This window comes from Delphinus delphis, chromosome 8 (assembly GCF_949987515.2).
Source record: "Delphinus delphis chromosome 8, mDelDel1.2, whole genome shotgun sequence".
Lineage (NCBI taxonomy): Eukaryota > Metazoa > Chordata > Mammalia > Artiodactyla > Delphinidae > Delphinus > Delphinus delphis.
Genome location: NC_082690.1, coordinates 62566168 through 62638256, shown reverse-complemented (window position 1 = coordinate 62638256; position 72089 = coordinate 62566168). Strand labels below are relative to the sequence as shown.

At 39.0% G+C, this 72089-nt stretch overlaps 1 protein-coding gene across 1 annotated transcript; it reads left to right on the top strand.

Moving 5' to 3' along the window:
* Positions 1-15802: 15802 nt before the first annotated feature.
* On the top strand, positions 15803-46175 carry LOC132429745 (interferon-induced very large GTPase 1-like). The gene is made up of 3 exons (XM_060018432.1): positions 15803-15929; positions 22009-22078; positions 38234-46175. The coding sequence occupies exon 3, from the start codon at positions 38236-38238 to the stop codon at positions 45532-45534; it is 7299 nt and encodes a 2432-aa protein (XP_059874415.1). The 5' UTR covers positions 15803-15929; positions 22009-22078; positions 38234-38235; the 3' UTR covers positions 45535-46175.
* Positions 46176-72089: the final 25914 nt, after the last annotated feature.

The following is a 72089-nucleotide window of genomic DNA, read 5'->3' as shown; positions in this document are numbered from 1 at the left end:
CTCGTTACTCAGATGTGACTCCAATAGGTTTCCAATCTGTGCACTTTCCCTCCAATGTGAGACCCTACACTCACAGTACACTTACAGGAAGAAAGGTGCTTCCTGGCACAGATGGGCAAAAAAGCCACTGAAATTGGAAAACCTGACTCGATCAGCAATGCTTTCAGAGAAAAATCTTGATAAAAAGGGGAAAAGTGTAAAACAAATAATAAACAGCAACCTCAATTAAACAGAGTCAGAAGACCAAAGAGGAAGCTCTCACACTCTGGGACAATAGCAGAGTCCAACAGGAAGAAGGAAGATTCCTCTTTGTTCCTGTCAAGGACTCAAAATGAAAAGCCACGGATCCTTTGTTTACTATGGCCTTCCCAACTTCCTTGCTCCTTCTATAAAAGTATTCTCCTTCCCTTACTGTGTGGGGACTTGCATGTGGCTTGCCAAAGATGCAGACCCCAAACTGCAATTCTCTGCTGATCCTGAATAAACCCATCTTTGTTGGAGAAATATCTTGCAGTCTATTTCTTTCAGGTCAGCACTTTTTAATAGTTCATTTAAGTTATTATTAGGTGTTTATATCAATTTTATACAACACCCTATTGAATTTTTCCTTCCAAACAAATTATAAATTACATTTTATGGTGGAAAGTGCTAAGGTAAAAAACACATCAGGGATGAAAAGGGTAAGGGATTAAGAGATACAAACTACTATGTATAAAATAAATAAGCAAAAAGGATATATTGTACAGCAGAGGGAAATATGGCCATTATTTTGTAATAAGTTTAAATTGAGTATAACCTATAAAAATACTGAATCACTGTATTGTACACCAGAAACTAATATAATATTGTAAATCAACTATACTTCAAAAAAATACATCAGGGAAGAGAAATAGAAAGGGAATAGCAAGCATAGGGTGGCAACTTCACATAAAGTGATTAGAAAGGCCTTTCTGAGAAAGTTATATTGAATTAAAGACCTAAAGGAATTGAAAGAGGGAGTCATTCAGTTATCTGAGAGAAGAGCATTCTGAACGAAGATAACAGCAAGTTTAAAATTCCTTAGAAGGGAATGTGCCAGATGTATTTGAGATGTTAGTACAGGAAGCTTTGACTTTACAGGAAAGTCTGGTTTCGTTTTGCTGTCTGACCTCATGTTCCACAGGACACAAGAAAAAGATTTCAGATTTAGACAGGGGCATGAGATATAGTCAAAAGGAGGCTGTTTAAATCGTATGAGAATTTAACATACAGAGGTATATGCTGAACTGTACGCCGTGGGTTTCTTTTATCAAGATGAAGGACATAAGCATATACCGTGTATATTAGTTGCCTAGGGCTACAGTAACAAAGTACCACAGACTGGGTGGCTTAAAACAACAGAAATTCATTGTCTCAAGTTTCTGGAGGCTAGAAGTTCAAAATCAAGGTGTCAGCAGAGCCATCCTTTATCTGAAACCGGTAGGGAAGAATCTTCCTTTGCCTCTTCAAATTTTTTGGTGATTTGCTGGCAACCTTTGGCATTCCCGGACTTGCAGTTACAGCACCTCAATCTCTGCCTCCATCATCCCATGGTATTCTGCCTGTGTGTCTCTTTCTCCTCTTCTGACAAGGATACCAGTTATATTGGATTAAGGGCCACCCTACTCCAATATGACCTCATCTTAACTAATTACATCTGGAATCACCCTATTTCCAAATAAGGTCACCTTCTGAGCAACTGGGGGGGGGGTGAGGATTTATTAACGTATCTTTTAGGGGACACAATTCAACCCGTAAATCTGGGGTTAACTGTTTAGGCTCAAGGCAGAGAGTGACGGCAGAGTTGTGAGTTTGGGAAACTTCTGAGAAGTAAAGGGATCTTGCCAAAATAACACAGAGCTCTGGGGCTCCTTCTCCACTTGTGCAGGTGGAAGCACTGAAGTCAAGAGGACAGAAAGTTTTTCTTCACGTACTTGGTAAATCTGACCACCCCTAGAAGAAACAGTTACTCCAAGATCTAGTCTGCAGGAAAACTATTGCTTCAAGTTATATTTTTAATTAAGAAATATTTATCATTTCAATAAGTTATACTTCCCAAGAAAGCTAGTAATGATATTTGTGACAGTTTAAAGTGGCTACTTCTCAGTGTCATTCAAAGACATGACTTCCTCTTCTACCAAACATGTCTTTGAATCATACTGTTGAATAGGTCACTTCTTGGTTATTTTCCTGTGTGTGTTGATTCCATGCATGGAATACAGATTCAACTGTGTTCTACTTCAGACCATGGCTCATCTTACATTAGTCTGTTCCTGATCTGGTTTCCTCCTCTTCTTGGATTTTTCCTCCAAGTTTTTAGTTATCCATATTTTTTAAATGATCACTATAAACATAAAGCAGTCATTTGAGATAAATTTTCTAGCATTCAGCCATGAATCTCTGCTTTCCTATCTGGCTTTTAATTCCTTTTTAAAATTTCTCCCATTTTCCTGAGAATGATGGAATATTGACTCATCAAGGAGAACATTTTGAAGAGAGAGGACAATCTTGTTTAGCAAAGGAAAAGATCCACTAAACCCGGGAATTTCCAATCCTCTATCTCTGTTCTGAAAAATAGTTTAGGTGGGATGCCTCTCTGAGATCAAAAAGTAATGAAAGGGCTTCCCTGGTGGCGCAGTGGTTCAGAGTCCGCCTGCCGACGCAGGGGACACGGGTTCGTGCCCCGGTCCGGGAAGATACCACATGCCGTGGAGCGGCTGGGCCCGTGAGCCATGGCCACTGAGCCTGCGCGTCCGGAGCTGTGCTCCGCAACGGGAGAGGCCACAACAGTGAGAGGCCCGCGTACCGCAAAAAAACAAAAGTAATGAAAAACTTTCAAATGTGAATTTGAAAACAAATAGGTTTTTAATCACCAAATGAATTGATGTAATTTAGACAAACTCCTGAAATTATGGTGCCCCCCAAATTAAACTACAAGGCCATTAGTACATACACAAAGTCCAAATACCGATTTAAAAACACAAACAAAGAAGCCAAAGTTTAAAACTCACTTAAACTGAGAAGATTCCATGGGGGAAAAAAGCTGAAGTAAATGGAAAATAGGAAAACAATATATTTAGAGCGCATTATTAGAGAGACCATCATGGCAGGAGACTGTAAAAGCCAGGGAAAAAATTTTGGTTGCCATAGAAATGTGCCTCTTTAATACAACTTAGAATGATGATAGGATTACAGCAAATAAGAGTAAAGTTGACTAGCGTCAGAAACTGCACTTAGAGGAAATACTTTGAGAGGTCCACTCTAGAGTAGATGATTTGCAGGTTTAGAGTATATGTTCTGAAATAGATGGCCTGGATTGTTGTGAGGATTGTAGCATTTGCCCCATCATGTTCCACTCTCTAAAGTGCCCCATTTTAAAAGCAAACTATGTGGTCACCCTAGTTTTATGGGCCTGTAACTCAAGACTTGTAGTGGAGTTGTCCTGTGTCTACTTAGCTAAAGTGAAACTACATTTTCTAGAACTTCCTTCCCTTTGTAGTTCAAGGTTAGTGTAGACCACAGAGATATTCTGTGTGAGATTTAGAAGGCAGAGGTGAAGCAGCTATATTCTTTGTATTCCATGTAGAAAGTTGATTAGGGACACTATTGCAGCTCACAGATGTTGTCACTGACTCACCCTGTAGATGTGGGGCAGTGGTTCAGGCGACACCTCCATCAGCTCCCATCCAGCTTCCCTCTTTCATCTTCTCCGACATGTAAGCTAGGTAGGAGTTTAATATTGTGATAAAGGGCACCAGCTTCTTTTGCAGATCACCTGAAGTATCAGAGTTAGGTGATAGGATGACTGGAGGCTGTAAGAGACCAAAACAGTCTTCAGCTCATCCTCATGGATTCCAGTTTACCATTATCCTCCCCCATGTCATGTTCATCTTACCTCCCCAAGTGCCTGTCCTGGTGGCTTCAGGCCCAGCACTAATCACAGATGCAACATTCATTTTATTGCATGAGATCACAACCCTGTAATAAATCCCTTGGATAGAACTCTGACACAATGCTTGACAGACAAATAAGAAAATAATTTGCATATGGTTGACCAGTGAAGACAAGGGGTCATTTAGAGTGAGAGTACAGAGTAGATGAGGAAGGTTTTACATGAGGCCATAACGAAATACAGTAGTGCATGTCTCTACAGAGTGCGATGAGCTTGCAAAGCCAGCAGAAGAGAAGTGCAGCCAGATTCGCAAAGGGGGAAACAAGAAAAGTGCTGTGTCGTGAAAGTCAGTGGTGGTTTCAAGAAACAGGAACATTGTCACACGCTCTGTTAAAAACAAGATAACAGGGCTTCCCTGGTGGCACAGTGGTTGAGAGTCCGCCTGCCGATGCAGGGGACATGGGTTCGTGCCCCGGTCCGGGAGGATCCCACATGCCGCGGAACGGCTGGGCCCGTGAGCCATGGCCGCTGAGCCTGCGCGTCTGGAGCCTGTGCTCCGCAACGGGAGAGGCCACAACGGTGAGAGGCCTGCGTACCGCAAAAACAACAACAACAACAACAAGATAATAGGTCCAAAGTTGAGTCAGTCAATCAGGAATTGCCTGATCAGCACTGGTTAGGTAATCTGCCTGATAAATCTTTGCCATTCCTATAAGGAAATAACCAATCTGCCTTTTTGCCTAGTACAGCTCCCTTGTTCCTTTTCCCCACTGTCTATAAAATTACTTCACTGTATAGCTCTTCAGAGATCTCTTCTGTCTACTAGATTGGACACTGACCTGCACATGAATCATTAAATAAAGCCAAAGAGATCTTTAAAATTTACTCAGTTGAACTTTAACACCTCCTAAGGATAAGGAGAACACTAAAACAAAAAAAAGAAAAAAGAAAACCTGCCTCTTGAGCAATATGGAAGCTACTGACGGCCGTATCCAGAGCTGTTTAAGTACACTGACACAGCAGATATCAGCCAGGAGCGGGTAGGAGACAGTAGAATGTGAGAAAGTAAAGACAATGAGCATAGATAATTCTTTCACAAAGTTTCTGAGAAGCCAAGGATGAAGGCAGAGTGATAGGTGAAGGTATACAAGGTGGCAGATAAAGGGATTTTTGAAAAAGAAAGAGTCGTTAGCCTCTGTGTATGTTTGTATATATATATATTTTAATTTTTTTGGCCACACTGTGCGGCCTACGGGATCTTACTTCCCTTACTTCCCCAACCAGGGATTGAACCTCTGCCCTCAGCAGTGGACGTGCCAAGACCTCATCACTGGACCACCAGGGAATTCCTGATATTAGCCAGTTTAATAGCCAGTAGGGTTCCAAGGAAAGATGACAGACTGAACTCACATATTTATTCCCTTTCCCTTCAGAGACTCTGCTAAAATGATAGTAACAAACACAGAAACCTTTTTGATGTAAATATAACGATGAGAACAGAAGAGGGTCTGTGAGGGGATGGGAGATTTTGAAAATGGATGCAAGACTGATAGTGGATAAAGCAGGCCAGGGTAAGCCACAGCCTGAGCTGCTCACAGAAGATGAGCAGATTCACCCCCACACAAACATACACAAGAGAATCAACTGAGTCAGAAACTCAAAGACAACCCATACAATGAAGAACATGCTCCCCTGCTCAGAAAGCCTGGAGCCAGGAATTCCACAATGTGAATTCTATCTCCTACCCACCACAATCTTCTAACCCCCAGCGTCCTGAAGGTGGAGTGGAGGGAAGATAGAGAAAGAGAGACAGGTGAAAATCCAGGGAACCTAATCAGGAGACAGCTCATTGCTGCAGCCTTCTAACATCACCAGATACTACAAATGGGAAATGAGTAGACTACCTGGTGACTCAAATATCACAATTTCTATACTTTATACTTAGAAAAACAGGTCAACTTCAACTTTTTCAAATGCTAGAGCCTTTACCTTTCCAAACTCTAACTTGGTTGGAAGGCTGCTGTCACTGGATCAATGTTTGAAAGTTTGTTTCCTTCTCAGAGATGTCCTGGGGTTTTTCAATTATGAAGTAAAGAAAAGAGTGCAATATCTATTCACTTAAAGCCATATTTTAGACAAATGTTTTCTGCTCTAGCCAAAATCCCTACTGACAGTAAAAGTCGGCTTATTTCTGGGTACTGAGAAATGAAACAGAAATTCTGCAATGATTAACAAGGAAGAAGCCAAGTAAGAAATGTGAACATTTGTGTAAGACTGTTTTTGAATCTATGGATATTTTCTCCATTAAATGATTTAAATGACTAAGACAAACAAACATTACTTGCAAAGCCACGCTGAAGTTTCATTTCGGGGAAATGAGAAGCAGGGCAACATCCGGTCTGGTTCCACCCACTGCATCCTCCGAGCATAGAGGGACAGCAAAGACATATTCACAAATTGGAGCACAATTAAGCACAAGATAGTGAAGAAAAGCCTGAAAGGCATAGAACAAGTTATGTGGTCTCTTCCTTCTGGAGGGTCACAGAAGTTCAAATTACAAATACAAGAAAAGGGATCCTGTCTGCCCAGATTTGATCTTCAGGATTACAACCTGGTTTGAGTGTAGACTAAGATATAGACCATAAAATGAGGGATATATCTGCATTAACCCATACAGTATTGAACCAGGGAGGTTCAATAATGAAGCTAGGGACGAAGTGAGAGAGTAGCACTGACATATATACACTACCAAATGTAAAATCGGTAGCTAGTGGGAAGCTGCTGCATAGCACAGGGAGATCATCTTGAAGCTTTGTGAGGACCTAGAGGGGTGAGATAGGGAGGGTGGGAGGGAGGCTCAAGAGAGAGGGGATATGGGGATATATGTATACATATAGCTGATTCACTTTGTTGTACAGAAGACACTAACACAACACTGTACAGCAATTATACCCCAATAAAGATGTCAAAGAAAACAAAACAAAACAAAACACAGCATTCCCATTTACTGTTATTTAACCAAGAGAAATGAAAACATATCCATAGGAAGAGTTATAATCTAATGCCCATTGCAGCTTCTTCGTGGTAACTTCAAACTGGAAATAACCTTCAGCTATCGAGAATTAATAGATAAACAAATTGTGGTATATCCATACAATAGAATACTCAGTAATAAACAAGCAAGCAAACAAACAAAAAACCAAACAGGTGATTAAAGAAACCACTGCTAAATGCAACCATAATGTCAAAAACAAAATGACAGAAGCCAGACACCATAAAATATGCACTATATGACTCAATTTAAGTGAAATTCTACAACAAACACAACTATAGTGATGAAGAGCAGATCAGTAGTCTCCTGGGGCTCTGGGTTGGGAGAGGTGATCCACTGCACAGGGGCAAGAGGGAAATTGTGGATGATGGAAATGTTCTATATTGTTATCCTAGTGGTGATTATGTGATGGAATATACTCATTAAGACTCATCAATTATGTACTTAAAATTGGTGAATTTTATTTTAAGAATTACACTTCAATAAAGTCACCTTCAAAAACAAAACAAAAAAATAATGAAGCTAAATATATCTGGCTGAAAAATCCTCATTCTTTTCTTACCATGATGATGCCACAGCAAAGGAGAGGGAAACAAAAAACAAAGCTTAACTGTTTGGTAGGGCCCTGTGCTAGGCCCACTAAACTTGTTATTCTATCTGTTTCTCTTAGTGAAACTTCTGCACGGTATTATCCCCCCATAAAGCTGCAGAAACTTCAATTTAGAGAAGGACAGAGAGAAAAATCATCAATTCATTCAGAAATTATCTCCTGACCACATATTATAATCCAAGAGTTCTGCCAACTGCAAGCAGAATAAAAATGAATACAAGAGCATCGCATCCTTAGTGAGAGTGACAAAGCAAAGACGGACAAACAAAAATTACTAAAAAGATCACACAGCCACTTATAAAGTCATCAAAAAGATGAGGTCAGGTCAGAGGCAGAAAGAGAGAGAGACCTTAAGAAGTTCCCTTCAGGTGGATCTTTGGCTAGAAGAAGATACTAAAAATTATATTCAGAATTCATAAGAGAATGTGACCAAATAATTATAAAGATCACCTGAAAGGATAATTTTATAAGAATATCCATTAAATAACAATTAAAAGATTAATAATGATGAGAAAACTGCTCACATTTTATGCTATATTACACTTATTTATAAAGCACAAGCAACTAAAATGGTATGCTATTAAGCAAAAGTTAAAAGATCAAAGAATTCAGTGAAAAAGACCAAAAACAGAAATTTGATATAAGATAAAGTCAGCATTTCATGTAAGTACAGAAAGGAGGGGTGCTCAGCAAATGTGAGTGGAAAAAAATGGTATATCATTTAGAAAAATATTTGATAGATAATGACACATACTTTACATAAAAATCCAAATGTACAAAAATCCCATAGAAGTGACAAATATTTTGAGTAACTTATACTATTTCAGTGAGAAAGACCTTGTAATAAAACCAAAACCGGACAATATTAAGGAAAATATCGACAGATCTGATTTCATATAAATTTAAAACTTTTACATAGCAAAAATAAAGCAAAACAAAAACAATTACATTTAAAGATACAACAGAAAAGAAAACATATCTGCTGTATATAATAAAGACAAAATTTTGCCATCCTTAATATGTAGTTTATTTTTAAATGTATAAGTAAACATGAAAAAATAAACACATCATAGGATAATGGGTAGAATATTAAAATGCATAACCAAACAGCTGAAATAAAAAATATAAATAAATCTTAGATGTCATTAATATCCAAATAAGCTTAAAAAGAAACAAAATAAAAAGTTAACAGAAGTTAAAATAAATAATTATGCCACTGTTAACCAGCAAGTATGGAAATGGAAAACTCTATATACTGCTGGTAGAAATATAAACTAGTACACTGGAGGACAATTTCATAATGTATATCAAAAGCCTTAAAAAAGGACATGACCTAACAGTTTTACTTCTAGGAATTTATTCTAAGTAAATACATAAACACATACAAGCTAATTATGGAAAGTACTTGTCATAGAATTGCACATAAAAACAAAATGTGAAAAACATTTAAAAGTTCATTACTTTGAGCTTGCTAAGGAGAAAAGTGGTCTATCTTTTCAACAGAATTTAATACAGAAATTAAGAAAAATGAGGCAACTCCTTGTACATCTACAGAGAAAAAATATGAGAACATATTAAATAAACAAAGTAAAGTATAAATAGATGTATATAATATGATCCAATTTTGGTAAAATAAAGAAACTATTACTATTTTATATGTTCAAAAGTCATTGAGCTGCATTCTCTGTTCTAGCTACTATTCTAAAAGGTAGTGACTCAAGAGTTAAAACAAAGAAAAAGATAAAGTCCTTATTTTTATAAAACTTACATTCTAGTGGAAAGAGACAATAAATAAACAAGCAAATAAATAGTATGTTAGATGATGATAAGTGTTAAGAAGAAAAAATTATAGCAAAATAAAGAGGTTAATGAGTACTGGGCATAAAGGATTGCTATTTAATATAGGGTCATCAGGAAAGACTTTTCCGGGTACAGTGAAATATGAGCATAATTCTGAAGAAAGTGAAGGTATGACTGGGAAAAAAAAAAATTCTTCAAACAGAATAAGAGCAAAGGCCCCAAGATGGAAGCATGCCTGAAGACCAACAGGGAAGCCAGTATAGCTGTAGCACACAAAAACAAGGGACAGAGTGGTCAGAGAGGAAACTGATATAGGGCCTTGTGGGACATTGCAAGAAATGTTACTTTTGCTAAGAGTGAGATGGGAAGCTCCTGGAGACTTCTAAGCAGAGGAGTGATATCTTGCTTTCAATTTAAAAGGGTCACTGTCCATACCGTGTGGAGAATAGACTGAGAGAGATGGGGTAGACTACAATGACAATGACAATACAAGGGAATGAGTTAGAAGACTACTGCAACAATCCAGGAAAGAGATGATAGCAGCTTCTATAGGATGGTGGTTAGTGCTACACATGGTCTGTGGCCTGATTCAGGATATATTTGATGGTAGAACCAATAAGACTTGCTTGAATTGGATATGTAAACAAGATATCTGGGATAACCAGTTTGAGGGTTCAAAAATATTCCCCTAAAATGGTATTCCAAATTACATCAACTCCAAGCCTCTATTTGACCAAACTAACAAAAATCCTGGATCTGCTTCCCCCTCAATATGACCCCAAACCCAAGGGGTACCGTTAGTAATTAGTAATCTCTTCTAATGCTCTCAATATTCACTAATGGTACCAGAATGCAGTTGAATCCCTTTCAGAGTGAGCAAAGTCCACAACTGCTCCCATATTACTGGCAGCTATTCCCTAAGTCCATCCTTATCACTTCCATGGTGGCCACTCCTCCAAATTAAGCTTCTGACTTGATTGCCCTTTGCACTCCACCTGGCCATTCTGAAAATCCCTCAGGTTCTTCAAATAGGGGCCACCCTAAATCCCCATCCACTACAAATTCTCTACATTTACTTTTCTAGATTCATATTGGTGTATATTTATCCTGGATTCTAGAGTATTCGATATCATCAATTATAACAATTGTCATAATGTCTAGAAAGGCATAGGAGGTTCTCCTCTTGGCTTGGTGATGGAAGCTTCCTTGAATTCCATCTTCTGTTTTTCATAAACAGTTTCAATATCCCCATCTGAGGTTGAGATGGAGTTTACACTGGAGGGTCCTTTAAGCAGGACTTGAATGGGAAGAAGAGATGGAAAGAATTAATTTTTTGAGCCCCTACTTTCAGTTAAGCCCAGAATTGTCTCATTTCATCAATACAATGAAAAGTAGTAAGATGAAATGTTACTGAACTAAACTTGAGTCCACTAGCACTCGCACAGTAAAGCCGATCTATTGACATCAGGTTGTGGTGAAGGAATGTGCTGTGCTCGTTTCAGGGCCACACAAGGAGTATGAGCAGCTAATGCTCAAAAGGTCCAAATTCCCCAGTGGATTTCAGGAAAGTCTTTTTTTTTTAAGGCAAGGTGAGGGAGAGAATCACAGGTGCATGATCAGCTTGTGCATAATTCTCAGATTGGTTGAAGGTGAGGTAACAGGGTGGTGTCACAGGGGTTAACATTGTCAATCTTCAGACTCCAGTCAGTCTGGGGGCCATGTGCTCACAGTCATCATGCAGTTAACTTCTTAAACCTGGTGGGTGTTTTATAGTATCTGCGAAACAACTCAGGAAGTTGCATCAGACACCATTATCTATGTACTTCAGGAGGGAACTAAAGATTCTGTGACTTTGTTATATGGCTGACCTATTGTTACCAGTTCTCCTGGCCCAACTGCTATTTTTTTGTTACTACAAGTTTACATTCTTTCAATCATTAATTCTTGAGCCAGGCCTCCTCAGGGGACTCCTGGGAGACTAAAGCTTTTCTACAAACAAGGCAGGTTGAGCACATGGGAGGGCAGGCAGTTCTGTCCTGGGAAGGCCTCATAGGGTCCAGCTTAGTTACTGAAAAACTGAAAGATTAAATGAGTGGCCCAACGTTGCATAGTTAGAAAGTGGTGACAATGGAGTTTAAGTCCACTTTCCATATAAATACATGACTTCAAGGAGACTAATGTCAATAGCTATCCCTTAACTGGACAAGTCAGCCCCAATTTTTGTATCCCTGTCATCGGCAATGATAATGCCACCTGAATATTCTCTCAGAAATTCATGTTTTCTGAAGTGAGTAGATTGGAGGTATGATCAGACAGCTGAAGCAGGAAAATCTCAGGGTTCACAGGAGAAAAGGAGGATGTTCTTCCTTTCTACCTTGTCTGGCAAGCAAAGCACTACTGGTTGCAGCTGGGCACTGCCCTGAAAGACAGGGAGAGAAGTCCACTGAAGGCAGGATCTGATGCCTCTGTGTCTTTCCCTTTATGATACAGTGATTTATACTAAGAAATATATACTTGATCTTTGTCCCAGTTCCTGACACAGGGTTCTTCAAACTCATAAATTCCTAAGTTATAAGAGTGGTAGAAGTATATTTTGTTCTAATGAGGCAACTCTGGGTGGGTTCCTGGATGGGTGATGGTCACCAGAAAGACAAAGCCATGATTAGAAGTTTCATATTTTCAGGCCTCCACCCTCCATTCTCCAGAGAGGAGAGAGGGGTTGGAAATGAAATTAACAATAGATCAATATTATGTGTGATAGCCTCCATAAAATCCCAACAGCATGGGGTTTGGAGAGTTTTCAGTTTGGTGAACACATCCACATACCAAGAGGGTGATGTACCCTAACTCCACAGAGACAGAATCTCCTGCACTCAGAACCCACCCAGACCTTTAGTAAACATAAGTAAGTGTTCCCTGAGTTCCTTGAGCTGTTCCTTGAGCAAATATATCAAACCTGAAGAGGCGGTCTTGGGAACTTCTGATTTGTAGCCAAGTCAGACAGAATTTGAGGGTAATCTGGGGACCTACTACTTGCAATTGGCATCTGAAGCCAGCAGCAGTCTCCTGGGACTGAGCCCTTAAACTGTGGGATCCAACAGTATATCTAGGAAGATACATAGTGTCAGAATCAAGTTAAATTGTAGGACAACAGGCTGGTGTTGCAGAATTGCTTGCTGTGGGGAAACCCCTCCATGCATCTGGCACTGAAACAAAGGAAAACTGTGTTTTTACTAAAACACCTAGGTTATCTGATTTTTCTTCCCCGTCTTCCTCTCTTTTGATGGGATTCAGTGAAGCTTGCCCCAAGATGTGCCACGCTGCCATACAGATTATTTCCAGACAAGCAAGGTCCAAAAGACCCAGGAAGAATCTTGGAACTTCCACCTAACTGCCTAAGATAATTTAATATAGACAGACTGTTCCAGGAGGGAGATATCACTATAGATAACTATATGACACTAAAGATAACTACATGACACTATAGATAACTACAGTATATTATGAACTAGGAGTGGTAGACAGCGTAGTGGTAGCAAGGCCAGTTTAATCAAAGTCCTTCCGTATCCCATTCTCTCTAGATGGCCCAGTAAACATTTGTTTAACAAACATTAAATCTCTACATTTCCCTGTGAATCACCTTACTTCCCTTTGAAATCCCAGATCCTTACCTCCTTCTCCTTAGTCCTGTAAAATAAATAAATGTACCTCATCTTGCCTTACTGTCTTTCAAATTTCTCATGCTTATGTTAATCCTCCATATATATGTATTAAATTTGATTTTCTACTGTTAATCTGTCTTATGTCATTTTAATTATTTGACTAGGCAAAAGAAAGAAGAAGGCAAGAGGAGAAATACCACCCACCCCCTTTCTTCGTTGGCAAGTATCACCCACCAGATTTCAAAAGACTCCCTCAAAAGACATATTCTCTTAGCCAAAGATGAGCCAGCTAAAAGGAAAGGGTCAGGGGAAAATGCCAGGCAAGAGAGACCCAGTGATCTCAGCTGCCCTTCTCTCTGTAATCAATGGATTAGAGATGGACTGGCCCATTCCTCAGGATTTTTAGCCGAAGCTGAAAGTAGGGCTGAAATTAGGGTGAAGCAAGTGAGGCACCTAGAGTACAAAATTTAAGCACTCTCTCACTCTCAATTTCCATTCTACCCTGGGTTCCTCTCTTGCCTCACTCTAGTTTCAGTTCTGGATGGAACCCTGGGTGGATTACTGGCTCTCTCTAGTATCACTGCAGAGGTCTGGGTGAATTCCTTTTCCCTCAGTTTATTCAGAATAAGGCTATAATTTTTCAAAGAGAACATAAGTTAAAAACTGGCAGTAAAAAAAGAAACAAAAAAGCCTGGAGAAAACATCTTTCAAAAAACATTCACTAATCATTTAACCGAAGTTCACGTTAAAAACAAACATTTCTTGGAATTGAGAGAAAACCAAAAGATGAAACCAAGAGTCTGTCCTCTGTATTGGGGGTTGACCTGGAGGAACAGGCGGTAACTGTGTGGTGAAATGAACCTGTTTGTGAATATGATTTTGATTCTATGGGATTGCTTTAATTCCTTCATTAATTTACACATTTACTGAAATCTTAATCAAATTAAACACTGGAAGGAGCACTGCAGCTGAAGACACTCCACTTGATGTTTCTTGTTCTGACAGATTAGATCTTCAAACAAATTATGTGCTGGGGAAAAAAGAATTCATATTTGAATGTCTGCTGCAGGCCAAGCACAGGGTGGGATTAACCTATCTCATTTTATCCTCATTAATGTATGTGAGGTGGGTAGTGCTACTGGCACAAATTCATTCCACCACCTGGCTGCTTCTCATTACTTCGGTCGCCCCTCCACACTCAAGACGTAAGCAAACATAGCTAGTCACTGTCGGATCCCGGACTCAAATTAATGACTGACATTTAAACTCTTGTTTACTAGAAAACACCTACACTCCTATTCTAAAAGTAGGAAAAGTGAAGTCTTATTGTTAGCACACCATGCCAACTGCCCTTATACCTTCTTTGTGCCTCATGTCAACTCACTGAAATTAATATTAATATTATATAATATATATTAATATATAATATTATATATTAATATTATATACTAATATATTATATATATTAATGTTATATATTATATTAATATATTATATATATTAATATATATAATACTATATATTAATATATAATATTAATATCCTCACATATAACTAAGGAAACAAGCTCTGACAGATATGATAATTTCCTTATTCAATCATCACACATTCTGTTCATCTGTATGTTTCATGCACTACATCTGGGATATAATGATGAAGAAGACAGATCCCCCACAACTGGGACGAACACAGGGAGGTGGGATGTTTCAGGTTTGGGGGATGGGAGAAATCAGACAGACAAGCAACAGCTACAGTGCAGCACAACATGATAGGAGCATCATTAAGAGTGGTATAACTGCTCTGAGAGCACAGTGCAGAAGAGCTCACTAAAGGTCCATGTAGTGGAGATGTGCAGGTGTACTGGGAGTGGTAAGGGGAAATATGAAACAATGTGGGTAGACTTTCTAGAGGACCTGGGAAAAATGAGTATGATGTTCACCTCCAAGAAGACGTGTGTAGACATATAAAGCTTGAAACTGAAGAACACAGGAGCAGGAGGTACTGATCTACAAGCAAAATTATAATGAATTAAATCATGCAGTAAGATAATAATCAATGAAACAAAATGCTTTACATGGGATTTAGGTGTGAGAGAAAACAGTCAGGTTTTTAACATTACTAAAAAGCTCTAATATAAAATATAGACAACTGTAAAATTCTCTTTCTCACCATAAACACACAACATGCTGTTAAGAATTTATCTCGCGGTAGTGTTGAATCATCCAAATCCGCTAATACAATGTTGGAAACATGGTTAATTTTCAAATCAACCACAAAAAACAAAACAAACAAACAAAAAAACAGCAAGTTCTAGAGAGATCTTTTATAGGAAATAAAACCTAAGAAGTTTCATTAGCACTGAGAGCATGCTTCCTCTTTGTCCTTGGGTGACTTGAGAGCTAGAACAGTAAAGCAGTTAAAGCAACTTCCCTGAGGAAGACACTCGAATGTGCCCATGTCTCTTCTCCTAAATTCTTTCCCTATCCTGTTTCTCCCATGTTCTTTATCTGGTGCTCACCCCATTCCACCACTGATTCACACATGCATGCACACACATATACCAACATTAGTCTTCCATTTGCAGTTATTTTAACACCCAGGAATCACAATATAAACAAATAAATGAATTAACGAATAAATAAATAAATAAATAAGCAGGATTCCTTTAAATCAGCTGATTTCTTTTAAAGGGAGAAAAAACAAAACCGAAAGTAAAACCAGTTTTTCACTTCCTGTCTGGAGGATATAATAAGGCCCTTTGACACAGAGGCAGCTGAAATCTAGGCTGAAGATTTCAGTCAGCAAACTACCAGACTCCGGGAAAGAACCAGCTCTACTTTCTCTGTAATATCTCTGGAGCAACCTGAAGACAGGAGCTTGGCCTCAAGAAGACAGGTAGGTGAAGGAAAAGGACGGAAATGGGACAGACAAAGAGATACAATGACATACTCAGAGACTAAAATAAAAACAGAAATAGATGGAAACAGGCATAGGGACAGTCAGAGACACAGGCAGATTAAGGCATGCTAAGAACACAAATAGGAACCTGGCTTTCTCCTTGTTCCAATAAACAGCTCCAAATCTGGGGGAAAGGGAGTACATTATCGAAACAAACAACTTGGTAATTTTTATTGTCAACTAAAAATAAATCTAGACTTAGGTAAAAAGAGACTATTTGAAAGGATTATTGCAATAGGGGAAAGAGACTATTGTAATAGAGAAAATAATCCAAACATAGAGCTTCAAGCATCTCAAAGGTCAGGCAGAAAGGAATATTCTTTTAGAGGAAAGGGTCAGCAGGCTAAGAAGAACACAGTATAGAGGGAGTGGGATAATCAGGGAATATTTTATCCTTAGGAGGGATCATTAAGGAGAGGTTGTATGCAGGGTCAGGAGGAGGGTGAGTCAAAGTTAAGGGGACTGAAAAGGAGAGAATTTTAACTAATGTTTAGTTTCAAACACTTTCCAATTGATCAGGGGGACAAACAGCTCAGTGAATCCTTTATGAGGCAAAGAATGGAATTTAAAGGGTCTGTGTCTGCTGCTATATTTAAAATAGGTAACCAACAAAGACTTACTGTATAGAAATAAATAAATAAATAAATTTAAAAGGTGTGGGGGGGCGGTCTGTGTCTGGCCTCCCTATAAGTAATAAAGGGACACACAGATGAGTTTATATAAGTCATATGGGGAAAGGTGGCTCTTTGCAGTAAACTAATTCTCAGAACACAAAAGGGTGGATGGATTTCTTTAACCATCACTGCTTTCCAGGAGTAAAGGACTCAAGAAAAGTTTAACTTTGTTATTATGATTCATGTAAGTAACAGGTGCTATGGTAAGCACAGAGAAGAGAGGAACTAACTCAACCTGGAAGAATAAAGGAAGGCTTCACAAATAAGGAGAAACCTGAATTGGGTTAGAAGCATAGTGTCCTGGGAAGTGCTCATGTAACATAATATTTTAGGGGAGGAAACAATTTCCCTTCTAGATTTTTTGGCTGGTTTAATAACTGAGTTGACATAAAACAGATTAACGGGAGAAAATTAAGTTTAATTATATACTTACAAGATCCCCACCAAGACATGAAGACTCAAAGCAATCTGGCAGTTGAGGCATATATACTATCCCAAGCTAAGGAGAAGGAAGTAGGAGTGTAGGGCTTCAAAGGCGAGGAAGACAGTTCACAAGATGAGAAGAGCAAATGATTGGTAAGCAAATGTTTGCCATGCCATGCAGGTACATCTTTCTGATATAAAAAGTTGTCTCTGGTAATAGCTCTCTCTGGTACAGGCCCTCTATATGATTCTTTCAGGCAGTTCAAGGAGAGGTAAAAAGTTTTCCTGGGGCTTCCCTGGTGGCGCAGTGGTTGGGAGTCCGCCTGCCGATGCAGGGGACACGGGTTCGTGCCCCGGTCCGGAGGATCCCACGTGCTGCAGAGCGGCTGGGCCCGTGAGCCATGGCCGCTGAGCCTGAGCGTCCGGAGCCAGTGCTCCGCAACGGGAGAGGCCACAACGGTGGGAGGCCCGCGTACCGCAAAAAAAAAAAATTAAAAAAAGTCTTCCTGAGTCTGCTGGGTCTTAATTGCCTTCAGCTCAAAACAGTCCACATGCCAAAGTGGCGGATTTGGAGGTGGCATATTCTGCTCCCCCTCAACATACAGGGTTAAGAAAACTGTGAGACTGAGGACAGATGACAGAGTATAGTTTCTAAGAGAAGTAAGTGAACTAGATGTTAGGAAAAGGAAAAAGAGTGGTTGTGAAAGGAATTGGGTTAATTGTTGCCAGATTGTGAGGGGTCTTGAATGCCAGGGCCCAGTAATTTGATCATATCATAAACCAATGAAGGGTTTGCAAGTTTTGTAAACAAGTAAATGATTTACCTACAAGTTTCAGGATGCAATGTGAAAGATGGACCACAACAAGGATAGAGATAACAGATTCAAGAGCTTCTCATACAGAGCAGTCAAACAAATAGAGCAAACTAATGCCGAGCATTTAGTAAGTAACTAACAAGGACCACAGTTTAGGGGAAAAAGTAGGGAAAATGGGCTTCCAAGAAATAAAAGGTGCCCACATCACCATTTCCCCATCAAAAAGGAATGGATACCCCCAAATGGCTAGACTTAGGAATTCAGGATGAGTTTCTAACTGGATAAGCTGTTCAACACAGTTAATCCAACAAGTCCAAAGAGGAGCTAAAGGAATAATAAAATCTATAATAGGAGGCAGAGACTAAGAGGCAAGCTAAAATTTTATTACTTTTTTTTATTGAGCTATAATTCACATATAATATTATTCTGTTGTGCAACATGATTCCATATGTGTATATATTCCAAGATGATAACCAAAGTCTAGTTAACATCCATCACCACATAGTTATAGTTTATTTTTCCTTATGATGAAAAATTTTAAGGTCTTCCTCTTAGAAACTTTCAAATACACGATACAGTATTATCAACTATAGTCATCATGCTGCACATTAACATCCCCAGGACTCATTCATTTTATAACTGGAAATTTCAGCCTTTGTCCTTCACCCATTTTGCCCTCCCTCTCCCCCACCTCTGGCAACCACCAACCTGTTCTCTGTATCATTTAGTTTGTTTTTGGTTTTGCTTTGTTTTCATTTCCATATGCAAGTAAGATCATATGGTATTTATCTTTGTCTGACTTATTTTACTTAACATAATGCCATCAAGGTCCAACCATGTTGTTACAAATGGCAGAATTTCCTTCCTTTTTTTTTTTTTTTTTTGCGGTACGCGGGCCTCTCACTGTTGTGACCTCTCCCGTTGCGGAGCACAGGCTCCGGACGCGCAGGCTCAGCGGCCGTGGTTCACGGGCCTAGCCACTCCGCAGCATGTGGGATCCTTCTGGACTGGGGCAAGAACCCATGTCCCCTGCATCGGCAGGCGGACTCTCAGCCACTGCGCCACCAGGGAAGCCCCCTTCCTTTTTTTTTTACTGCTGTATAATATTCCATTAGAAATGTACCACATTTTCTTTATCCATTCATCCATCAATGGACATTCATGTTGTTTCCAACTTTGGTTATTGTAAATAATGCTGGAATGAACCTGGTGGGGGAGAGGGAGGAGTTTTTCAAATTAATATTTTCTTTTCCTTTAGATAAATACTCAGAAGTGGCATTGGTGGATCATTATATTTGACAGAAACTGGGAAAGGCTGGACACTACATAAAGAGTCTAAAGCAGCTCACGATTAGCAGCAGAGCCTTTGAACGCACATTCTCTAACTACATATCGAAAGCAGCCTCAAGTTAGTCTCCATCCCATTATCTGCTTGTTTCTTTCCTAGCACTTAAAATAATCTGAAATTATTTTGCTTATTCAAATACTTACAAGTTTATGGTTTGCTTCCCTCCACTAGGGGTAAGGGCAGGTATCTAACCTGCCTTATTCATCAATCAACACACAATACTTAAAACATTTCCCAGCATGATGATAGCCCTCAATAAATATGTGTGAAATAAATGCTGAAATTTTAAATCTTTGCCAAACTTCCAATCCATGGTACTTGTATGATCTAGTTCACTCAAAGGCACATTATCATGATGGGTACAGAGAGAAGGGATGGTCAACAAAGAGGAGCTCCCTAGATTCTTCTATTGTTTCTCTGATATCAGTCTGCTTTAAACTTATCTGTAAATAAACCAGATTTTTCATTTGTTTAATACTCAAACTCTTTATTCTAAGAATAGGAGAATATTTCCAGGATATATTAGAGTTGTTGTTACTGTTGTTGTTATTAATTCTGTACAACATTTGATGTATATTTTCATTATGGAGAATCAGACCATACTGCCGCTCTGGGAAATATTCTTCTATTGTTTCTTTGATGGTTTTTCTCAAACATCCTTTCTGATCTCTCCTTCTGAAAACCATATTAGACTCAGTCACATGTTGGCAGCATTTCTGGATCTAGCCTGCCTGTCTCCTTAATGAGCTTTATAGCTCTTCATAGCCCTTTCTATGTCTTTATCCTTTGAAGTTAAATTCTTAAAGATCCCTCAGTTGAACATTCTAGCATAGTAGTGGAACCTTCATGTGTATTCATTCAAATACTGAGACAGAAAGAACGCTTCAGTTGGAAACTAAGAAGTAAAGAATCTCAAAGGAGATATCTTCATGTTCAGGCCAACAGGAATGGCAAATTTAGTTTTTTCACTCCCATCTTTTCTCCATTAAAAATGTCTCCTTAGAATAGGGTTGGTTTTTTTTTTCAAAATATGATTGAACACTTGGTAGCATTTATAAAATTAAAGTTGGGGGGTTTATAAAAACCTTAGTTCCTGAGCAATAAGCTAGACATCCCATGTCAGATTCTCTGTGAGTGGGGCTGGGAACCCACATTTTTAAGATGTCCTCAGGTGATTATTATCCAAAATAAAGACTGAGAACAACTACTTTGAAAGATTAACTCATACTTTTAACTTTCAATTGGTTTAAAACCAAGTCCAGTTCGATCCGTCAGGGGAGTGAGGACATTACAATCCTTAACACCGCCATTAATTTGCTGCAGTTTCTGCCTTCTTTAAATCTATCTCTATAATTTGGCATTCAAACAGACCAAAACTGTATGATAAGCTAGGTGGAGAAATCATTGTCAAAATCTTTCCAGCACCACAAAGTATGGGCAAATAATCTACCTCTTGGCCACAAGTCCTTCGCTGTAGGCAACACTGAAGTAGACAAGAACTAAAAGACATCTTTTCTTCTCCTCATCCTTCTTCCTACTACCCATATCTCTACTTCTCTTTCATTGACACAACCCCAGTATCAGCTCTGAGGCACACAAAGCTACAAAGAATGGCTTGTTGCCTTGGGCAACTATTGGAACAAGTGCCTTATACACAGCACTCAGCTATACACACTATTTTACATGTATTTTTCTTAGAGAATAAGTCAGTGAAAAGACACAACATGGCCTTGAACAAGGATGTAAGTCTTCGACTGTTAATAGATCCTTGCTGGAACTCACAAAGTTGAATTTTTATGTGACTTCAAGGATTTCTTCCCAGACACTCTAGACAGGGGTGGGAAGGAGGGATCCTGGTATACACCTTAACTGTAAAACTGATTTACTTCTGAGGAAAATACTAGTGTGTCTGGACCTACATACACCTAGTAAAGGCCACTGCATTAGTCTTCAGCAGAGATCATTTTGTTAGGTTACATAAATACCAGGGACTCAGTCTTTAGCAAGGACTAAATATATGGATTGATTTCCACAATACACTTTCTCTAGTCAATATAAAGTCTTACTTGTACCATTCTGCTTAGTGAGCAAAGGTTGTGTCCACTGTGGTATAAACCAATGCTCCCAAATCACTGGCAGATCACCTCCTAATGTGGGGATATATCCATGGTCTGCTAGCTCCCTTCCGGGAAGGTCATCTTGAAAAATGTCTTCTGACACATTCAACTCCTATCCAATGCCCAGCAGACTTACTCATGCAGAGTGAGAAGAGCCTGACAGTGTAACAGGACACACAGACTCCCCAACTCCAGTGTCAGGACAATATCTGTTCAAATCTGAACCAGCCTGTCCAGTGGAGACAATCATTGAGGAGTCTGCCCTCCTCCCTATGTGCCTTTGTCTGTGCCCTTGAAATGACAGCTATGAGAATTCTAGCTCAACAGGCTTAGTTCTAAGTCTTAGAAAGAAAAAGCAGCTGCAGCTACTGTCCTACCCTTTTGGTTCCTTCCTAACCTATTTGGAGGTCAATGGCTATGGGATTTCAAAGGCTGAAGAGGCTTTCTTTGGGTTACAGTCTCCCACATTTCCTAAAGGAAAGAGACTCCTCGTTCTGAGACAACAAGAAAATAACTAAAACATTAGCAGAAAAGAGACACAGCATCTCCCTTAACTTTCAGTCTACACCAAAATGATGAAAGTTATTTTCCATGTTGCAGCAATTTCTATGGCTAATATTTCCCATTATCTCATGGCAGAAGCACCAGGAGACAGGAAGCCACCTCTGAAAGTTAACCTTCAGGATCAGCATTCCTGACTGCAGCTGTGGTATGTAGTTTCTAGTTAAAATTTTAAAAGAAAGAAAGAAAAAAAAAAGCATGGCCTTAATTTAGACCCTTCTGTCTTGACTGATCCTTTCATTCCCCAATGTATGTAAGCTTCCCAATCTTTATTGTACTTGATATATTGTCATCAAACCCTATATTTATGCTCCCTGGAGTGGTGGGTCTGCCATTCTACTTTCAGTTTTCATAGTCTCCTGCAGATTAGAGCCTGCTCCTCTACCTTGGGGAGCTTCTCATTTTCCTACATGTCCATTCCTGGTCCTATAGGATCCTATGGCCCTTGGGCCTTATTCATCCCATTCAAGCAGCCCTTGTCTCTTTTCATGATGTTTTCCCCATTACACTTGCCACTTTTCTGGTTACTTTGGTTCCTAGGCCAATCTTAATTAGATATCCTCTCTGAAAATTTGCCTCTACCACCTGGAATAGGTGTAGGCACCAAATGAATTCCATGTACAGAATAGCTCAGCTGCAATCCTGAGCCACCTAAACTCCAAGTCCCTTTGGCCAACTAAAAGGATGTCTTGAAAGTTATATGTCTCCCCAGATAACAGCCATCCTACTTGTTTCCTTGGCATACACTCCCTGGGCTATGCTTCCCTTAATTCCTTTTCTATACTCTACCTTGATGCACTGAAAAGTTCCCTGGAACCTAATCTTCCTATGTATTCCTTCTAAGTTCTCTGGTTTAGCTCTTCAAGTCCTCACTAACAGCTCCTCTCTCCAGATTTTCCTAAAATGTGAGGCATGCTCTTATTACTAGGAGAATCAGATTCTCCCTTGGCTTAGTGGTGGAAACCTCCTTTAGGTCCTCCTCCCCTTCAGTGGGATTTACCTCATTGAGTCCCACATCCCTTTGGGCACTGAGACTGTGGTTTCAACAGGGCTTTAAAAACATTAAATGATAGGAGGAGTTAACATTGATTGAACCCTTAGAATAGGTCCAACACTGGGCTGAGCATGTTACATATTTTGTCACTTGGCACACAGATGAGGGTAGCTCCATGATTCGAGGCCTATGGAATGCCCTCCCCCTGCTGCTAGCTAATAGAATGTGGCATAGATGAAGGAATTTTTCAGATGAAATTAAGGTCCAGAATCAGTTGATTTTGCATTAGCCAAAAGGAATATTATCCTGGCTAGGCTTGACTTAATCAGGGAAAAGACCTTAAAGAGCGACTCGGCCTTTCTTTAGAGATAATTTTCCCTCCCGCTGGCTTAAAGAAGTAAGCTACCATGTTGAAGGAGGGCCTACAGAAAAGCTATTGTGGCAAGGAACTGTGGACAGTCCTAAAATCATAAGGAGATGAATTGTGTCAACATGTATAAGCTGAAAGCAGCTTTTCTCCAGTTGAGGCTCTAGATGAAAATACAGCTCAGTCAACACCTGGAGTGCTGCCTTGTAAGACCTTGAGCAGAGGACCCAGCTAAGCCATGTCAGACTCCTGACAGAAATTGTGATATAATGTGTGTGTTTTTTAAGATACTAAGTTTGTGGCAATCTATTATACGACAATATAAAAATAATACAGATTTTGGTGCCTAGAAGTGGTACCTAAAACTTGGGAACAGCTTTGGAATCAGGCAAGTGAGCAGAAGCTAGAAGAACTTTGAAGAGCATGACAGAGAAAGCCTATATACCTTCGACAGACTGTTAGAAGAAATCCAGACTTTAGGTATCCTGCAGTGAGGGCTCAGAAGAAATTGAGGGACATGTTATTAGAAACAGAAGGAAGAGGATTCGTGTTATGTAGTGATAGAAAGCTTACCAAAATTATGTCCTGGAGTTATGTACAAGGAAATACTTAAAAGCTGGTTTTATAGTTAGGGAGACTTCCAAGTGAGGTGTTAAAAGTGCCTCCTGATTTCTTCTTGCTGCTTATGATAAAATGTGAGAAATGAAAGATAAATTGGGGAAAGAACTGTTAAACAAACAGGAGCCAAGGCCTTACAATTTTGAAATTTCTCAGCCTCTGCAAAGGGCAAAACCCATTAGAATAAAGAGATTCACAGTCTTGAATCTCTGTTGATTATGATTGTACAACCTTTTCCTAAAACCTCAGAAAGATTAAAAGGTAAAGGAATCAGGCACAAAAATGGTCCTTTCAAGAAGATAAGCGTTTGCCTCACAGATATCAACGAAATTAGAAGTCCTCTAGGAAGCTTAAGGTCACTGTTCCCTACTATCTCAGCGGGAGGCCAAGGCTTTGGTCACTGTTTCCTACCATCTCAGCAGGAGGCCAAGGCTTTTCCAGAAGGGTTTGTCTGGAAAAGAACCATAGAAGTGGCTTTTGTCTAAAGGAGTGAACCCCACTGAAATCTTTAGAAGATCCACAAAGTTCTTGAGAAAATTTGTTCAGCAGAAACACTGCTAGCTGTTGTTGGATGGAGAGTCTGTTTACGTCTATCAGATCTAGCTGGTTTACAGTGTTGTTCAACTACCCTGTTTCCTTACTGATCTTCTACCTAGTTGTTTTTATCCATTATTGAAAGCACAGCAATGAAATCTCCAACTATTATTTCAGAACTGTCTATTTCTGTCTTCACTTCTCAATGTTTGCTTCCTATGGTTTGGAGTTCTGTTGTTAGGTTCATAGGTTTATAAGTTTTATATCTTCTTGATGGGTTGACACTTCTATCAATATTTAGTGTTCTTCCTTGTCTCTTGTAACAACTTTTGACTTAAAAGTCTATTTTGTCTGATCTTAGCATAGATACCTCAGTTCTCTTTTAGTAACTATTTGCCTGGAGTGACCTTTTCTATCTTTTCACTTTTGTCCTATATGTCTTGGATATAAAATGAGTCTTTTCCAGACAGCATATAACTGCATTTTGTTTTTCACTCTATTACGAGAATATTTACCTTTTAATGAAAGAGTTTAATCCATTTACAAAAATTACTGATAAAGAAACACTTACTCTGCCATTTTGCTTTGTCTTTTATATGTTTCATATCTTTTTTGTTCCTCAAGGTCTCCATTAACTGCCTTCTTTTGTGTTTGATTTTTTTGTAGTGTATGATTTTGATTCCTTTCTAATTTCCTTTTCTGTATATTTTAAAAGTTATTTTAGCATTGGTTGTCCTGGAGCTTACAATTAGCCTCTCAAACCTGTAACAATCTATGTTGAATTAATATCACATTAGCTTCCATAAGTATATAAAAATTTGGATCCTACACTGCTCCATCCCTCCTCCCCTTTATGTTTTTGTGTCACAAATTACATCTTTCTACTTTGTGTGCTCATTTAACATAGATTTATCATTATCATTTTATTCATTTGTCTTTCAGTCAAATTGGGAAAGAAAAAGGAGTCACAAATGAAAAATACAATAATAGTGGCTTATATATTTCTTTACCTGTGTTATTTTTTCATGTGGATTCAAGTTACTGCCAAGTGTCCTTTCATTTCCACCTGAAGGACTCCCTTTAGCATTTCCTGTAGGACATATCTACTAGTGATGAATTCCCTCAGCATTTGCTTATCTGGGAATGTCTTAACTTCTTCTTTATTTTATTTATTTATTTTTGCGGTACGCGGGCCTCTCACTGTTGTGGCCTCTCCCATTGCGGAGCACAGGCTCCGGACGTGCAGGCTCAGCGGCCATGGCTCACGGGCCTAGCCTCTCCGTGGCATGTGGGATCTTCCTGGACCGGGGCACGAACCCATGTCCCCTGCATCGGCAGGTGGACTCCCAACCACTGCGCCACCAGGGAAGCCCTCTTCTTTATTTTTGAATGATGGTTTTGCCAGATACAGAATTATGGGTTTTCTCTTTCTCTATGTACTTTAAATATGTCATCCCACTGCCATCTGGCCTCCATGGTTCCTGCTAAGAAATCCAGTCTTTTTCTTACTGAGTCTCCCTTGTATATGACAGTCACTTCTTTATTGCTGCTTTCAAGATTCTCTCTGTCTCTGGCCTTTAAAAGTTTTATTATAAAGTGTCTCAGTGTGGACCTCTTGTGTTTTTCCTCCCTAAAGTTCACTGAGCTTCTTAAATGTGTAAATTCATGTACTTAATCAAATTATGACTTTTTGGGCATAGTTTCTTCAAAATTCTTTTACATCATTTCTCTCTCTTGTTCCTTACGCAACTTCCATTATCTGTATGTGGTATGCTTGATGGTGTCCCACAGGTCTCCTAGGCTCTCTTCATTTTTGTTCACTCCTTCATCTTTATGTTCCTCAAACTGGATAATTTTAAATGACCTATTTTCAACTTCTCTGGTTTTTAATTCTGCCTGCTGTAATCTGATGTTGAAATTCTTAGTGAATTCTTCATTTCAGTTATTGTAATTTTTAACCCCAGAATTTGTTTGGTCCCTTTTTATAATTTGTATCTCTTCAGAGATATATACTATTTGGGGCACATCATTCCCCTGGTGTTATTGAATCTTTGTCCATGATCTATGTTAGCATTTTGAGCATATTTAAGCCAGATGAATTAAAGGCCTTGCTGAATACCTTCTATGACTTGATTCCTCATGATAGTTTCTATTCATTTTTCTGTGAATGGGTCATATTTTCTTGTTTCTTTGCACGTTTTAAAATTTGTTTTGTGGAAAACTGAACATTTTGAATGTTATAATAAGGTAACACTTGAAATCATAATCTTTCTCGTGCTCAGGGTTTGTTCCTGTGGGTTTTGGTTATATGTTTAGTACTTTTCTACCTTTTTCTCTAAAGATATTTGTGGTTTGTGCTCTCTGAAATGTGTTCTTTAGCTTATCATGAGCTTATGTGTTGACTGAGATTTTTTTGCCTAAAGACAAAACAAAAACCAAACAAACAAACAAAACAAAAAACACCTCGCTTTGCATACTGGCTCAGTGTTTAGCATTCCTCCAATGCTTAACCTGGCCCTTTACAACTCTGCCTTAGCCTTCACTTTCTATTTCTGAACCTAAGGATCATTTAGAGGTATAAATCCTACACACAGGGAACTTTTTACTGTTCCACTTCCACACAAAATCTCTCTCACCAGTCTTTCCTACCAAGTTTCAGCATGTCTATTATTTGTCTCAACCTTAACATCTTCCCCCAGACAGTAGGGGTTGTCCATTTACCTTTCTTGTTTGCAAGGAATGCCCTCCACTTGGCTGCTTTTGTGCCCTGAAGAAGCTCTGTGCTACACAAAACTGCCTTTCATCAGTCCTTCAGATAGTCCCCAGAGGGCTCCAAATAGACAAACACAATTCTCTGAGATCAAGGTCTGCCCTTCTCCCTTTGAAATCAGGGACAAGGGTCTCACAATGGGAACATGGGCTGATATCTTCAAGATTCCCTCAAGCAGGGGAGGAAGGTGGCCCAAAGGCAAGTAAAAATGCCACAACACTCCCCTACCATTTTTAAGTTGCCTTTTTCTTGATCAGCAGATACTTGGTTACTATAGACCTTTGATTATTTTCCAGATTTCCAACAAAGTTGATTCTGACATTTTTTCTCTTGTTTATTGTTTCAGTAGAAGGATGCGCCCTTGGAGCTACTTATCCTTTCATATTTGTGGATGTGCTCCTATATAATTTATTTTTCATAATGGCTGTGCTTAATAACTGCCTTACAAAATTCCTGAACATTTGACATTTGGTTCTCATTAGTCAGTATAGGCTGGTTCCATCATACCATGAAATATGGTCACTGAGGGCATAACAGAGGTTTACAGAGGTCTCTGAGAAAGCACTGAGAGCATGTCTATAAGAAAGGTCTCCCAACCCAGCCAAGAACTGAAGGCCTATGATTGAGATTTTATTCCTCCCTAAAAACGCTCTTGGATTCTTTTCTAACCCTTTTATCAACTATTCTTCTCCCCTACACCTAACCCATTTCTGATCTCAATGAGAGCTTCTCACAAAAGATAGACCCTTAGCCACTCTAACTCTCAGTAATCAGAGCTCCAGAAGATTTTAGGCACCTTTCACCAGGCAAAGTAATAAAAGACTGCAGTATCACCATATGATAAATGTCAAATAATATTCTAAGTCAAGCCTTTGTAGAAGAATATGCATGAACCAAAATTTCTCAGGCTCTATTGTAATTTTAGACATCATAATTATAGTTATAATTAGGGTCACAGTATGTAAAAACAGCACTGGCCAGGCAGAAATGTTTATTTCTAGGAAGTTAAAGCAACTTCGATAAAATTAAAATTCTGTTGCAAGAATGAAGTTGAGACAGGATCTATAAGACATGGCAACATTTCTTTATGTGGAAAAGTTTTCCATCATTGCCAAGGCACTGCTGACTTAAAAAGAAAAAAAAAACTATTGTTTCTGGGAAATGAGAGAGGGAGAGAGAAATAAAACTGAAAGCCTTTCCACAGCAGTTGGTAGAAGTGAAGGAAGGGCTGACCCTGACAGCTGGGTGATGAATAGGGCTCATATGTGTGATGCCCCACCCAGGGGCACTCACGCTCAGACCCATACAGGACAACCCACCTTATAATCAGTAGTCCTCTTTTTATGATAATTTTTAAACTTGAGTCATTATTAAACACATAATTCAAGATCCTTGAGTCTTTGCAAGATAACAAATGTTAACACACAGTAAAAAGTTTTTCTTTTTTTTCTTTTTTTTTTTACTTCCTTATCTTATTTTTAAATCAGACCCTGTGCTACACAGGAAGCCAAGCCTAAACTAAAAGCAGTCAGCCTTACCTCTAAGAGACTCAGGAAAAGAACCCATTCTATATGCACATATCTCTGGAACAACTTGAAAACAGGAGCTTGGCTTAAAGAGACAAGTTGGTAAGAAAGAAGGGAAATGGAAGAGAAAGGGGTATAAGAATTGACACAGAGACTGAAAAAGAAACAGCGATGAAAAAAGTCAAAAGGAGCAGAGACTAAAAACAGAGACACAAGGATAGACTATAAGACTTCTTAAGATCAAAACATGAATTTGACATGGTGGTTGATGCATAATAGCTACAAGTGTGGGAAGAAGGGGAGTACACGATCTAAACAGGTAATTTAAGAAACAGTTGGAGGGCTTCCCTGGTGGCACAGTGGTTAAGAATCCGCCTGCCAATGCAGGGGACACAGGTTTGAGCCCTGGTCTGGGAAGATCCCACATGCCGCAGAGCAACTAAGCCCGTGCGCCACAACTACTGAGCCTGCACTCTAGAGCCCGGGAGCCACCAACTACTGAGCCCACGTGCCACAACTACTGAAGCCTGCGTGCCTAGAGCCTGTGCTCCGCAATGAGAGAAGCCTCCGCAATGAGAGAAGCCACCACAATGAGAAGCCTGCACACTGCAACAAAGAGTAGCTCTCGCTTGCCACAACTAGAGAAAGCCCGTGTGCAGCAACAAAGACCCAATGAAGACAAAAATAAATTTTTAAAAAAAAGCTTTAAAAAAAAACTGTTGGAAAATCTATATAATATATATATAAGTACAAGGTGCTATTGATAACTCAGAAAAGAGAGCTATGTACTCAACCTAAAGATTAATGAAAGGCTTCACAAATAAGGAAAAACTTGAATTAGGGCAGAAGGAATATGGAACCCCTGGCAGAAATGGTGGGGCGGAAAGGCTCATCCAGGGTAATATTTAGAGTCAAGAATGCCATGAGAATGAAGGAAGATGGCAGAGTGTGGTTTTTAAGGGAGAGAGTGAGGTAAGTATTAGGAAAAGGAAAAGGAAAAGGAGTGGTTGTGAAAGGTACGGCAGAGTATGATTCTTGTTAAAGTATAAAGGCCTTGAATGATAAGCCATTTTAATTTTATCACGAGACAATGTAGAATTTTCAGTTTTCTAAACAAAACAATACATGATTTAAATTTGGATGTCAAAAGGATGACTCTGGATGCAATGTGGAAAAGGAATTACAAGAGAGGAAAAAAATTATTGAATATACCAGAGCAAAGATGAAGGCCCAGTGGCAGTGTGTATATGGAATAGGTAATAGACTCATGAGCAAATTGATACAGGTGATATATAGGATAATCTATGCCCAATATATAGTAGATGCCCAAAAATGAAAAGTTATAGATGGAAAACTATGAAATAAGGTGTCCAGAAAACAAATGTGCCCATACCACTCTCCCCTCATTATCATTGGGGGATATATGTGGTCTAAAGCTGAATCCAGACAGGAGCCAGAACTGGAAATGAGTCTGTAATTAGTATGAGACATATTCCTACCCACAGAAGTTAATCCAACACCACCAAACACCAACACCAAGTACAAAGTGAAAGAACTGGATCACAGATAGAAAGTGGGCACCCAAAACCAAACACAACTCTAAGAGAAACTAGAAAAGTTAGAAACAAATGAGGAATGCCTCAAAAGATTCCCATGATTAGCATCAGAACTATCTACATTTCATGACACCTTATGCATTCTCTAGAGAATCAAGAAGTAAAGTCATCTAATGAGGATTAGGGCTCCAATTAAAGCTCTGTTTCTCCCTCCTCCTAGACTACTCTCATCATTTCCTTCCTCCTAGACTGATGCAGAACCCTCTCTGACCATGTCTTATTCATGCCTATAACCCCATTTTTGAGCAGAACACCTGGCACATAGTCTATGATATGTAGTACATGGGTTTGAACTGGATGGAAAAATTTGAGAATATGATGTCTGACTGTAGTGAGCTAAAGAGAGATAGAAGTCAATGGTGATGATTTGGAACCTGAGACACTGGAAAAATTAAAATAGGATGAGTTGTGATGGGAAAACAAAAGGAGGGAGAGGTTTGGAAATCAGGTGATGAGTGCAATTGGGACATCCTGTTTTGATCCAACTTCATGGGGAGTTCTGGCTGGTGAAGACCACATCTCTGTCTTAGGCTGATCCCTAGATTGGCTCTCCAAATGCATGTCTTCATGCCCTCACCCAGGTATTCAACTTTCTTCTCCTCTCCCCTCAACTATCCACCAACAATCCCCAAACACGTGGCTGTCCCCTGCCCAGCCTAAAGGCTTTCTACAACTCATTAGCGACACAATGAAAACATGTTGTGAGCAGTGTTCTACATGGGGACATTAGGTTGGGTTGCTAATCATATTGTTCGAGTTCTCTTTGTATTTACTTATTTTTTCTTGGTTTGTTTTATCAGGTACCAAAAAACATACTAAATACTAAACCTTTGCCAAAGTAGTTGTAGATTATCAATTTCACCAAGTAATTCTGTAAACTTTGTTTTATTTTTATCGAACTTATTTTTTAGAGCGCTTTTAGGTTTACACATAAATAAGCAGAAGTTACAGAGATTTCCCATATACCTCTTGCCCCTGCACGTGTCATCTCCTGCATTATCAACATCCCCCAACAAAGTGGCACATCCGTTACAGTGATGAACCCACATTGAAAAATCAATTATCACTCAGAGTATGAAGTTTACATAGGTCTTGCACATTCTATGGGTTTTGAAAAACGTCTAATGAAGTGTAATGAACCCTTAAATATACAGAATAGGTTCACTGCCCTAAAAATCCTCTGTGCTCCTCCTACTCATTCTTTCCTTGTAACCACTCAGCTTTCTGCTGACACCATAGTTTTGTCTTTTCCATAATGTCATACAGTTGGAATCATAAAGTATGTAGGTAGGCATTTTAGTTTCACTTTTTACGCTTAGAAATATACTTTTAAGTTTCCTCCATGTCTTCTCATTTTTCATTTAATTTCACTTCATTCTTTTCATTTTTTTTTGAACTGAATAATATTCCATTGTCTAGATGTACCACAGTTTATTATCCATTGACCTATTGAAGGATATCTTGGTTACTTCCAAGTTTTTGAAATTATAAATAAAGCTGCTATGGACATCTGTGTGCCAGCTTTTGTGAGGTATAATTTAGGTAAATACCAAGGAGCATGATTGCTAATCATAAGGAAAAAGAATATTTGGTTTTGTAAGAACGAACCAAACTGACTTTCAAAGTAGCTATTCCGTTTGCACTCCCAGAAGCAATGAATATGAGCTTCTTTCATGCCAGACCCTTGTCAGCAACTGGAGTTGCCAGTGATCTGGATTTTGGCCATTCTAATAGGTACTTAGGCATATCTCATTTTATTGCACTTCATGGCTATTGTGTTTTATTACAAATTGAAGGTTTGTGGCAACCCTGCATCAAGCAAGTCTATTGGCACCATTTTTTTCTCTCCACAACCCCTGGCTTCCACGGATCTTTTTACGGTATCCAAAGTTTTGGCTTCCACTATTTCATATAGTTGGAATCATAAATTATGTAGCATTATCAGACTGATTTCTTTCACATAGCAATGTGATTTAAGGTTCTTCTATGTCTTTTCATGGCTTTATAGCTCAATTCTTTTTTTGCTAAATAATAATCCATTGTATGGATGTACCACAGTTTGTTAATCTGTTAACCTACTGAAGGACCTCTTGTTTGCATCCAAGTTTGCAAATATGAATAAAGCTTCTATAGACATCATGGGGAGGTTTTGTGTAAACTTAAGTTTTCAACTCATTTGAGTAAATACCAAGTAGCTTTGTTGCTGGATCATACAGTAGGAGTACAGGGTTTTGTTTTTTTGTAAGAAACTGCCAACCAGTCTTCCAAAGTAACTGTAACATTTTGCATTCCTACCAGCAATGTATGAGGGTTCTTAACCATCCTAATTGGTGTGTAGTGGCATCTTGTTTTAATTTGCAGTTCTCTAATGACTAAGACGGTGAGCATTTTTTCATGTTTATTTGCCATTTGTATATGTTTTTGTTAAAATATCTGTTCAAAAATGTTGCACCATTTTTAATTGGCTTGCTTGTTTTCTTACTGTTGAATTTTAAGGATTCTTCGTACATTTGGGATACCAGCCTTTTATTAGATATATATTTTGCAAAGACTTGCTCCCAGGCTTTGGCTTATCTTTCCTTTTTTTAATTAAACAGCATCTTTCATACAACAGAAGTTTTAAAATTAATGAAGTCCACTTATCAACTTATTCTTTCATGGATCATGCTTTTGATTTTGTATCTAAAGTGTCATCGTCAATCCCAAGGTCACCTACATTTTCTCCTATGTTATCTTCTAGGAGTTTCATAGTTTTGCGTTTTAGATTTAGGTAATACGATCCATTTTGAGTTAATTTTGCGAGGAGTGCAAGGTCTGTACCTAGATTCATTTTTTTGCATGTAGATGTCCAGTTATTCCAGCACCCTTTGTTAAGACTATCCTTTCTTCCATTGGATTACCTTGACTCCTTTCTCAAGATCAGTTGACTACATTTGTGTGGGTCTATTCCTGGATCTTCTAGCCCATTCATCAATTCTATTTGTCTCCTTTTGCCAGTACCATACTGTCTTTTATTTTTTTTAATCTTTATTGGAGTATAATAGCTTTACAATGGTGTGTTAGCTTCTGCTTTATAACGAAGTGAATCAGCTATACATATGCATATATCCCCATATCTCCTCCCTTTTGCGTCTCCCTCCCTCCCACCCTCCCTATCCCACCCCTCTAGGTGGTCACAAAGCACCTTCATAGCTTCACAGTAAGTCTTGAAATCTGGGAGTGTCAGTATACTGACTTTGTTCTTCCCCCAATATTTTGTTGGCTATTCTGGGTCTTTTGCTTTCCTTGTAAACTTCAGAATCAAGTTGTTGATATCCACACAATAACTTGCTGGGTTTTGCCTGGGATTGCATTGTCTCTATAGATTAAGTTGGGAAGAATTGGTCTTAATATTAAACACAAAATATCTCTAAATTTATGCAGATATTCTTTGATTTCTTTCATCAGGGTTTTGTGGTTTTCCTTATATAGATCTTGAACATATTTTATTAGGTTTATACCTAAGTATTTCTTTTTTGAGGGTGCTAATTTAAATGATATTGTGTTTTTAATCTCAAATTCCAATTGTTTATTGCTAGCATATAAAAAAACAATAATTTTTGTAAGTTAACCCTTGCATCCTGCAACCTTGCTATATTCACTTACCAGTTCCAGGAGATTCTTCTGTTGTTGATTCTTTGGCATTTTTTACATAGACGATCATGTCATCTACAAACAAATACAGTGCTATTTATTTTTTCCCAATCTGTATATTTTTATTTCCTTTTCTTATTAGCTAACTCTTCCAACAGGATGTGTGATAGGAGTGATGAAACGGGATTCCTTTACCAATTCCATTTTAAGAGGAAAGCTTCTAGGTTCTTACCATTAAGTGTGATGTTAACAGTAGGGTTTTTGTTAGTGTCTTTTTATCAATTTCAAGAAGTTCCCCTCTATTCCTAGTTTGCTGAAAGTTTTTATAATGAATGGGTGTTGGATTTTGTCAAATAGTTTTTCTCCATATATTGATATGATCATGTGATATTTCTTCTTAGTCTGTTGTGGTGTATTCCATTAATTGATTCTGAATGTTGAATAGTTTTGCATACCTGAGATAAATTCCACTTGGTTGTGGTGGATTATTCTTTTACACATTATTAGATTTAATTTGTTACTTTTTTTTCATGAGGGATATAGGTTTATAGTTCTCTTTCTTGTAATGTCCTTGACTGATTTTGGTAGCAGGGTGACGTTGACCTCATGAATTAAATTAGGAAGTATTCCCTCTGCTTCTGTCCTCTGAAAGAGATTGTACATATTTGGTACAATTTCTTCCTTAAATGTTTGGTAGAATGCACCAGTGAATCCCACTGGGACTGATGCTTTCTGTTTTGGATGGGTTGTTAATTATTGATTCAATTTTTTTTAATACACACGGGCCTATTCAGATTACCTATTTCCTTTCACATAAGCTATGATAGCTTGTTGTCTTCCAAGGAACTAGTGCATTTCATCTAGGTTATCAAATTTGAGAGCAAACAGTTGTTCATAGTACTCTTTTCTTCATCCTCTTAATGTCTGTAGGATTCATATTCATAACCCCTATTTTATTTCCAGTATTAGTAATTTGTGCCTTCCCTCTTTCTTTTCATAGTCTGAATTATCACTTTTGTTGGTATTTTCATAGAATCACATTATGGTTTTATTGATTTTCTCTACCGATTTCCTGTTTTCAATTTTATTGGTTTCTGCTTTAGTTTTCATTATTTCTTTTCTCTTGCTTATTTAAATTTAATTTCCTCTTCATTTCCTAAGGTGGAAACTTAGATTATTGATTTCAGATAATTTTTTCTTACATATGCATTCAATGTAAATTTCTCTCAAGCACTGCTTTCAGTGTAGCCCACAAATTTTGATAAGCTCTATGATCACGTGTTTTTGTTACTTCATTTTTTCTCTGTTAGTTGGACAGTTACTCTTCTGTTTGACATTATATTAGAAATTGCAACATATATTCTACTTAACAAATGGCACCAAAATCAATAGAATCTCTGACCCTCCTCTCAAATACCGCAAGGACCTGTTGGTGATATTTTCCTTTTCCTGAAAAAACATGCTGTAGTAGTTCATTCAATGTGCATTTCCAAGTAGCAGACTCTGTCAACGTGTTCTTTTCAATCATGTTTTTCTTCCACCGTAACTCTTTAAGGATATCTAACTCTGTATAGAATCCGAGTTTGTCAGCTATTTTCTTTCAATATTTAAAATTCCATTCCACTGGCTTCTGGCTTCCATCAATGCTGCTGAGAAGTCAGCCCTCTCTCTAATTATTAGTTGTTTGAGGATAAAATCTGTTTTTCTCTAAATGCTTTGTTTTTGCTGTTTTGTTTTATTTTCTGCAGTTCCACTATGATATGTCTGATTGTGAATTTATTTGCCCTCCTTGGTGTATGCCAAGGTCTTAAATGTTGGCTTTAATTTGTAGTGGAAATATTTCAGTTGCTTAAAATTTATTTACCTCTTCCATCAGATATTACTTCACTATCCAGTAAATTCCTTGAGGCTCCAAAGAATCTGTCTTAAAAATTTATCTAGATATTTTAGATATCTTCAGTTGAAAAAGTTGTTCTGAGTTTCTGAGTCTGCCATAAATCTAAGTGACATTGGGGAAGATGGAAAGCACAAAATAAGAATGAGTGTAGATGAGATGACAATTATAGAAATCCAATAAAGACAAGGTGAAGGCAAAATCTTTTGGAGAGCTGGTAGGGGATTAAAAAGAATTGAGATTGAAGAGAGATTTAAATGGATGAATTGAAAGGACATGGTGAACTGCATTCATGTCAGCAGGAAGAAGGATGAGTAGGACACCCATTGACACAGAAGTACGATAGTGACATTCAGTAGGACAGGAATTCCAAAAAGAGGGGAAACCTGAATAATGTGTGAAGTTGCAACATGTAAAATCTCATTTCATCTGCTGCCCAAAGATATGTCCAAAGGCATTGGGGAGAAAAACATAACACTGAGGAAACACTGAATACTAGAACATTTGGTCCTACATCCACACATTAAGATGGCATCAGTAGAAAAGAGATCTTCATAATCCATATACAGTTCATAATATAAAAGTTATTCATAATACAAAGATATTATTAACTAGTGTCAGATGAAGAGTAAGAAGTGAGCGACAAGTAGAAACCAGGTAAGAAGTGCATTTTATTTATTTACTGAGACATAATTAACATATAAAATTGCATAAGTCTAAGGTATACACCATGCTGATTTGATACATTTATATATTGCAATATTACCAACATAGAGTTAGCTAACACCTCTATCACATCACAAGATCATTTCTTTATTGTGGTGGGAACAATTAAGATATAGTGTCTTGGTAAATTTGAAGTTTATAACACAGTGTGTTGCTTATAATCACTATCTGAACATTAGATGTCTAGGACTTATTTATCTACTGGTTGCACATTTGTACCCTTAAACAACATCTCCCTAATTCCTACACCTTCCAACCCCTTGTAACAAGCATCCTACTCTCTGGTTTTTACTAGTTTGGCTTTTTAGATTCTACACATAAGTGATATTATACAGGATTTGTCTTTCTCTGTCAGACTTATCTCACTTAGCATAATACGCTCAAGGTCCATCTGTGTTGTCACACACACAGGGCAGGATTTTCTTCTTTCTCATGACTGAATAATATAAATATTCCCTTGTGTGTGTGTGTAGTAAATCTTTATCTGTTTAGCCATGGACTGACACTTAGGCTGTTTCCATATCTTGGCTATTGCGAATAATGCTGCAATAAACATGGAAGTGCATATATCTCTTCAATTCTCTGTCTTCACTTCCTTTGGATATATATCCAGAAGTGGATGCTGGACAATATTGTGGTCCTATTTTTAATTTTTGAGGAACCTCCACAATCTTTTCTATAGTGGCTGAACCAACTTATATTCTCAGCAATAGTATACAAGTGTTCCCGTTTTCTCCACACCCTCTCCAGCATTTATTATTTGTAGACTATTTCATGATGGCCATTATGACTGGTGTGAGGTGATACCTCATTGTGGCTTTGATTTGCATTTCTCTAACAATTAGCAATGTTGAGCATCTTTTCACATGCTTGTTGGCCATCTCTTCAGGGAAATGTCTTTTTAGGTCTTCTGCCCATTTTTTGCTAATCCCATTCTTTTAATGTAGCTGTCCAGTTTTCCCAGCACCACTTATTGAAGAAACTGTCTTTTCTCCATTGTGTTCTTACCTCTTTTGTTGTAGATTAACTGACCATAAGTGTGTAGATATACTTCTGGGCTCTCTATTCTGTTCCATTGATCTATGTGTCTGTTTTTAGGCCAGTACCATGCTGTTTTGCTTACTGTAGCTTTGTAGTATAGTCTGAATCAGGGAATGTGATACCTCCAGCTTTCTTTTTTCCTCAAGACTGCTTTGGCAATTTGGTCTTTTGTGGTTCCAAATAAATTTTAGGATTATTTGTTCTACTTTTGTGAAAAGTGTCATGGGTATTTTGATAGTGATTGTATTAAATCTATAGATTGCTTTGTGTAGTATGCACATTTTAACAACATTAATTCTTCTAATCCAGGAACAGAGGATATCTTTCCATTTCTTTGTATCATTTCCAAATTTCTTCATCAGTATTTATAGTTTTCAGAGTATAGGTCTTTCACCTTCTTGATTAAGTTTATTCCCAGATATTTTATTCTTTTTAATGTGATCATAAATGGGACTGCTTCCTCAATTTCTTTTTCTGATAGTTCATTATTAGTGTATAGAAAAGCATCAGATTTCTGCAAATTAATTACAGAGTTCTGTATATTAACATGCCAAAGGCTAAATGAGTGTCTTTTCGTCCCACAGCCATGGACACAGAAGAGTCTACCCCTAATGAGCTCCTGCTCAGAGACAAAAATGGGCAAGATCTCCAAGAGATGTTGAGAGAAGTAGGATTGGCAGTTGAGTACTGGTTGCCCAAGCTGCAGGAACACCTGGGTGTGACCTGTGCCCAAGCCTTACAACACCTAGAAGAAAAAGAACTCCAGAAGCTGCAATCCCAGGCACAACATCCCTGGGAGAAAAGGGCCCTGGAGAAGCTGCTTAACCTGTCATACTCAAATACTCTTTCAGAGTTACAGGAGTCTCAGGTGGAAACAATAAAGAAAAGGCAGAAGCAGGCAGAACAGGCACTGCAGGAGCTAAGAGAGATGCTGGCAGAAGGGAGGCAGCGACAGGAAGAGGCAGTGAGGAAAAAGGAAGCAGAGCTGATGCAGGCAATGGAGATCCCCAAAGAGTTCTGGCCACGTCCCGAAAAGTCCCTAAGAGACGTCACGGAAAACATGCTGGGACAACTCAAACTTATGGAGGGGACACTGTCTCACAGCAAGAACCTTCCAGATAGAGAGCTGGTGCGACATGCATCTGGAGGACTAGCCCTTCAGGGAGTTTACAAAACCAGTAATCAAAGGGGCCTGACAGAGAAGAAAGAGGAGCTACTCGGTGTCCCCAAGGAGTTCTCACTCTGTGGCCCTGTGCAGAGTACACGGATGGAAACAAAGGAATTTACATCTTCTCAACAAGAATCCATGTTCATCCAGGCTGTAGAGAAGCTGGGCTTCAGTGTAACTGCCTCGGCAAAGGGTGGAGGTTGGGGATTTAGCCTGGAAGCTGCTATGAATCAGAGCAAACATTCAGAATCCAAGGAAACCCAACAGTCACATTCTAAGCACTCTTACTTCTGCTCAACCAAGTTCAGCTACATCCCACTGGCCTCCTGCCACTTTCCCACTGACCAGCTCCAGCTCTCCAAGGCTGCTCTACAGGAATTGAAATGCATTGAAGACCTTTCAGGTCAGCCAGAAGACCCAGACAAACTTCCCTTGCTGAGGCGCAGGACTGAAGCCTTCTTCCACAGGTTTGGCTCTCATGCTAACCAGGGCCCTCTGCACCTGGGAGGAGTCTACTGGTGGAAAGCCATTTCAGAGGGCTTCCAAAGTGAGCAGCTGGCAGAAGTGAAACAGCAAGCTGCAGAGGCCCTGGATATTTACATAAGGGGCAGCTACAGTGGCTTTGGAGTGAATGTTGCTGCAGGTGTGGATGTGTCAGACTCTCATTCAAAAACAGCCTCTCAGAGAACAACCTTCCAAAATCTCCAAACCAAAGTCCAATTATCTGTGGCCCAGACAGGTGGCCCACCAGAAGCAAATGGCCTTTCACAGTGGAAAGCTGGCCTCGTTGCCAATAATCAAACCTGGTGTGTCATTGACCGGGGAATTCAGCTGGTGCCCGTTTGGGACATCATCCTCACCAGCCACCGAAGCGATTTTAAGGATCCTTGTCAGGTAGCTAACTGCCTGAAAGACAGCTACACTGCTCTGACTGGTCTTACTGCCCAGATCCAGGAGGGAGAAGAATTACTGAGTGTTGAGAAGGAGGCTAGGCTTTTCCTAGAGGATGTGACATCCTGGGAGGTATCTGATCCTGAAGAGCAGCTTAAAAAGCTGATAAATTTCATGCAAAGATTGAGTGAAAAAATAAAAAGTTATAACACTTGGACTAATATATGCCTCACAGATAGGGGTCTGCAGAATTTTCTGGTAGACACTGTCAACTTCTGCAAAAAGTATTCCATATATGAAACTAAATTTATTAAATCTCAGTTGCGCAGCCTTTTGGATCCTCACATCTACAAAGTGACAAACTTTCCTCAGGCTCATTCCATCATGCAGTGGCTATTTCAGTCAGAACCAGAGGAAGAGAATGTCAATATCACCCAATTTTCTGAATTAATTAAAATCTTTAAAAAAAACCAGAATGACTTTATGGAAGTAAAGGCCAAGTCTGAATCCACAGAATCAGTGGAGGAAGCTCAAAGCAAGGTGACTTATGAGGTCAGCTTGTCTCTTGGCTGCTTCTTGAGATACCTCCAAGAAACGGGGCAGCCAGACACACACATCTTGCTACTTTTGATTGCAGCTGGTGCAGGATATCATGTGGTAAACAATACATTTCAGTATCTCCTTGGGTGTGATGAGTTAGACTTCCTACTGGATAAAATGCAAACTGCCCTAGATAAATACCAAGAGCTCAAAAATATTTGCAACTACAAGGCTCAGGCATTCCTGGTGCTCACAGGTCTGACAGCTACACTTGGCATCAAAGTTGCTTCTCCAGAAGAGAAAACAGAACGCTTGGCATTAGTAAGACATCACATGGGACAATCTTTGTCTAAAGAAGTTGTACATGTCCTCACCAAACCTGGGGCAGATCATGATTGGGAAAACCTAGAAAAAGACTTGAGATTGCTCATTGATGAGGATTATGAGGCCACCGTCTCTTCATTGCAAATGGAGGATGTGAAAAAACAATTGCAAAGTCTTTTCCATGGAAAGAAACAGCCCCATGAACCACATGATAATGAAAGTAACAAACGGGAGGTCATAGAAAATAGAGCCTTCCTAGAAATACTCCAGCGTCTAGGCCTAGAACATTACTACCCAAAAATGATGAGCAGAGCTAACTTCCATATGATCTACAAGAATCCTGTGTACAACACCCAGCCCTGCTCTGAAAGAGAGCTTCCCTTCTATTTCCTACAGAAGCTACTGATGCTGGATTATGGGCTGAGATACCTGATCATTAAGGATGATGAATACACAGAGAAGCAAGTCTATCCAAGCACCTCAAATCAAGAAAAGGAGGCTTTTGATCCATATGAAGATCTATTTGAAGACAGTAATAGCACCACTAATCCTTCAGCAACCACTAATGCCAGGCCCTACATTCACCCTATGGATATACAGATGGCAATTCTTCACTGTGCTGATGATTTTGCCAGACAATACATTTTGGCCAAACTTTCCATTTGTCAGTTTGCCCTCCCCCTTCTCATACCTAATCCTTGCAATGCTCAAATTGAATTCTCTCTCTGGTCTCTCAGTCAAATTAGGAGGAGCTGGCAGCAAACAGGGAAATCAATAAAAGAGGAGAAGGACAATTACAAAAATCAGCAGATGTGTCGTGTCTCTACCCCCATTGTGTCTTTTATTAGAGTTGGAAACGGCTTCTCTGCCTCCAAATCTCAGATCATGAACTGTCTTCTCAGTAAAAGGAAACATGATGTCTTTTTTCACCGACATTGCAAAGGGAGCAGCAAAGACTGTCTCTTGATGGGAGGTGTGGTGGAAGTTGCCTGGTTCTGTCCTGGGGGTGAAGATCAGGACAGGTTTGACAACTGCCTGACCTTCATCAATCTTCATGGAGATGCAAAGGAACATGAGAAGCAACTTGCCTTTTTGCAGGAGGTCTCTTCTCTCATTGTGGTCCTCATGTCAACTTCTGATGACAATAAAGAAACCCGAAAAATTGTCCGTGACCTGTGTCAGAAATCAAAAACTTTAATCTGTTTGCTTGATGATAAAGAAAAAACCATGGCAAATAACTCTGGCCCAAGAGTGAGAATTGGGGTCAGGAACAGAAATGAGGCAGAATTAATAGAGGAGCTCACAACTACAATCAGACGTTTGTTAGAGCTTTCTGACACTGCACTCAGCTTGGAGAACTGTGCCCAAATTGCTCGCAAGCAAGGATTGCTTATTGATGAAGACCAGAGAGAATGCAAGGAAGCCAAAGAAAAGGCAGAGATTCTAATGGCCCTACTGGGAGAAATGGAAATACCTCAGATGAAGGAAAATTTACTACCCCTTCAGGGAAAACTGTGGCAACTTTGGTGTAAAAAGGACAAAGAACTCTATCATCTGAGAGAAAAAGGGAATCGAAGCATTGAACAACACAAGAGTGAGATTGAGACAGATAAACAAATGATACGATGTCAACAGTTGAGAAAAGCCTTTCCTCTCAATGATTTAATGCATTCTGTCCTTGAAATTCTCCAAAATCATTCAGAAACTCATACCAAACTCTACTTCTTGCAATGGCTGAGTGTGTTTTTAGACAATTTGACTGCAGGACACTTGGAAAAACTAAATGAGAAGAAAAAGGCATTGTGGTCACTGGTCCAAAAAGAAAAGCAAGAGGCACCAAAGAGCAACTCTCTGAAAGGCTTGCAGAATGAGATAGAAGTTATCTCCAGAGAGATTAGTGACTGCACCTTGGGAATTGAGCAACTTCTCAGAGAAGTCGGCCAGATCTATGAAGCTCTGGAAGAAGCTTCATCCATGAAAGATACCCTATTTCTCTCCCTTCCCCACATTGCTGCAGATCTGATGCTATCTGGTTTTCCCATTGAGCTAATGGATGGGGATGCTTCTTATGTGCCCCTGAGGTGGGTGGCAGCTGTTTTTGACAAGGTCTCTGAGAAACTTGGAAACAAACGGCTCTTTGTTCTCTCTGTCCTTGGCCTGCAGAGCTCAGGGAAGTCCACCCTGCTGAATGCACTTTTTGGGCTGCAGTTCACTGTCAGTGCTGGGAGGTGTACCCGGGGGGCCTACATGCAGCTTCTGAAGGTGGAGGAGACATTTGCAAAGGAACTTGGCTTTGACTTTGTGCTTGTTGTGGACACAGAAGGACTTCGGGCCCCAGAACTCAGCAACAAGTCCCAGAATCGTGACAATGAGTTGGCAACCTTTGTCATCGGACTTGGAAACTTGACTCTGATCAATATTTTTGGGGAAAATCCATCAGAAATGCAAGATATTCTACAAATAGTTGTCCAAGCTTTTCTGAGGATGAAACAAGTAAAAATATCTCCTAGTTGCCTCTTTGTTCATCAGAATGTGGGAGAGATTACAGCTAAAGACCAAACTATGGAAGGACGAAGGCGGCTAGAGCAGAGACTGGATGAAATGGCAGCAACAGCAGCTGAAGAAGAGCAGTGCTCAGATGTAACCCGCTTTCGTGATGTCATTAAGTTTGATGTTAATACCCATGTCTACTACTTTGCTCACCTCTGGGATGGCAATCCCCCAATGGCCCCTCCCAATCTTCGTTATAGCCACAATGTCCAAGAACTGAAAAGCAGAATTCTTGTGACTGCCCAACAGGAATCTAGGGGAAGCATCATGAAGATATCAGATGTAAAATTCCGAGTTCAAGATTTGTGGAGAGCACTATTGAATGAAAACTTTATTTTCAGTTTCAGGAATACCCGAGAGGTCATGGCCATGAGCAAACTGGAAACCATGTATAACTACTGGACATGGGAGTTGAGGAGTCATGTGCTGAGCATACAGGACCAGCTGATCAACCAGATTCAGAATGAAAAAATCCAGACACTCGAAACACACACAATTGAGGCTCCAGTTACAGAGAAATATGAAGCCATCAAGCAAGAACTTGAAAAATATTTTAATGAAGACCCAGATAGTGAAGTGCTGGTACAGTGGAAAGGAAATTTTGAAAATAAGCTAATAATCCTTAAAGAGGCATTCATTTTAGACAGCCAAAGAAAAGCCAAAGAACTTCTTAGTTTTAAAAAGAATCAAGAAAAACTGCATAACAAAAAATCAGGTTATGAAAAGGAATTACTGGAAAAAAGCCGAGAGTTGGCTTTAACTGTAAAGGGCACCCAACTGAGTGAGGAAGAGCTACATGAGAAATTCAACACACTTTGGAAAAAATGGGTCTATGATTTGTCCTCAACTCACTCTCCAATCGCAGAGCCTAAAATTGAAGTGGATTCTGAAAACATCCTTTTGGATTATTTCAAAAAGGAGAAAGACAGGGCAAGCATACTGAATAAAAATTATGGAGAAAACTTTGAAATCAAATATGACAAACATATCAAAATGAACAAGAAATATTTGAACTTAGTTACAATGACATTAGAGGTCCAGGATAAAGAGTCCATAAATATGACTACTAACCGCATTGTTTCAAAAGTTAATGAAACTATTGACAACATTTGTAGGCAAAAGCATGATTACAATCCAGCTTATTTCTATGAAATCCTGAGAATAATAGATGAGGAGGTGAAATCTGCACCCACTAAGGAAAGATACACATTTACAAGAAAATATGAAATAGACTTATCCTTGTATTTATTCCAAAGAGCATCAATGAAGTTTCATCATATGCACAAGGAATTCAAGAGAGCAAATGATCCTGTAAACTATCTGCAAAGCAAGAAAGATGATTTCTTCATGAGTTTTAAGATCTCTTGTCAGGGAGCAACCTCAATTAAAACATTTGTTGATTTTCTGTGGCACAAACTCACCACTGCTGTCTCCAACACCATAAAGAAAAACATGGCCCGCAAAATTGCTGGGGACATGCAAGCCACCTGCCCGGCATTCAATGGAAACAGGGCTAACCTGGAGAAACACATTCTCATCTCTCTGGCAGAAGAGGAAAATTTTGGTAATTTTTGGCAGTACATTCATAATCCGGAATCGTATTTTAAGAATTACATTGAAAACCACATTAAAAGATATTGTTCTGACAAAGGAAGTGAAAAAATGAAGACATTTTTAAGAATAAGTTCAGATGAAATCAAGAATGCCATCCTCTCAGCTATTCAGGCATCCACAGCAGTAGCTAAAGATAAAAGCAGCACTGTGTCTGGGTGGTTGGATTTGTTCTGTGATCACCTGGGGAGTAACTTGATCTTTCCACGAAAAGACTTGATAAGCATTGAACACCAGGAGATAAAAGATATTGATTTTCTCAAAGAAGCCATGAGTACAGCTTTGGATCCTGAAATGAAGAGAGTAGAACAGAATGATTTGTATATGTTTGTAGAAGAAATCGTTCCTGAAATCCAGAAAATGCTCACTGAACATCTCTGTGGCTGCTGGAAACAGTGTCCCTGCTGTAGAGCAATTTGTACAAACACAATCCCTATGCATGATGGAGACCACAGTGTTCCCTTCCATCGTCCACAGGCTGTCAGTGGAGGAAGGTGGTACAAAACAGACCATTTTGTCATTGATTGCTGTACCAGTCTGGTAGCAAGTGATTGTGTTTTGGTTTTCGGAGATGGCAGGGAAGTCCCATATAAGAACTATCGACAGGCAGGAGGGGAATATGCCAGGTGGAGTATCACCCCAGACACATCCACCCAGCCATACTGGAAATGGTTTGTCTGCCACTTCAGATTAAAGCTACAAGAAAAGTATCTCCAAAGATTTGTAGGTAAAGGTAAAATTCCTGATGCATGGGACAAAATTAAGAAACAGGATGTGCTTAATGACTTGAAAGAAAATTAATACTCAATGACCACAAAACAGCCCCAGTATCTGAACAAAGGAGGCACATTACCTGAGGAAGGCTAAAATATCACCCACTCATAAGGAAAACATCCCTTATATCAATTTTTTCAATTGAAACATCTAAAACTAAATCAGTTAACAGCAAGAGTTGAAGACTTGCTGAGAAAGAACTTCATTTTTCTTTGCCTCAATTCCTTTTGCTTTAAAAACAGATTACTAAAATATATGAGTACATGATAAAATCAAATAAAATCCATTTAAAATACCTACTTCATATTTTAAACTATTATTCTGAATGTTATTTTTTATTTTTAAATATATAATGTTATTTAAAGTCACAAGAAAGTCATTTTCATAGAGGGAAGTTAAAATCATTGCAGACTGCCACAAATTCTATAGAATAACTACACAGTTTAACCAATATACAGTTCTTGACTGGAATCTACAAATTCGTTTCAGTTCTAAGTGTATTTTTTTTACCCTCAGAAATTTGTGAGGAAGAGTTATTAATGCTTGAATGCAAAAACATTCATGGAAAATTCATGATTCCCAATTCCCAAATATAGTGCTTTTTAGGGATATCCTGTTATAGGAAATGAAAACAAAAAACAAAAAAAAAAACCCAGAAACTTGACCAGGATAGAGCCTGCATCAATTCTGGAAACATTATTCAAAAAATATGGAAAATAGAAGTTAAATAACTTTTTCTTATTTAACCATCATCCTCCTCTTCCCTGGTGCCTTGGCACTTGCCTGTGCATGTTTTTTAAAAAAGGAAAAGAAAAAGTTCACAGGAGCTTAGGTATTCAAAGCCTAGAGCTATGTACAAGTCTGAAAAGGACTGGTTAATGGAACAAGATTTATGACAAGGTAAAAAGGGCCATTTTAATCAAGGCTGTGGACAAGGTCAAATTTGATTAAGCCATGATCATTTAATCATTAATGATTAAAAAAAACTATTCCTTCAAGACTAAAATGTCAAAAAATATATAGTTTTGTGTGGTGATATTTCAAAAAGAGATGCTTTTTACGTATTAAAAGGTAAGAAAATGCTTATCTCCAAATCAGGCACCCTTGTGACTTTTCACAGTATTTGAGCCATAGGGTCATGATCAGAAATAAAAATGAAGAACATGCTGAAGCCAACCAAGGATCTGAGAGGGGAAGGAAATCTCCCTTCTGCAAACTTTTACCTTCTAAAGCAATGACTTTTGCTAGGTTCTCAAAGCTGATGATCTGAAGGAATCCTGATGCAAAGAAAAAAGATTATTCATGCCTGACATAAGGGCATCCATTGGCTTCCATTTCAGGGTACACTGTCTACCCGTCCATAGCCAGTGAAAACAGACAGTACAAAGAGCAGTCAAAGGACTTGGATCTTCAGAGCTGGGAGACAGGAGCGTTCACTCTGCTATCTTTGTGCCCCAAGGCTTCAAGCATACTCTCAGTTTCAGGTCAAATGACCATGTTTCCAGAAGAAATCCTGGAACAGAAAAATTATATGGAAAACAGATGTTCTTGGACAGTAGGGTTTCCCTTTTGTTCTCTAAAAAAATAGCCTCACTGAGAGTTGGAACTAGTAGGATAAAGTTGAAATAGTGATAAAAACAGAACCCATGCATAATATAGCACCTGTTTCTGACATAGCTGCATCCTTGATAACTGTGCAATGTTAACATTCGCTGAATGCCTTTCATATTTGTTTAATGAATCCATTAAAACTTTTAACTAAAAAGTATTATATATCATATATTAACTTTGATTTTTCACGCCAAATTGTTGTGCATAAAAAAATTAATTTTTTGATAAATTCCTCAGGCATTTAAGTAGAGTGATTATTAAATGAAATTCAGAGGCTGTGTCAAGAACCCAAAATGGCTAGACATAAGTTGGGAATGAGAGAAGATGGCTATGTGTAAATGTGGTTTTCTATGATAGTAGTGGATGGTAAAGTGCCATCAACATAGGGTAAGGATTAAAGGGTCAGTGGGTTGAGGTCACTGAGGGAGATCCACTCCACTTAGGAACAGTGGAGTAGGGTGAATGGAGTCAGTAGGGATGAGAATCATATGGTCATCAAAAATGGGAGATGACGGGCCCAGTGTAGGTCACAGATTAGAGATGGCCAGAGTTGTAAGGTCAATAGAGGTATAGTTCACATGGTCAGTGGAACAGGTCTCTCAGAGTCACTGAAAGTGGGGATCATGGAAACATAGGAATTGGGGGTCACCACATCAATAGACTTCGGGGATTTCCAGAGTAAGTTAAGCAACAGAGGACAAGGCCTGCAGGGATGGGGCTAGGAGGGTGTTGGATTCTAAGACAAGTTCAAATAACATGAATAAGAGGTGAGTTGCTTAAATGAAGCTGGAAATTTGCACTAAAAAGATTTTCACTTAGGTCTCTCTCCCTCTCTCTCTCTCTCTCTCTCTCTCTCTGAGAGAGGATATAAATACGGGAAGGTCAATTGAATAAGGTGTGTTATGGACAAAATATTTCTGTCATCCATAAATTCATATGTTGAAGCCCTAATCCCCAGTGTGATTTTAGAGGGGGCCTTGGGAGATAATTAGGGTGAGATGAGTTCATGAGGGAAGGGTCCTCATGATGAGATTAATGTCCTTATAAGAAGAGACATCAGAGGTATCTCTCTCCCTCCCCAGGAGCATGAATCAAGGAAAGATCATATGAGCACACTGCAATATGTGTAATAAAGCAAGCCAGGAAGAGAGCTCTCATCAGGAACCAAATCAGCCAGCATCTTGATCTTAGATGCTCTAGAACTGGAAGAAATAAATTTCCATTGTCTAAGACACCTGGTCTGTAGTGTTTTGTTACGGCAGCCCAAGCTGACTAAAATGAGGTGTGCCTAAAAATTGGCCCCCTTAAGGTTTGGGATGCTTTTCCCTTAGACTATGGAAAAAGACATATGAAACATAAAACTTTTAATTTTTCCCCTTCCTTCAAATTTGTAATTATCTTTAATCATTCTCTTTAATCAGTCTAACCCTTCAGTAAGGTCTAAAAAAGCCATTTAGCCCTTTCTAGTAGTGCTGTGACACATAAATAGACAAAACAGAGAAGGAAAATGTGAGCACTACCAATAATAGTATCATGATAATGACTGTACTGATATCTTTGCAATAGTAGTAACTGTGATATCTTGGGCAGGTAGTTTAACCTCTCTTTGTTCACGTGCCCTGTCTGTAAGAGTGCATTTCTCATTCTGCTACTGGGAAGTATAAATGAATTCCTATTTAAAAAACATTTAAGACAGAAGCAAACACAGAGTACTTTATAAGTGTAAGTTATTATTATGTTATACTACCACTCCTAAGTTCCTTATTCCTTTGCATTTGAGTAGCATTTTATTAGGAACACACTGATGGGTTAAGATAGTCTCATCTGAGGTTCATCGGCAGGAATATTCAACCAGGACCCCTTGGGAAATCACAATTGAGAATACAGTAAGTTCTCAATAAATGTGGTTATAACTTATGGCTCAAAATGAATCTCGATATATTGATGTCCCACAGTACTTTATCTGTAGTCATACCTCTTTCAAAAACTAATCCATCAGTCAAAGACGTAGACAAGTCATTGTCACAATTCTTTAACAGCATAGAAGATAATATGTCTTAGGTTATTCAAAAGGTCCAAGACCTGGATTCACACACAATTGATTTATTAGAAAAGCTATCCCAGTAAAAAAAGAATAAGGGTAAGCAAGAGGGGGAATGTAACTTAAGGTGAGGGAATAAATTAGTAAGTATGCAAATTCTGAGAGGTAGAAAATGTCTTTCAATTCTAGTTAACAACCACAAACTCAAAAATTAGACTGTTTGGTTTTGAATAGGACTTCCACCATTTAGTAGCTGTGTGACCTTGAATGACTTTCTCAACCTGTCTCTGCTTCATTTTCATCCATAAAATGGTGCCACCTCATAGAAGTGTTAAGGATTTCTTGAGATATCCTTGGCACAGCATATATAGTTCCAATAATAGTAGGTGGCGGTAGTAGTAGTAGTAGTACTAGTAGCAGCAGCAGCAAAGCAACAAAAGTCATGTCAAAAGAAGAAATTACTATAGTTATTAAAATTATTATCATTTCCATTACAATGAAATGTGTTTATGCCTGTACCACATTCTCAGCTGTAAATTCCTGAAAAAGAGTTCACGTCTTGTTCATCTCCATACGCTCAGCATGCAGAATGGTATTTACCCCAATGTAGGTGATGAATCATGGCTCTTAAGTACAATTGAGGACAAGCTTAGTAAATACTGGAGTTGGAAGTGGAGACAGTTCGAAGGAAAAGAGAGAAATCAAAGATGATGCTGGTATTTCAAACAGGGAAAATGCAGCTGACATCAACTAAGTAAAGGTCACCAATGGCCTCCACTTTGCTAAATCCAATTTTTTATTCACAGTCATATACATGACCTACCAGCATCATTTTGTCCCTCTCATCTCCCTGAAACACTTCTTTTACTTGTATTTGAGAATACTGCACTCTTGCTTCTCTCCTCCTATGTCACTCTTCTTTACTGCTTCTTCCACTTCTATCAATCTCTCAATGCTAATATACCCCAAGGGCTCAATCTTGGGTCTTCCTTCCATATCTAGGCTCTCTCTCTCTCTTAAGGGGTCACCAGTCCTCACTGCACTAAATACCACCTACACACTGATGACTCCTAATACATTTGTCTCACCACACCTCTCACTAAATGTCGAATACATGCCGACTCACCATCTCCACTTGGATGTCTCAAAGACATCTCAAGCTTAACATGCCCAAAACTGGATTCTAAATATCCCCTCACTCAAACCCTGCTCTTATCTATAGGCTTCCTCTTCTTAGTTAAAGGTCAATCCATTGTTTCAATCCCCTGGGCCAAAAAATACTCTAAATCATCCATAATTCTTCTCACCCAATCATTCATTGATAAATCCTGTTAAACCTACTGTCAAAATATATCTAAAATCTAGCCATTTACCACCACTCCACTGCAGGCACTGAGGCTCAATAGCCTCCTAACAGATTACCATAACAACATCCAACATAGCAGTCAGAAAGCTTTTTTTAATGTAAGCTAGATCATTTTAATCCTTTGTTCAAAACCCTGAAATCTCCAGTTTTCATTCAGTGTGAAAGTCAGTCATCACAAGATTCATCAAGGCCCCATGTGATGTGATGTGATATGATGTGATGCGATGTGATGCAGCTCCTATTACCATTCTGACCTACTTCTATCCCCCTTAGTCACTCACTACAGCCATTCTCAAAACCACTGACTAAAAAAAAAACAAAAACAAAAACAAAAACAAAACACCGACTAAAAAGATGACTGAGTCCCCAGGATTAAAGACCCTGTAGCACTGTGGCAAATATATATTATAATCATCCCTAAAGAGACCTACAGATATTTATTCAGATAAATATGCACTGGGGAAAGGGGAGTACCCAGACATTTTGAGAATTATTAGACACAAGGTCTGAGTTGACACTGACATCTAGAGAAACGAAGTATGATTATTCATAACTGGAGGCTAGGTAATAAATGGGGTCTTTCCTAGGCTAAAGTCAAGCTCACATTCAGTCCACTGGGTCGACAGACCCACAGAGTGGTCTGTCCCCAGTCCCCAAATGTATAATCGAGGAATGACAAACTTGGCAGTTGGACTAACCCCAAAATTGGGTTCTTGTCCTATGAGGTAAGTGCTTTAATAATGAGAAAGCCTAAGCAGAAGTCTTCAAAATTGCCCTCCACTCTGGTTAATAAATCTTTAAAAATTCACAACACAGGGGATGGCAAAGATTAGTGCCACCATTAAAAACCTAAAGCGGGGGCTTCCCTGGTGGTGCAGTGGTTGAGAGTCCGCCTGCCGATGCAGGGGACACGGGTTCGTGCCCCGGTCCGGGAAGATCGCACATGCCGCGGAGTGTCTGGGCCCGTGAGCCATGGCCACTGAGCCTGCGCGTCCGGAGCCTGTGCTCCACAACGGGAGAGGCCACAACAGTGAGAGGCCCGTGTACTGCAAAAAAAAAAAAAAAAAAAACAAACCTAAAGCGGTGGTTATCCCTACCATGTCTCCATTTAATTAGCCAGTGTGTCTCTTGCAATAACAGATGTATCCTAAAAATTTCTTGTAAATTGCTGCTAGCTTATCCAATGGTAGCCCCTACTGCAGGTTCTGTACCGGCCAAGGTAATATTGCTAGAGCTAAGATAGTATTTGCCACTGATACGGCAAATGCATTCTTTTCTATTTCAGTGGTAAGAGACTACTAGAAACACTTCACATTCATGAAACGGACAAATATATTTACTTAGAGTTTTGTCCCAGGGCTCTACTAACTCTCCTGCTTTCTGTCATATGACAATCCTAAAGAAAGGGGACCATCCCAGAGAACATCGCACTGATCAAGTTATATGATGACATCACGCCAATTGACCGGGAAAGTAAGAGGTGGCTAGTAAGTTGGTAGCCTTGTTAAGACAGGTGCTCCAGAGGATGGGAAACAAACCCTACAGAGGTTCAGGGACCTGCCATAACAAAAGTTTTTAAGGGTCCAATGGTCACGATATCCCCTCCAAATTAAAAGACAAATAACTGCATCTTGTATTTCCTACAATAAAAAATAAAGCACAGCACCTGGTAGGCCTCTTTGATTTGGGGAAGCAACACATTCCACACCTAGGAATACTTCTCTGGTCCATATCAGGTGACAAGGAAGCCCACCATCTTTGAATGGGGTCTAGAGGAGGAAAGAATTCTCCAGTAGTTTCAGGCTGTGGTGCAAGTTGCCCAAAGGCTGAGCCATATGGTCCAGCAGACCCTATGGGGTTGGAGGTGTCAATTATGATAAAAGATTCGCTGTGGAGTTCATGCCAGGGATCAGCAAACCACGGCTCATGGGTTGAACTAGTATGCCACCATTTTTGGAAAACATATTTTATAAAAATGCAGCCATATCCATTCATTTGAATATTGTCTATAGATGCTTTCACACTACAAAAGCAGAGTTGAGTAGTTGAAACAAAGAACATATGGTTGACAAAGTCTCAGATATTTTCTCTGGCTCATTATAGAAAAAGTTTGTTTATGCTTTGTTTATGGTAGGCCCCAGCAAGAGAATCATGATGCAGGGGTTCTGGAGTAAGGCCATGTCATCTGCACCAGAGAATTATATGCCTTTTGAGAAACAGCTCCTGGTCTGTCACTGATCCCTGGTAGTTATGGAATGCTTGACCATGAGGCACAAACTGATCATGTGACTGAAAATGCCCATTTTGAGCTGGGTTATGTTGGACCCACCAAGGCTTACTGTCAGAAAGGCCCCGCAGCAATCCATGGTAAGATGCAAATGGTATATCCTAGATCAAGTTTGTTCAGGAACAGAGGGCATTATTAATCATGAACAGGTAGCCCCAACCCCCATGTCACCTACCATTGTTGCACCCGGAACCCTCCCCCAGCTCACATCTATAGCTTTATGGGGGTCACATCCAAACATCTAAAGGAATAAGAAAAAGCTCAAGCTCGATTTATGGACAAGTTGGCCTCACATTGTGTACAACCTAAAAACGGATGGTAGCTGCATTAAAGCCACATTTGTAAACAGCCTTGAAAAGCAGTAGAGAGGAAAAAAATATCTTCCCAGATGGAAAAACTGCAAATGTTGCTCCTAGTCATTGGCTTTGTATGATAAGAGAAGTAGCATAAGGTGAGAATATGTACAAATTCCTAGGAAGTTGCCAATAAGAAATTAGAAGCTTTTGGGTAGAGCATGTGCATGGACATACAGCAGTGGGCACCAAGTGTGAAGAACTTTATATCACACATGCCCACCAGAAAACACCCACCACTGAAGGGACACTGAACAACCAGGTTGGAAAAATGACTTAACCAGTTCATATTATCTGTTCTTCCTCATCAACCCTCCAAGAACTGGCATGATAGGCACATAAATGAAATGGTAAGGACAGTAGATACATAGGCTATGCATGGATGCAATAAGAGGAACCAAGGCTAATCTAGCTAACGCTGCCTCTCAATGTCCAACTTCCAACAACAGAGACCTATGCTGAACCACCAATATGTCATTATTCTCAAAAAGTCCAAATACACGCTTGTTTGCAAGTCAATTTCATTTTACTCCTTCCATCCTGCAAGGTCCAACACTTCGTCAACATGGGGATTGATACCTATTCTGGGTGTGCGTTTGCCTTTCCTGTATGCAGAGCCTTGATTAGCACCACTATCTGGAGATGTACAAAATGGCTGATCCACAGGTATGGTACCCGGACAGTTGAGGATAAGGGAAAGCTAGAATTCATGGTTACACCCCCAAGACCAAAGGAAGCAATATAGGCTACAGTTCACTTCTAACCTTCCTCTTCTAAGTTTCTCCTCAGGAAGAGAGGCCCATGGACAACAAGGAGGAATTGCCCTCCAAACATGTTTGGAAGGTAAATCTATATGGCATAAGAACTAGATTCTGCTGGTCATGAAGATGCACCACTTAGATCTCATTCAATAAAAACTTCTGTGAGTAGAGGTAACTGAGAGCCTCCACTGCCCACCTGTTTGGATCTATCAGGGCATTCACACCGAGGCCACACCTCCCCCAGGCTGCCTTCAATGACTCAGCATGGAAAAGCCCAATCTTGCTCATCATGGAGTTCCTTTAACTAGCAATCATTGCTCAGGATTCCCTATAGGCCTGGCCAGGATTTGTTCTAAACTCACTGTGGTCTGAGACTCCTTTTACCAAACCCTTCTTTCCCTCTCTCCTTTCTCAGGTGTCAGACCAGCATTGTGGTCTGAAGGATTCCCTTGCTTTCATTGCTTTCTCCTCTTATACCTTTCACAGGCATTTCATCCAATAAATCTCTTACATGTCTAATCCCATCTTGGCGTCTGCTTCTTGAAGGACCAAACTGACGTTAAAACCCCCTCACACTTTTATTTACTTAAATTATTTTGGAAATCTTTCATTACCAACACATATGAGCTGCTTCATTCTGTTCACTGATTTCATTGATGCACAATATTTTATTTAACCAGATGCTGATGGTCATTTAGGCTTATCTCCTAATTTGACTATTACAAAAATAAAAATGCTGCAATGATGAATACATCTGAAGAATAGTTTTCACTTAAGTTGTAGAAATTGTTGAATCATATAATAAGTAATTTTTGGGATTTCCCTGGTGGCGCAGTGGTTAAGAATCCACCTTCCAATGCAGGGGACATGGGTTCGAGCCCTGGTCAGAGAAGACCTCACATGCCGCGGACCAACTAAGCCCGTGTGCCACAACTACTGAGCCCACGTGCCACAACTACTGAGCCCACGTGCCACAACTACTGAAGCCTGCACAGCACCTAGAGCCCGTGCTCCGCAACAGGAGAAGCCACCGCAAAGATAGACCCGCGCACCACAACGAAGAGTAGACCCCGCTTGCCACAACTAGAGAAAGCCCGTGCACAGCAACAAAGACCCAAAGCGCCAAAAATAAATAAATTAAACAAAAAAGTAATTTTTAATTTTCATAGATACTGCAGTATCTAACACATCCTTTGTCTTTGTTTTCACATGCTCACCAACCCCTTTGAATCATCAAGTTTTTTAAAAATAGTATCTCACATTTTTAAATTTCCTGTTATTTCATTGTTAGTAACTTTAGGATCCTTTCACTTATTTACAAGCTATTGATACTTTGTTATTCTTTCTGCTTACTGTTGTTGTCATTTGCTTCTTTCTCTCGAGTCATTCTTTTTTTTTTTTTTTTTTTTTTGCGGTACGTGGGCCTCTCACTGCTGTGGCCTCTCCCATTGCGGAGCACAGGCTCCGGACGCGCAGGCTCAGAGGCCATGGCTCATGGGCCCAGCCGCTCCACGGCACGTGGGATCTTCCCGGACCGGGACACGAACCCATGCCCCCTACATCGGCAGGTGGATTCTCAACCACTGCGCCACCAGGGAAGCTCGAGTTGTTCATTTTTTTGCTTATTTATGTGTAAGACCTTTCATATGTTAAGTAAATTCGTACTCTTTCTCACATAGGGGTTGCAAATATTTTACAGTTGACACCTTTCTTTTGACTTTGTATAATGCATTTCTTAACTTACAGAAATGAGTTTTATGTAGTCACAGGTACATATCTTTTCCTTTCTGGTATATGGTTGTTTCTTGCTTGGAATGGCATTCTCCATATCAAAAATAATAACAACAACAACAAGAAGAAGAATAAAACATTTCATTTTCTTCTAGTATATTTATCAATTTTTGGACTTTTTTGAAATTGTACTTTAAAAATTTTTTTTAATTTTTTAGCTGCATTGGGTCTTCATTGCTGCACATGGGCTTTCTCTAGTTGCAGTGAGCGGGGTCTACTCTTTGTTGTGGTGCACTGGCTTCTCCTTGCAGTGGCTTCTCTTGTTGCAGAGCACTGGCTCTAGGCACGCAGGCTTCCGTAGTTGTAGCTCACGGGCTCTAGAGCACAGGCTCAGTAGTTGTGGCACACAGGCTTAGTTGCTCCACGGCATGTGGGATCTTCCCAGACCAGGGCTTGAACCCGTGTCCCCTGCACTGACAGGAGGACCCGTGTCCACTGCGCCACCAGGGAAGTCCTGAAATTGTACTTTACTGTAAGTTATTTTGGTAAAATAAATAAGGTAGAGGGTCAATATTATTTTCTTATGGCCATGTAGTTTTTGAATAATCCAATTTTTGTCACTCGTTTTAAATAAAATTTTAATCATAAACAGAGTCAATATGACTCCTTTTATGGACTTTTGAGTATTAGTACCAAACCCTTTTTAAATATGAAGTTTCCTTTATTTGTGAATATCTTGCAAGAATAGTACAAGCTTATATCTTCTATCTTCTAATTTCCTTGACTGCTCATTCATATATTTCTCTGAATATATCAACTTGACTAATTCCAAACATAAATGTTACATATTTATTGAGATTGACTTAAATGTATACTTAAAGAACAATATATTCCTTTGCAGCAAAAAAGCTTCCTCAGAAAAATGTATCTCATTTATTCAGTATTTTATGTACCAGCCAAAGGCTTTAGATATTTCTCCAGAACAGTAGTATGTACATTTCTCATTGTATTTAGTCCAATTTGTTATCTCTTTTCAGTTACCATTGCATACGAAATCAACTTTTCTATTATATTTACTGACCACATATTTTTTACATATAAAAAATCATTTATAATTGATATTGATAAAAGCTCTAAAACATTGATTTTTAAATATTAATCTTATACCAAATAATGGAATAATTTTATTATACTTATTCTCTGGTTCTCAATTGATTACAGGTTTGTTATTTTATCATTTGCAAACAAGCAGGCACCCACTTTCTCAATTTGTATTAAGTCTTTTTGTTCTTATCATGTCTCATTAATTTGCTTAGATATAACAATGTTAAGTAAAGTGGATGTAGTATCATAGTAAAGTGGTATCTTTGTTTTCTTAGCCTTAGTGAAAATACTTTTGGCTTTTCACCATTAAAGATGACATGGGTTTCTTATTTGAGATATGTATTTTTACCATTCTATAGAAGTATCTACCTATGCCTACATTATTAAGAATTTTACTCATAAATGGATATGTATTTTTATTATATGCATTTTCTGTATCCACAGAAAAGATAATATTTCCTAATAGTGAACAAGCCATACTTCACACTTGTGTATTTTATTTTGTAATGTTTGTGTGTTCTATTTGCTAACTGGAATTAGAATGTTGACCCAATTATTTATAAGTGAGATTAATATGTACATTTATTTTGAATATTTTTGTCAGTCTGTAGTAGTAATAGTAATAATAATAATAGCAACAACAATAACAGTAGCACATATCTCTTACACACTTACTCTATACCAAACATTCAAAGAGTTTTAGGTGTATTAACTCACTTATACCTTACAACAACAACATGTAAGCACTGTTTTTATCCCCTTTTTAATAGAAAGAAACTGATGCAAAGGAGGTTAAATAACTTGACTAACATCATACTGCTAGTAAATGATGATGCCAGAATTTGAATACGGGTGGCCTGATTCCATAGCTGTCACTTTTAATCACAACAGAATCTGTAAAATAATTTAGAGGATTTCCTTCTCTCTTTAAGTCTGGGAATTGTTCTTATGTCATTGGCATTACTTTTCTTTGAAGTCTAATAGAATTCCCTTTTTAACTATCTGGGCCTAATTCATTTATCTCATTCCACTCTGTAAGGAAAGAGAGAACAACACAGACAATGTTTTGACACCTTTCTCAATTATTTTCATGACAATTATTTTACTTAGGTTTTCTATTCCTTTAATGTAGATGGCTCAAACAAATTGTGCATTTCAAACAAAATTTCCAGTGGACTAAAAAGGCTGAGAAACTTCTAGGCAATGTAAAGTACATGGCCTCTAACTGACAGCAATATATATATATATATATATATATATATATATATATATATATATATATGAAACCTGATACACATATATGTAGAGATATAGGTAAATTATACAGATAGATATAGATATAGACATGTGAAACTTAGCATATGTGAAAAAGGAAGTTTGTTTTTAAGTAAATTTTTCCAACAATACCTGAAAAATCCCTAAGACCACAGACAGCTGGATCAGGGAACTGTAGTGCTCATGCTATGCTCAGGGGGAAAGTTAAAGAGCTACAGAAAAGCTGAACCAGTCCCAGGAATCAGAGCTGTGGCCTTCCAGTCTAGGATAAAGCCACAAGAAAAATTCTCTCACTAAAGAGAATAAGAGAGTCATATGAAAAATTCCAAAGGCAGCATCAGGGACTGACACAGAAACAGACTGATGCTCTCAAATAACCTCCAGCCTTTGCAACGGCCATGGATTCCTCACACAGAGAATCTAAGTACCTGGGTAACCAGTAGAGCAGCCCATCTGATGAGTATACTTGCCTTCTCATAATTAGCCTCTGCAACTACTATTAGGAGAATCATAATTTTCACATTCACTGGGGAAATTCATGCCATCTACTGGTACAGGCCAATCCAACTGAAAACCACTAAAACAGCTGAAGAAGAAGGTAATGTCAGCATCATGGTAGCATGAGACACTCCCTCTGTCTCTTCCCTTCAATCTACAACCAGTAAAATATTCATTAACTCAACAAAGTTTCCTCTGCTTAACACACTAGGATGCCAGAGTTCCACACATCCGTACATCTAAATGTGGGTGAACTAGAAAACATAGAGGAGGCAGACCAGGTTAACAGTGGAGGTAGTGCCTATAATCCTGGACCCCCAGATACAACAATTGAGCCCACAGCCCCAGAGAACCCAGTAGCAAGAGGGGAGTAGTGCACATGACTCCAGCTTCCCAGGCACGATGCCTACAGCCACAGGGAACGGGGCAGCAGCAACAGTAGAGCCTGACACCCTGTCTCTCCAGCAGTGGAAGTATCCATGACTCTGCACCACTCCCCCACCTGCAGTAGTGGTACCCACAAACCTGACACCCGTGGACATGGCAGAGGCACCCACAACCCCAGCTTCTCCCCACCTTTCCTTATTATAACAGAGCCTATGAACCAGATGACTCCAGGTAAAACAGAGGTAACTGCCATCTGAGTGTCCCATGTGGCAACACCATTGATAACAGCAGCACTGGCAGCAGCAAGTCACTGGCAACCCTGGAGGCACAAACAACAACAACAAGGGCACAGGACAAAATCTCTGACAGAGATAGAGGGTGGAAAGTGTAGACACTCATATTTAACCAGGGGTAATTCAGGTAAAAGAAACCAGAAACCTCTGCTATAGTGCCACCTACTGAAAAACAAAAGGAAGTGCTCTAATTATTCATCTGTTGAGTAAATAGAATCAAGTGAAAAAAGCTCTGCCTAAAGAAAGGTATTCACTACTTCAAATGCACCAGCAGATAAACAGCTCATCAAACACCATGAAAAACCATGGTAACATAGTATAACAAAAAGAACATGACAATTCTTCAGAAACCAAACTTAAAGACACAAAATAATGTGTTCTAGCTGACAGAGAACTCAAAATAGCTGTCATAAAGAAACTCAATGAGCTACAAGAAAACTCAGAAAGGCAGTTCAATGAACTCAGGAATAAAATTAATGAACAGAGGAATAATTTACCAAAGAGACTAAAAATCTACAAAACAACCAAACAGAAATCCTGGAACTGAAGGACTCAAGAAATGAGACAACACACTACAAAGCATTAGAACAGACTGTATTGAAGAGAGAACTAGCAAGCTCAAAGACAGAAATCTAGAAATGATACAGGTAGAAGAGGAAAGAGAACTAAATTTTTCAAAATGAAGAAATTCTACATGAACTATCCAACTCTATTAGGAAAGGCAACATAAGTATAATGGTATCCCCTAGGAAAAGAGAGGGAAACGAGTGCATTTAAAGAAATAATAACTGAGAAGTTGTCAAATCTGGGGAAGGAACTGGATGTACGAATCCATGAAGCTAAGAGAACCCCTAATTACTGCAATGCAAAAAGACCTTCTCAAAAACATATTAGAGTAAAACTGTCAAAAGTCAATAACAAAGAAACAATTTTTAAGGTAGCTTGGGAATAAAGAACTTATATAGAACAACCAGAAAACAAAAGATAAAATGGCAGTACTAAGTCCTCATTCATCAATAATCACCCTAAATATAAATGGGTTAAATCACCGATCAAAAGACACAGAGTAGCTGGATGAATTAAAATCCAAGACCCAGCTATATGTTGCCTCCAAAAGACTCATTTCAGCTCTAAAAATAAACATAGGTTCAAAATAAAGGGCTGGAGGAAGATACTCCAAGCAAATGGCCCGCCCCTCAAGCCAAGGTCTCCTCCGCTGGCGCAGACTCCAGGGTCCTGAGCGCTGCCACCACCAAAGCCTCCTTTGACCACACACAGGGCCTGCATGCACTGCCCACACCAAAGCCTCCTCCAGAATCAGCCCTGAGTGCTCCAACCTGAGACAGCAAGATGCCAATGCTGGCGGGGGCTGAGTTCTAAAAGGTGGGGTTAGGATAGTGGACCCAGGGAGAGGACCGCTGTTGGCTATGCAGAGACAACCTAAGGGGACAGGAGTGAGGGGCTCCACGGCTGGGAATGCTCCAAGAGGAAGTGTAGTCTGCCTTGGAAATGAGGCATGACTGTTGAGTGGCGCCCAAGGGGCGGGGCTGCCATTGCAAACCCCCTCCCCGCCCGATGACCCCAGCCTCCCCAGGCACTGGAACTCCCACCAGAGCGAGCATGTCCCAGTCTGTTGCATCTTCCTGCCGGTATCTGCCATCACAGGAACTTCACGCATGCCCCAGCTGTGTCCACCTTATCCCTCCCGGGCCTGAATGATTAAGTGCCCCAATCAGCAGCTGCTTTTGCCCCCTCTCACCTTGGTGGGGAATAGACTACTGAGGGGAGCCTGCATGCAGAACTGGGGCCAAAGCCAAAGCTGAGCCCCAGGGGCTGTGTGACTAAGGCAGAGGTATGCAAATCTCTCTGTGAAGCTGCACAAGCTGCAAAATAAATCCTCATGATGCTCTTGGTAAACCCTGCATCTGCAGAATATCTGAATGGATGAGAACTCCCACAACTGAGACTGGTTTAACTTTGGAAGCTGTGGACTTTGGAGAAAGTGCACATGAGAGTTGGGCCAGGTCAGAGTCTGAGCTGCTCCCACAGTGATCACAGTGGATCCAGAGACCTACCTAGAGGTATTGGAAGGCCTTCTGGGGAGGTGGGGTTTGGATGTGGCTGACTGGGGTTGGGGGGCAAGGACACTGACAGTTGATGCCTCAGGAAAATATAATAATTCTTATTTTTTTGTTTTGTTTTCTCTTCTTGTTTCATTTTGTTCTCTTGTCTGCTGTTTTATTTCTTAGTTATTTTTCTTTTCTTTTTTCAATTTTTTAATATATATATATTATATATTTTTTATTTTTCTATTATGACTTGACTTTTCTGCTGTTTTCTGTTTTTTTTCTTGTTTTTGGTTTTGTTCTTGGGGGTTTTATTTTGGATGGATTTTGTGTTTGTTTTTCTTTTTAGTTTGCTTTCTGTTTTTGTTCTGCTTTCTGTTTTTCATTTTTGTTAGTTTTGTTTTTATTGTTTGTTTTTGTTTTGTTTTCTTTGTTATATTGTTCTCTTGATTTTCATTTTCTTTTTTTCTTTTCTTTGATTGGTTTTGTTTTTATCATTTGATTTTGGTTTTCTTTGTCTGTTTTCTTTACTTTTCTTCTTCTTTCTTTTTTTTGCCAAACCATGCAACTTGCAGGGTCTTGGTTCCCAGGCCAGGGGTTGGGCCTGAGACTCTGAGGTAAGGGCACTGAGACCAAGACACTGCAATACCAGAGAATTTCCAGCCCCAGGGAATATTAATCAACAGGAGCTCTCCCTGAAGTCTCCATCTCGACATCAAGACCTGGCTCCACTAAACTGCTTGCAGGCTCCAGGGCTGGATACCCCATGACAAACAACCAGCAAGACAGGAACACACAACCCATCAACAGACAGGCTGCCTAAAGTCATACTAAGCTCACAGACACCCCAAAACACATCACCTGAAACAGCCCTGGCAATCAGAGGGACAAGATTCAGATCTACCCACCACAGTGCAGGCACCAGTCCCTCCCACCAGGAAGCTTACACAAGCCCCTGGACCAACCTCACTCACTAGGGGGCAGACACCAGAAGCAACGGGAACTACCATCCTGCAGCCTGTGAAAAGGAGACCACAGACACAGTAAGCTACACAAAATAGGAAGATAGAGAAATATGCACCGATGAAGGAGCAAGGTAAAAATCCACAAGACCAAAAAAATGAAGAGGAAATAGGTAATTTACCTGAAAAAGAATTCAGAGTAATGATAGTTAAGATGATCCAAGATCTCAGAAATACAACAGAGGAACAGATGAAAAAGATACAAGAAATGTTTAACAAGGACCTATAAGAACTAAAGAAAAAAGAGTGATGAAAAACACAATAACTGAAATTAGAAATACACTAGAAGGAATCAATAGCAGAATAACTGAGGCAGAAGAACGGATAAGTGAGCTGGAAGATAGAATGGTGAAAATAACTGTTGCAGAGCAGAATAAAGAAAAAAGATTGAAAAGAAATGAGGAAATTCTCACAGACATCTGGGACAACATTAAATGCACCAACATTTGTACTACAGGGGTCGCAGGAGAAGAAGAGAAAGAGAAAGGCTCTGAGAAAATATTTGAAGAGATTATAGTTGAAAACTTCCCTAACATAGGAAAGGAAATAGTCACCAAGTACAGGAAGCACAGAGAGTCCCATACAGGTTAAATACAAGGAGAAACACACCAAGACACATATTAATCAAACTAACAAAAATTAAATATAGGGCTTCCCTGGTGGCGCAGTGGTTGAGAGTCCACCTGCCGATGCAGGGGACACGGGTTCGTGCCCCGGTCTGGGAAGATCCCACATGCCACGGAGTGGCTAGGCCCGTGAGCCATGGCCACTGAGCCTGTGCATCCAAAGCCTGTGCTCCGCAATGGGAGAGGCCACAACCGTGAGAGGCCCGCATACTGCAACGACAACAAAAAAAACTAAATACAAAGAAAAAATCTTAAAAGCAGCAAGGGAAAAGCAACAAATAACATAAAAGGGAATCCCTGTAAGGTTATCAGCTGACTTTTCAGCAGAAACTCTGCAGGCCAGAAGGGAGTGGCAAGACCTATTTAAAGTGATGAAAGGGAAAAACCTACAACCAAGATTACTCTACCCAGCAAGGAACTCACTCAGATCCAATGGAGAAATTAAAAGCATTACAGACCGGCAAAAGCTAACAGAATTCAACACCACCAAACCAGTTTTGCAATAAATGCTAAAGGAACTTCTCTAGGCAAGAAATACAAGACAAGAAAAAGACCTACAAAAACAAACCCAAAACAATTAAGAAAATGGTAATAGAAACATACATATCGATAATTACCTTAAATGTAAATGGATGAAATGCTCCAAACAAAAGACACAGACTGGCTGAATGGATACAGTAAGACCCATATACATACTGTCTACAAAAGACCAACTTCAGACCTAGGGACACATACAGACTGAAAGTGAGGGGATGGAAAAAGATATTCCATGCAAATGGAAATCAAAAGAAAGCTGGAGTAGCAATACTCATATCAGACAAAATAGACTTTAAAAAATATAGATTATTACAAGAAATAAGGAGGCACACTACATAATAATCAGGGGAACAATCCAAGAAGAAGATATAACAATTGTAAATATTTACACACCCAACATAGCACCTCAATACATAAGGCAAATTCTAACCGCCATAAAAGGGGAAATCGACAGTAACTCAATAATAGTGGGGGAATTTAACACCTCATTTACACCAATGGAAAGATCATCCAACAGAAAATTAATAAGGAAACACAAGCCTTAAATGACACATTAGACCAGATAGACTTAATTGATATTTATATGACATTCCATCTGAAAGCAGCAGAATACACTTTCTTCTCAGGTGTACACGGAACATTCTCCAGGATACATCACATCGTGGGTCATAAATCAAGCCTCAGTAAATTTAAGAAAATTGAAATCGTATCAAGCATCTTCTCTGACCACAACGCTATGAGAGTAGAAATCAATTACAGGGAAAAAAAACTGTAAATAACACAAACACATGGAGGCTAAACAATATGCTACTAAATAATCAATGGATCACTGGAGAAATCAGTGAGGAAATAAAAACTACCTAGAAACAAATGACAAAGAAACACAATGATACAAAACCTATGGGATGCAGCAAAAGCAGTTTTAAGAAGGAATTTTATAGCAATACAATCCCACCTCAAGAGACAAGAAAAATCTCAAATAAACAACCTAAACTTACACCTAAAGTAGTAAGAGAAAGAGAACAAACAAAACTCAAAGTAAGTAGAAGAAAACAAATCATAAAGATCAGAGCAAAAATAAATGAAATAGCAATGAAGAAAATAGGGACTTCTCTGGTGGCACAGTGGTTAAGAATCCGCCTGCCAATGCAGTGGACATGGGTTCGATCCCCAGTCCAGGAAGATCCCACATGCCATGGAGCAACTAAGCCCATGCACCACAGCTACTGAGCCTGCACTCTAGAGCTCGCAAGCCGCAACTACTGAGCCCGTGTGCCTAGAGCCCATGCTCTGCAACAAGAGAAGCCACCACAATGAGAAGCCCGCGTACCGCAATGAAGAGTAGCCCCCGCTCGCCGCAACTAGAGAAAGCCCGTGCACAGCAACAAAGACCCAGTGCAGCCAAAAATAAATAATGAATGAATGAATTTTTAAAAGAAAGAAATGAAGAAAACAATAGCAAAGATCAATGAAACTAAAAGCTGGTTCTTTTAGAAGATAAACAAAACTGATAAACATTTAGCCAGACTCATCAAGAAAAAAAGGGCGAAGACTCAAAACAATAAGCTTAGAAACGAAAAAGGACAAGTTAAAACTGACACCACAGAAATACATAGGCTCGTAAGAGACTACTACAAGCAACTATATACCAAAGAATGAACCATGTGGAAGAAATGGACAAATTCTTAGAAAAATACAGCCTTCCAAGACTGAACCAGGAACAAACAGAAAATATGAACAGACCAATCATAAGTAATGAAATTGAAACTGTGATTAAAAATCTTCCAACAGGGACTTCCCTGGTTCTCTATGTTCCAGCGATTTTGTTGCTGTTGATTTTTCTGGATTTTCTACAGACAATAATGTCCCCTGCAAATAGTTTTATTTCTTCCTTCCCAATCTATATATGTTTAATTTCATTTTCTTATCTTAATTCATTAGCTAGAAGATGCTTAACAGGAGTGGTGATAGGGGACATCCTTGACTCTTCCGGAATTTAGGGGGAAAGCTCCTAGCGTCTCACCATTAAGATTTTTGTAGGTATGTTTTATCAATTTGAGGAAGTTCCCCTCTATTTCTAGTTTGCCAGGAGTTTTGATAATGAATGAATGTTAGATTTCATCAAACACTTTTTCTCCACCTATTTATTGGACCATGCTATTTCTCTTCTTTAGCTTGTTGATGTGATGTATTACATTAATTGATGTTCAAATTCTGAACCAGCCTTGCATACCTGAGATAAATCCCAACTGGCTGTGGTGTATAATTCCTTTTATACACTGTTGGATTCTTTTCCATATGTGCATGAGAAATATTAACTATCAGTTTTTGATCTGACTTGTCCGGTTTTGGTATTTGGGTAACACTAACCACATCAAATGAGTCAAGAAGTACTCCCTCTGCTTCTATTCTCTGAAAGATACAACTAATCCAAATTCATTTTTTTTCTATCCAAATTGGTTTTGCTATTAATAGTAAAGTCTATTTACATATGGCTTGCGAACCGTATAGACACAAAAATTATAAAAATAAACCATTACATATTTAAAGACAAATGCAAAGTTTTCACATTAGGTCATTAAAGATTTTGTATATTTTTTTACACTGTAAGTTATTATAAACTAGATATGTTAAGCAAAACAAAAAAACATGATGCAAACCAGCAAATATTATATGCCATCATTTGTTTTTAAAATAAGAGATATAGACAGATGCCCTTAGATATGCATAGAATACCTCTGGAAGAATGCTTAAACTGCTATCAATGGCTGCCTAAGGGACTGGATAAGGGATGGTAAGGAAACTCACTTTTCATTAAATAGCCTTTGGTACAATTTTTAAAAATTAGAATACTATTAATGTACAAATTTGTTTAAAAGTTTTGATTAGTAAATATACTTAAGACTAAACCCCTTAATACATGGATTTAACATAAAATTACTTTGTTATATGACACAAAGAAATGATTTTTTAAATTTTGGGAAATATTCTCATAAAAGGTGTTTACAAAATTGAAAAATGAGTGAAAAATGCTGATGCAGTATATTACAGTGATATTTTAAGGAAGAATTTCATTTTTAAGTATGAAATATTTCAGGGAATATATGAAAACTATCAGCTGCCTACAGTGGCCAAGGTTAGCCTTATTTTCTTTCCTAAGAAAAAAGACTTGTGTGAGTATTTAAGAAGCTTGAAATTGTCACTTGAAGAAAAAAACTGAAATCCCTTACAGTGAGTTTTAGGCCTACATGATAGAGAAATCAAGATTAATTTAAAGTCAGCCATTAATATGCTACTCATCTGCATGTTATTCAGGAAAAGAATAATACGCTTATATACAAGAATGGTTAAATTTTTATTTACTGTTGCCTTAGGAAAAATGACTACAAGAGATGATATTATTCCTAATATTTTGAGGACCTTTTAACATTCCTGGAGCTGACTATTTGGAAATGTGCTTGTTCCAAAGTGCGGAAGTACAAAGACATTGGCATCATATAAACCAGTTTTATTTGCTATTCCATGTGTCAGAATTGATGAGTATACTAGAGAAAGCAGGTCATCTCTTATGGTTTCTGAAATGGCTTAACAAAATGTGTAAGACTGGGGAAAAATAGGTGATCCAGTTTTCTCCTTTTGGATTTAGGCTACATACTGGTAGAGGAAGAGGGAGCATGACACTATTAGTTGGGATAGTGGGAAAAACGTAATGAGTATATAGGTTGTATACCCATCCCAGAAAGCAGATGAACAAAAACAGATCATGCTACTCAGAACAGTTAACGTCTGGGCCATCACCTTTATGATACAAGTGAGAAGCCAGGCCAGAGGAACACAATCCTCAGTTACGCTTTAGTCATGTTTTCCAAGGCAACACAAACCCACTTATTTATTTATTTATTTATTTATTTATTTTTTTGGGCTGTGTCGGGTCTTCATTTCTGTGCGAGGGCTTTCTCTAGTTGCAGCGAGTGGGGGCCACTCTTCATTGCAGTGCGTGGGCCTCTCACTGTCGTGGCCTCTCCTGTTGCAGAGCACAGGCTCCAGACACACAGGCTCAGTAGTTATGGCTCATAGGCCCAGCTGCTCCGTGGCATGTGGGATCTTCCCAGACCAGGGCTCAAACCTGTGTCCCCTGCACCGGCAGGCAGATTCTCAACCACTGCGCCACCAGGGAAGCCCCACAAACCCACTTTTAAAGAGCATTATAGTGCTTCATGGGTAGTGCAAGTACCTTGTAATGAGACAATATGAATTCTGACCTTCTGTCCCTTATATCACTGCTACCAATTCATTTCACTTTCAATAAGCATTCATAACCTATACTTACAAAAGATGTATACATAAGCATACATAATTAAATATATTCTTGCTATTTCTTTTAACATCTTTATTGGAGTATAATTGCTTTACAATGTTGTGTTAGTTTCTGCTGTATAAAAAAGTGAATCAGCTATACGTACACATATATCCCCATATCCCCTCCCTTCTGCGACTGCCTCCCACCCTCCCTATCCCACCCCTCTAGGTGGTCACAAAGCACCGAGCTGATCTCCCCATGCGATGCAGCTGCTTCCCACTAGCTAGCTATTTTACATTTGGTAGTGTATATATGTCAATGCCACTCTCTCACATCGTCCCACCTTACCCTTCCCCCTCCCCATGTACTCAAGTCCATTCTCTATGTCTGCTTTTTTTTTTTGCTGTACCCGGGCCTCTCACTGTTGTGGCCCCTCCCGCTGCAGAGCACAAGCTCTGGACGCGCAGTCCCAGCGGCCACGGCCCATGGGCCCAGCCGCTCCGCGGCAAGCGGGACCCTCCCGGACCGGGGCATGAACCCACGTCCCCTGCATCGGCAGGAGGACTCTCAACCACTGCGCCACCAGGGAAGCCCCCTTCCTTCTTTATTTTGAACAAATTTATCTATTAGGTCAGTTAAGACTAAATAAAAATAAGTTGTGTTTTGTTTTGTTTTTTTTAACCTTTATTTGTTTCTTCTCCAAAGCTCTTCCTTTCTTTATACAGATCTAAGTTTCTGATGTCTGTGAAAGTATTTCTACTTCACTTTTGAAGAATCATTTTTCAGGGTACACAATTCTAAGTCAGTGGATTTTTTCTCTCAAAACTTGAAATATTTCACTCCAGTCTCTTCTTGCTTGCATGGTTTCTAAGGAGAACTCAGATGCATTTTTTTATCTTTGCTCCTCTATAGGTGAGGTTTTCATTTTTCTGGCAAATTTTTAACTTTTCTGTCTTCAATTTTCAGCAGTATGAATATGATAAGCTTTGGTGAGGTCTGGGGGTGGGGCATTTATCCTTCTTGGTGTTCTGGTTCCTGGATCTATGGTTCAGTGTTTGACAAATTTGGCAAACTTCTTAGTCATTATTGCTTCAAATATTTCTTCTGTTCTTTCTTTTTTCACCTTTATGTATTCTCATTATGCATATATTACACCTTCCATAGTGATCTCACAGTTCTTGGATATTCTGGTGGGGTTTTTTTTGTTTGTTTGTTTGTTTGTTTAATCTTCTTTTCTCTTTGCTTTCAAGTTTTGGAAGTTGCTACTGAAGTACTCCCAAGCCCAGAGAATCTTTCCTTGGCTGTTGCCAGTCTACTAATGAACCTAGCAAGAGCAATCTTCATTTCTCTTGCTGCGTTTCTAACTCTGGCATGTCTACTTTATTCTTTCTTAGAATTTCCAACTCTCTGCTCACAATGTCCATCTTTTCTTGCATGAATTCAACTACATCCATTAGAGGCCTTAGGATAGTAATCATAGTTGTTTTAAGTTCCCAATCTGATAATTCTAACATTCCTGCCATGTCTGAGTCTTGGTCTGATGCTTGCTCTATCTCCTCAAACTGTTTTTTTCTGTTTTGTTTTGTCTTTCTGTATGCCTTATAATTTTTCTTGACAGACATAATGTACTGGGTAAAGGAAACTGCTGTAAATAGGTCATTAATAATGTGGTGATGAGGTATAGGGGAGGGGAAATGTGCTATAATCTGGTGATTGGGTCTCAGTCTTTTAGTGAGCCTGTGTCTCTGTACTGTGAACTTCAGAAATGCTTCTCCTAGCTTTATTATCCCTGTGGGTGGGAGATAATGGCTAGAGTGATCTGGAGTTGGATATTTCCCTTCTCCCTCATGGAAGGCTACAGTAGCCTGTACTTGGGTATTTTGTTTTCCCCATGTGGAATGCTAGAGTAAACAGGAGTTGGGTATTTCACTTTCCCCAGGTCGGTTCAACACTTAAAAAAATTCTAATAGTTTACAGTCTGAAAATATAGTTTCCCTCAGCACAGGCCTTATTAAGAAAAACAAAATGCTCTGAAATATTTCAAAATGGTTACTTTCCCCCTCCCTCTGCACAAGTGGATTTTTTTCCCGTATTCACTGTGAGAACCTGGTCAACCTCCTGGAGATAAAATAAAGGTATGGAGAGCCTCTATTACAGGGTCCTCTTGGAGTTTCTGACACTCAGACTTGTCCACAGAGCCCCCAGCAATTTCTCAATTACAGTTTAGGTTTTCCTACCTCATGGAGGTTTCTCCTCATAAGTTTCACCTCCAGTAAGTCATGATTCTCTACATTTGCCTATCTGTCTCTACAATTTGGGGGGCAGCAGTTTGCCTTGTGACTTCATTTATCTGTCATATCTAAGAAGAGTTGTTGGTTTTTCAGTTTGTACAGCATTTTAGTTGTTGTTAGGATGGAGTGTTGACTTCCAAGCTTCTTACATGCCAGACTGGAAACTGGATGACTTGCTTTTTACTTTGAGGCCATGTTACCAGATGATATTTATGTAAACTGTTACATCTTCTTTGTGAAAAACCTTTATCATTACAACTTAAGAACTTGTGTTACAGGAAGCTTTTCAAGTTAATTTCTACTTCTCTGATATTAATATAACTAGCTTCTCTAGCTTTCTTTTGGTGTCTGAATTTTCCCATCCTTTACTTTCACACATTCTCTATCCTTATGTTTTAGATATGTTAGTTTTGTCAATAGCAACAAAAGTTGGATTTGCTTTATTAATTCATTCCAATAATCTTTGTCTTTTACTGAAACATGCAGTGCACTTATACTTAATATGATTAGTGATATATTTGTGTTTGCAATCTTACTATGTGATTTCTACTTGAACCACAAGGTTTGTGTTCTTTTTTCCTGGCTTGCCAACTTTCATATTAATAAAGTATTTAATAAATAATTAGTAGATTATCTTCTTAGACCTGTTTATATTTACAAAAAAATTAATGGAAAGTACAGAGTTGCATATATTCCCACCCCATACATTTTATTAACATCTTCCTTTAGTGTTGTACATTTGTTACAAATGATGAAATAATACTGATACTCCATCATTAAGTAAAGGCTCACTCTTGTTTTGTACAGTCTATGGGTTTTGACAAATGTATAACGATATGATAAAACATTACACATTATTAAAAAAAGTTTCGCTAACCCTGAAAATGCTGTCTCCATCTATTCTCCCCTGCCTCTCTCCAACCCTTGACAGCCACTGATCTTTTTACAGTCTCCATAACTTTGGCTTGCACAATGTCATATACTTGGTTTATTTATTTTATACATAGTAATTTGTACCTCTTAATTCCTTACCCCTATCTTGCCCCTCCACCTATTGGTAACCACTAGTTTATTCTCTACATCTATGAGTATGTTTCTTTTTCTTATATACATTAGTTTGTTTTATTTTTTGGATTTCAGGTGTAAGTGATAACATACAGCATTTGATTTTCTCTGTCTGACTTATTTCACTAAACACGTTACCCTCCAGGTCCATCTATGTTGTTGCAAATAGCAAATCTGATTATTTTTTACGGCTGCGTAGTATTCCATCGTGTGTGTGAGTGTGTGTGTGTGTGTGTGTGTATACGTGAAACATCTTTTCCATTCATCTGTTGATGGACACTTAGGTTGCTTCAATATCTTGGCAACTGTAAATAATGCTACTACGAACACCAGGGTGCATGTATTTTTTAAAAAGTGTTGTCATTGTCTTCAGCTATATACTGAGTGGAATTGCTAAATAATGGTAATTCTGTTTTTAGTATTTTGAGAAATCTCCATACTGTTTTCCACAGTGGCTTCACCAAGTTACATTCCCACCAACTGTGTACACGGGATCCCTTTTCTCCACATCCTTGCCAACATTTGTTATTTGTGTTCCTTTCAATGACAGCCAATCTGACAGGTGTGAAGTTTTGATTTGCATTTCCCTGATGATTAACAATGTTGAGCATCTTTTCATGTGCTGCTTGGCCATCTTTATGCCTTCTATGAAAAAATGTCTATTTAGGTCTTCTGCCTATTTTTTCATCCGTTCTTCTGGTTTTTCTGATGTTGAGTTTATATGAATTGCTTACATATTTTGAATATGAACCCCTTATTGGTCATATCATTTGCAAATATTTTCTCTCATTCAGTAGGTTGTCTTTCATTTTGTTGATGACTTTCTTTGCTGTGCAAAAGTTTTTGAGTTTAATCAGGTTCCATTGGTTTATTTTTGCTTTGGTTTCCTTAGCCTTAGGAAATATTGCTACAATTTATGTCCAAGACTGTTCCTCCTATGTTTTCCTCTAGGAATTTTATGGTTTCCG

What these genes read in the sequence shown, in the direction of transcription:
- LOC132429745 (XM_060018432.1), top strand. Translation starts at nt 38,236, where the DNA reads ATGGACACAGAAGAGTCTACCCCTAATGAGCTCCTGCTCAGAGACAAA.